The following is a 69,291-nucleotide window of genomic DNA, read 5'->3' on the forward strand; positions in this document are numbered from 1 at the left end:
TGCACCTCACAGCCAGCATCCCCACCTCAGCAGCGCGCCGGTCCCGAGCACAAACCGCCGGGCGACACGTCCCACGCCACGCCCAGGCCCACACCGGCCTCCCGGGCCCGCCCAGCCCCGACAGGGCGGCTCCCTCACTGGCCAGGCCGGCGGACGGCCCGCCTTCCGGGGGCCGACGGGCCTGGCTAACCGCTCGCGAGGGGCCACGGGTCGGCTCCCCACAAGGAAGTCCGAGGGGTCTCCCTCCGGCGAGGCCAGGCCGGCTAGAAGGCTCAGGGGTCCCTTCCTTGGCGGTCGGCGCTGACCGCGCAGAGGCGGGGCGGCGGCTGCGGCGCCCGCCCCGGAAGCGGAAGTGCGAGCGCCGCGGGAGGCCCTGTCCAGTGAGGCCGGCCCCGTGCGCCAGCCGTTCCAAACCCTGCTCCACCGCCGCCGTCCCTGCCGCCCGTGCTCCCCGCCTGCGGTGTCCACCATGCTGTCGTTAGACTTTCTAGACGATGTGCGGCGAATGAACAAGAGGCAGGTGAGGCTGGCCGCCCTGTGTGTGGGCCCCCTCGACGTCGCCGCGGGGACCCCGATGGCCTCCGGGGCCTCTCGGGAGAGGGAGAGGGGCCCATGGGCCCGCGTCGGCCGCCGGGGCCGGATCCCCTCCTCGGGGTCGGCAATCTGAGGGCGACGGGGTGCCCGTGCGGGCCTGCCGGGGGTGGGGGTCGACTGTGTCTGCACGCTTCCTGCAGGCCAGCGACCCCCGATGACGGCCAGGCCCGTGTGAGCGGCGGGCGGCCCCCTGCGGAGAGCCGTTTTGGTCGCGACCCTTTGGGGTCCTGCCGCGCACGCCCTGACTTTTGAACTTTGACCATTCTTTTTTTGGGTGGATTGGGAAGTTAGCGAGAATTGAGGTGCTTGGACCTGAATCCTTCTCTAATGTGCCCGTTCTCTCGTGGGGGACTTGGGAAATCTTTGGAAAGTCAGTTGTCCAGGTCTTTGTCCTGCCCCACCTTGCTGTGGCTTGAGCTGACAGGTTACGCGTGAGGGTGGGGGGTGCCGTGGTCACTCCTCCTCCGTCATCGTTGTGGGAAAAGGATGCTGCTTTTCCGTGTTGTGCACCAGCCGTATCCACAGACCTTAGATAGCTGGCATGAGACCTTTCTCCCATGCTGGCTGTTTAACAATTGTCCCGATGTCACAGTTGTTTATAAATATATGTATATATATATATATTTTTTTTCTTCCCTTTTCTCTCTTGGATTTGTAGTTTGCATGGTCTAGGGTTACCGTGTAGGCGATAGGTGGGAGTGTTTCTTTCTCTCAGTTTCCTCTCAGTCAGCCCCAGGTAGGTTTACTGATTTCCTCAGTTAGATTTAGCCACCCTTTCACGGTGCACAGAATCTCTCTGTAGATCTTTTGCTTGTTTTGTTTAATTTTTATTGGAAGGACAGATTTACTGAGAGAAGGAGAGACAGAAAGGTCTTCCGTCTGCTGGTTCACTCCCCAAGTGCCTGCAATAGCCAGAGCTGAGCTGATGCGAAGCTGGTGCAGGGTCCTGAGGCTTTGGGTCTTCCTCACCTGCTTGCCCAGGCCACAAGCAGGGAGCTGGATGGGAAGGAGGGCAGCTGGGACTTGATGCCCGTATGGGATGCCAGCACTTGCTGGCTGAGGTTTAATCAGTTGAGCCACTGTGCTAGCCCCTCCAAAATAAACTTTTAATTCTGGTTTTTTGTGAACAGTTTAATGTACAAGAGGAAGTGAGTAATCTTATTTCCATTAGACATGTGAAGAAAGGCACTGCTGAGAGGCGATTCTGTCTGGAAGAGCGTGGACTCTGAAGCTTGACTCGGGAGCTGTGAAGTGACTGCTCCTTACCAGCAGCTTGCCTGTGGATCAATAACAGAACCTCTTGATGCCTGTCTTTATTATTTTTTATTGTGGTGGAAATATATATTTGTTGTTTTAACCATTTTTAGAAGATCTGTTTATTTATTTATTTGAAAGACAGAGAGAGAGAGAGAGATCTTCCATCTGCTGGTACACTCCCAGTTGGTCACCGGAAGCCTGGAACTCCACTGAGTCTCCTGTGTGGGTGGTAGTGGGACATATGTGGGACACCTGCTGCTGCTTCAGGTATGACAGTAGAGATTGGATGTGGAGCAGCGAAGACTTTGAAGTGGCACCCTTCTAGGATGCTGACAGTGTAGGCAATGGTTTAACTTGTTCCTCCACCACAGCCCCAGACCCTGTTTTAACCATAAAAGTGGCAGTAACTGCGTTCTCAATGTGCAGTTTGTACTTGTTGTAAAGATTGAGTTAATTCATAGAAGTTTTTAGAACTGTGCTTGGCACGTGGTAGGTATTGGCTGAATTGCCATTGGCGCATTGCTAAAGAGATTGAGGGGTCTGCCAAAGACAGCAGGTGAATAGCAGGCTCTGGAGTGAGCTGGGCTCTGAATCCAGAGCCTTAACACTGAGGTAAAGCAGAAGACAGGTTCCAGAAGTAGCAGCAACAATGGGAGACCTTCCCAGCAGCTTCAAGGAGTGCCTGGAGAGACCTCAGCAGTCATCTCTTTGTGCTACTTGTCATTTTGATAGTTCAACGTGAAGATGAAGGAAGATCTCTCAGTTGAGCACTTGCAGACCTACTGTGTGATAGAATGTGAGGCTTTAGCATTACATGAAGCCACTTTCTGTCCAGGAGGAGTTTGCCATTCTAAGGGTGAAATGCTATACTATAACAGAATTGCAGGTGGAGGGCACAGACACGTGAAGGTAAAATGTAGAGGCTAGCCTGCCCTGCTGTTTCCCAAGCAGAGTGTGATTGTGGATTGCAGTTTGTTGGCTTCTAGACATACAGACATTAGTGGCTGTAGATACTGACAGCGAATTGACTGTGAATCTAATCAAGTGAGAATCTAGAGTTTTATGTTTGTTCCTGTAAAAAAAATGCAGTCATTTGCATAACTTTTTTGTTTTTGACTAATTGTAAATCATATCTAATTATTTTGTTAAGTTTTGTTTTCATTTAATTTTGAAAATTTGTTTGTTTGAAAGGCAACGTTATGGGGACAGGGGATAATTAGGTCAAGGGAGAGATGAGGCAAGATGTAGAGTTTTTAAAAATATTTTATTTTGATAATCTTTACATAGTTGATTAGGGTACAGAGGGTCAAGGGCTACAGGAAAGTGGGTAAAACTGTTATTTCCACATTATCATTCTTTCTGTATCTGGGTTAAGCAGGGGTGGAGGGATAAAGGGAAAAGCCCCAAACAGCCTCCTACCCATTCCAGGGTCCCTGTTGTGCGGCATGCTTCCAGGGCACTGCTCAAGTGGTTTTGATAGTTCATCAGTTCTGAATTGCTGCCGATCTTGCCACTTCAAATACAATGAAATCTCTCCAGAATCCACTGGTTGACATAGTCCACCTTAGGGTCTCCATTTGCCCAGATTTTCACTGCCAACACTTGGCTGGGGTAGTTGATCAATTTGTTCTCTCCTTCATCCTCTGTTGTTGTACCAGATGTCCTCTGTAGGGTCTGATGGACTGCCATATCCTCCATGTGCACCTCCATGCTCTGTCCTAGCCTGCTCGGAGGCCCAGATCTGACACATGCACTCCTTGGTCAGACCATGGAACCTGTACTTATCTTCATGGTTGGGATTCTGAGTCCAGCAGTTCAGTTGGAGGGATCCCCAAAGAACCTCGACTGAGGTGATCCCAGACCTGATTCTTGTGTGTGCTTGCCAATACAGGGTCTGGCACAGTTTGTCGCCCCAATCAGCTTTTGCATATTCTAGTGGTTGCAATTGCTGGTTCATTTCTGTCTCCAGCCTTGTCTTCTACACAAGCCAATGGGTGTTGTAGCCCAGCCCAATTCTGCCCACCACATACCCGGCCCTCACATATACCAGTGGGAGCTGCAACCTAGTTAGAGCGAGCCACAGTAACCTCCATCAGGACCGTCCCCTGCCCTGGTTCCCGTGCTTTTCAGTGTGTACAGCAGACTGGTTTGGCCTGTCCACGTGCCATTCAGCTCCAGATACAAAGAGATTTTGCCAAGTGGTGGAAACAGCTGGGACTTGAGCAGGCCAAACCAGGAGTAAGGACTTCCATGTGGGTCTCAATGTATGTGGAAGAGACCCAACAGTATGGGCTGTCATTGGCTACTTTCTGACATCTTTTTGCAGGAAGTTGGATTTGAAATAGCCGTATCTCCACCCAGCACTTATGGGATGCAGGTGTGCAAGTGTCCTCCAAGTGGTGGCTTAAGCTGCTGTGTTACAACATCTACTTTTTTTTTTTTTTTTTTTTTTAGAGATGTATTTTATTTGAAAGGTGGATTTACAGAGAGGAGGAGACAGAGAGGACGAGCTTCCATCTGATGTTTCACTCCCCAAACGGCTACTTGGCTGGAGCTGAGCCAATCTGAAGCCAGGAGCTTCTTCCACGTCTCCCATGCAGGTGCAGGGTCCCAAGGCTTTGAGTCATCCTCAGTTGCTTTCCCAGGCCACAAACAGGGAGCTGGATGAGAAGCAGGGCCACTAGGATTAGAACTGGCGCCCATATCGTCATTCATTTCAGATGTGTGGCAGGTTAAGCTGTGGGTTGGGTGACCCATGTCCTGTGTCGGAGTCTCTGGGTTTGTGGCTCAGCTCTGCTGTCTTTTCCAGCTTCCTGCTAATGTGTGCCCTGGGAGGAAGCTGCTGAGGGTCCTGCCACCCACACGAGAGACTGCAGTGAGCTCCTGGCTCCTGACTTGGGCCCGCTGATTTTGTTGGTAGAAAGAGGTTTTCATTTCAATACAAATGGAATTATAGGAATATTCTTTTATGTTTTAATGCATTTTGTCTTTATACTAAAAAAATATAAATGAAAGATTTATTTGTTTGGAAGTCAGAGCTGGAGATATGGTCTTCATTTGCTAGTTTGCTCCCCAAATGGCCTCAGCAGCTAGGGCTGAGCCAGTCAGGAGCCAGGAGCATTTTGCCTGGTCTCCTGTCTGGGTAGCTCGGGCCATCCTCAGCTGCTTTTCCAGGCCATTAGCAAAGAGCTGGAGTGGAGGTGGAGCAGCTGGGAGTTGAACTGGAATACATTTGGGGTACCAGCCTACCTAGCAGCCTACCTACCTGCTATTCTACTACACTAGCCTTTTGTCTCTAATTTTTATCTGCTTATTTCGCCATAAGCTCTCCTATTGTCAATATGCTCAGCCAGAATGGTGCATTTGTTATAACTGGGAACCTTCACTGTTGCTCTTGTGTGTTCTGTGTGTTTGGACAGATATGTCCACCATTATGTGCTTACAGAATAGTTCCACTGCCCTAAAGGTCCTCTTTGCTTCCACTTCTTTATCCTTGTAGTCCCAACCCGTGGCCACTACTGACCCATGATTTTGCTTTATCCAGAGTGTCATCTGGGGGAGCAGGAAGCAGGCAGTGCACAGCCTTTTCATGTTCCTGCTTTTACTTGGTTATCTGCGTTCAAGGTTCCCCTGTGTCATGACTTTGTCCTTTGGATGTACCACTTACTGGAGGACATCACGGTTGTTTCCAAGTTTTGAGTAGAGCTGCTATAAATATCTGTAGGTATTTTGTATGGGTATAGGCTTTCAGGGTGTGGGAATGGCTGGCCCGGATGGGGCACTGTTTAGTGTTATAAACTACCAAATTGTCTTCCACAACTTCTGTTCCAGCTTGTATATGCAATGGCTGTGAATTTCTTCCTTTCTTTTTCTCGCTTTCCTTTTCTTTCTTTCTTTCTTTTTTTTTTTTTTTTTAAGATTTATTTTTACTTGGAAAGAGAGTTAAGAGAGGGAGAGAAAGAGAGATATCTTCCATCTGCTGGTTCACTCCCCAGATGGTCACAACAGCTGAACAGGGCTTTTCTTCATCTGAAGCCCTGGTCTGTAGGATGGGCTTGTTTCTGTCATGTAATTCTCAAATGGCCAATTCCTTGCCACCCGTGTGATACTAGTGAGTGTGAAGTTAAGACAGATCCTAGCACAAGAAGTCTAATTAGTGCCATTTAGATGAAAGAGAAAAAATAAGTTCGCAATGTGGATGGCGAGGAGGGTAGGTGATGTGGCACGGTGGGCTAAGCTGCCACCTACAGTGCCATCATCTCATATGGGTGCCACATTCTTCTGGCTCTCCCACGTGGGTGGCCAGGCCCAAGTTTTTGAACCATCCTGTGAACTTTCCCAGAATATTAGTATGGGGCTGGGTCAGAAGTGGAGCAGCCAGCATATGGTCAGGTGCCCATGTGGGATGCTGCTCTTTGCAGATGGCAGCGTAACCCACTGTTTCAAAGCACTGGCCCCCAAAAGCTAAAATCTTAAAACTATCTTTTTCTTAGAATCAGTTTACAAATTTTGTAAAGTATAGCAAGTTTTAAGAATCATTTTTAAGGACCTTTTAATATTTGACTCAATGTATGAACATCCTAAAAACATTGTAAATTAAAAATCTTTTGAAGAATTATTTGGCAAACATGAAATGTATTTTGTAAGTGTTATAAATCTGGGGCTTCTTAAATTCTTTTATAGTGTTTCCGCCATTTGAATAGTAAATTTTCTGATCAAATCATAAACCTAAAGCAGTTGATTATACATTATAAACTGGCATTATAAGGCCGATCTACTAAATAGAGCCAATTCTCTTAAATTTACAAATAGATAAAATAGAAATGTGCTGTGTTTATAACAAAAATATTAACATTATCACATATTTCCTTAAAATCTCCCCCCCCACTTTTAAAAAAGCTGATTTCTTTTAAGCTGATTTATTTAGAAGAGACAGATTGTCCATCTACTGGTCACTCCGCAGATAGCCACAGCAGCCATGGCTGGGCCAGGCTGAAGGTGGATGCTCCCTTTGGGTCTCCATGTGGGTTGCAAGAATTTGGGCCGGGTGCATTAGCAGAAAGTTGCTTTGGAAGCAGTGCAGTCAGATTCAAACTGGCACCCTGATACGGGATGTCAGTGTAGCAGCTGGCAGCTTAATCCACTGCACCGCAGTGCTAGTCCCTTGGTATAGATTTAGTGTGATTGAATGTGCGGGAAACTGTAGATGTATCCAATATAGAAACATCATGATTTGCTGAAAATGAATCTGCTCTTCTTCAGCATCAGAATAGTTTTTTTGTTTGTTTTATTGAAAAGTCAGATTTACAGAAAGAAGGAGAGACAGAGTTGGTTTACTCCCGTGGCGGCTGCAATGGCCAGAGCTGAAGCTGAGCTGATCTGAATCTAGGAGCCAGGAGCCTCTTCTGGGTCTCCCATGCAGGTGCAGGGTCATAGGGCTTTGGGCCATCCTCAGTTGTTTTCTCAGGCCACAAGCAGGGAGCTGGATGGGAAGTGGAGCAGCTGTGATATGAAACACACCAATATGGGATCTCAGTGTTTGCAAGGCGAGGACTTTAGCCACTAGGCCTTTGTGCTGGGCCTTTTTATCTCTTGCACTCAGGAACTCTGAGCTGAGAGTCTCTGAGCCATTTGCTCATACTTGTCTTCAGGATATGCTTGAGCTTCTTGTTGATGCAGTACTTTGCGTGTCTGGTTTATCATTTGGTGGATCTAGCAGCTTTCTTTTCGCTGGGTAGTTAAGATCTCATGATACCTTGGTGACTCAGGAGCAAGTGGTTCAAGTGGTTAGTTTTTAGTAGAACTCAAGCAAGCCAGAGGCTGCTGCTCGAGAGAAGAATTCTCCAAAGGACAGTACAACTTTGCTCCCAATTCCCCAAAGTCTCTGCTGGCGTTCCCCATTAGGAAATAGCAGGTCCATATGGTGTCCTGTCTGTCAAGACACTTCAGCGTGAACAGCTTTCACCTGTGAAGGCCTAGTCAGCGCTGGCACAAAATTTGCTTTACTATGTAAAAGAAGAAGGTGGCAAGTATTTCTTTTCTGCAATTTTCTGGAAGAATTGATATAGAATTATTATGATTTTGAAAAAAGATTTATTTATTTGGAAGGCAGAGTTATGGGTGGGTGGGGACACTAAGAGAGATCTTCCAACCACTGGTTCACTCCTCACTCTCTGGGGCAGCACCGGGCCAAAATCAGAGGCCAGGCGCCTCATCCAGTTCTCCCACCTGGGATTGTAAGATTTTAACCAACTGCTGTTTTGCAGCTTTACAACACACATTTTTGCTTCCATGGTTGCTGCCATCTTTGCTTAAAACTGGTAGGAGTCTGATTACTATGAAGATGTTCTATACTGAACTTCAGATAACTCTTTACAATTTTTTAATATTTATTTATATTCCTTAAACTTTACATAACTTTTTAAAGATTTATTTATTTTTATGGGAAACATATACAGAGGAGGAGAGACAAAGAGGAAAATCTTTCGTTCATTGATTCACTCCCTAAGTGGCTGTAACAGCCACAGCCGAACTGATCCGAAGCCAGGAGCCTGGAGCCCCTTTCAGGTCTCCCATACAGGTGCAGGGACCCGAGGCTTTGGCCGTCCGTGACTGCTTTCCCAGGCCACAAGCAGGGAGCTGGGTGGGATGGAAAGTGGAGCAGTGGGGGTTAGAACTGGTGGCCTTATGGGATCCTAGCGCCTTCAGGACGAGGATTTTAGCCACTAGGCTACTACTTTGGTGAATTTTCTATTATAGCTTTTTTCTTAATTTTTTTAATCTGTTGTATAAACAAATATATAATTATATAAAACAGTGTAGTTAAGTGAACTATCAGTTGTCCTGTCCCTGTGGGTTATTGTAGTTAGAGGAATTTTTGGGGAGAGTTCCACACATTATTTCCTGAAATGAAAAAGGGGGAAAAAAAAAACAAACCGGCCTTCTAGTTTCACCTTGAACATTGAGCAATAGACATACTGTTCTGGTTACTTATTAGAGAAGAGTGATAGGGTATTCAATTTAGTGGTCATTATTTTGCACGTGTCACAATGTCCTATTAATAATTAGCCTGATGTGACCAAGTGGTGTGGGAAGATTCAGTCAGTGCTGCTTTGTGCTGGTGCCAGGAGGGGAGCACACTTTCCGTGGTCGCTCAGGTTCCTGGGCACTCAGTGCAGTGGGACAGGGCGCCGGGGCCACAGAGCGCTGTGCTGGCTTTGGAGTGAAGCCTGGTGGTGGGAACAGGAGAAGGGGAGAAGGGTGACCGCTCTGGAACTTTACCCGTGCCAGATATTTCCTTTAGCAAATAGCATGCTTCTGTCTAGGTTTTGGCTGGCACCCTGAGTTGGCACTGCTGTGCAGACAGGCATGTACCACTTACGCACTCGGAGGGACTTTTGCCCTCTTTCCCTCATGAAAACCAGGAAGAGAATCTTGCAGATGAGGTAGCTTTCACACCATCTTGCTGTAGTAAATGAGGTGTGACGTGTCTGAGGATAAGGCGTGACCTTGCAGAGACCTAAGGAATCCTGAATTTTAAGTTGCTTATTTTTCTTCCAAGGAGGAATGATCGCCTTTGCTGTCATACCAGGACATTGGTCTAACAGTTCTGTGCGTTAGCTCTTCTGAAAATGGGGTGTCTTCCATGAACAAAGACACACTTGAACTGCATGACTTGTAGCTACTTTTAGTTATTTCATTGTGAATTTTTCTGTTTTACTGCATAGATCTCAGTGTGTTGGATTGGGAAATTTTGCTAGAGACTTTACAATATGTGCAGATGGTATATGCAGGTATTACATGTTCAAAATCTGGTCAGTTCTGAAACACACCTGGCTCCCTCACCAAGGATTTTGAGTGAGATTATGGAACTGATGAATATTTGCGGAATCCAGCAGCCCCTCCTTTAGGTTCTGCATGGAGGCCTATTGTCCGTTGACCTTACCAATATTGTAGGTGACTTTTAAAACTGCTTTTAAGAAGATTTTTTTATTTGAGAAGCAGAGTGATATAGAGAGAATGAGACAAAGGAAAAAGAGACATCTTTCTTTTGCTAGTTCACTCCCCAAAAGGCCGCCACAGCTAGGTATGGGCTGGTCCAAAGCCAGGAGCCTGAAACTCCACTCAGGACTCTTGTGTGAGTGTCAGGAGCCCAGCTACTTTTTTTTTTTTCCAAAGGTTTATTTATTTTAGAAAGTCAGATATACAGAGAGGAGGAGAGACAGAGAGGGAGATCTCCTGTCCGATGATTCACTCCCCAAGTGAGCGCAACGGTCATTGCTATGCCGATCTGAAGCCAGGAGCCAGGAACTTCTTCCGGGTATCCCACACGGTTGCAGGGTCCCAAAGCTTTGGGCCGTGCTTGACTGTTTTCCCAGGCCACAAGCAGGGTGCTGGATGGGAAGCGGGGCTGCTGGGATTAGAACTGGTGCCCACATGGGATCCTGGTGAGTACAAGGCGAGGACTTTAGCCACTAGTCTACCATGCCCAACTATAAATCTTTTAAAAAATTATTTAAAAAGTAGATGTGGATACTTGGTTCAGTAGTTGTGTTGCTGCTAGGAACCCGCACACACTGTAATGCAGTGCTGTTTGAATGTTGGTTCCCTGTGTCTGAGCCAGCTTGCTGGTGATGCTGGGCCTGTGAGGCAGCAGGGGATTCTCCCGGTGGGAGCCCACGCTGTGCTTCTGCAGGGCTGCTGGCTTTGTCCCCGCTCTGCTTGCTGCAGCCATTTCAGGAGTGATACCACAGATGAGTGGCTTACCTTTTCTGTTTCTCTCTTTCTGCCTTTCAATTAAAATGATTTTGTTAAAAAAATGCACTTAAATATTCATATTTTTGAAACTTTGGTTTTGTACTTTATGTCTTAAATTTTTCCAAACTCATATTTTCAGCCCTAACTTTAAAATTACTCATAATTTGACCTGACAGTTGTTTTCAGATTTCCCTCAGTCCTTTTCAGTACCATATCCTCATTTGAACTGTTTGTCTCAGTGTCCAGTCATCCTGTGTTTTACCCATTTTCCAGAAAGCTAAGGCCCAGCACAGTGAGCTCACATTGTTCGCTTGCTTGAAATGTGTGTGTGGTATTTGTTGTGTCTGCTTATTCAAGTCTTTGAAGTTTAGAGTGGAAGGACTGGAGATCGATGGCTGACCTTAACTTTGGTGAAGGCTTTTCACGTTTCCTCAACTGTAAGATGAGGGGGGTTATGTGTCCTTGACTCTCCTATGGTTATGGGGGGACTGATGTGATAGGAGGATCGATCCCCGAGTTCAGAAGCAGAGGTTTGTTAGTGTTCGCTGGCAGGTGGCTTGATTGGGTTGAGGTTAAATGAAATTAAATGAACTGTGTGGAAGATTGTGGTCGTACTGTGTAATGTACGTGTAACTTGGTGTTTTAACAGGCAGAATGGAGCAGGCTTCTTTGAGTGGGAGAAGGGCTGTGCCGGATGCTGATGCTGTAGCAATAGTTAAGAGTGTCCGAGAACCTGAGCGGCCCTGGGGGACCTACCTGAACCCTACAACTGCATGTCTTCTTCTGCAGTGGTCTCCTCAGTGGAGACGGTGGTGAGTCTGACCGCTTCTCTCTTGTTCTTACAGCTCTATTACCAAGTCCTCAATTTTGGAATGATCGTCTCCTCGGCCCTGATGATCTGGAAGGGGCTGATGGTGATCACGGGAAGTGAGAGTCCGATTGTGGTGGTGCTCAGGTAGGAACCAGCTCTTGTGTTCAATGCCAGGAATCACAAGGTCATTACTAGTGAGTAAAATTGAGATATTGAAAACTGGTGTAACAGGCCTTAGGAGCTACCTTCCCAAAAGAGCCCGAAAGAGAATTGGGTACTATTTCTTTTGTCTTTCTTTCTTCTTCTTTTTTTAATTGGAAAGGCAGAGAGGAAGATCTTCCGTCCAATGATTCACTCCCCAAGAGGCCACAATGGCCAGAACTGAGCTGATCCAAACCCAGGAGCTGGAAGCCTCTTCCATCAGGTCTCCCATATGGGTGCAGGGTCCCAAAACTTTGGGCTGTCCTCGACTGCTTTCCCAGGCCACAAGCAGGGAGCTGGATGGGAAGTGGGGCTGTCGGGATTAGAATCAGCACCCATATGGGTTCTCCGGGGTGTGCCAGGTGAGGACTTTAGCCGCTAGGCCATGCCGCCAGGCCCATACTCTTGTTTTTAAACCTTATGCAGAATCTCCTTTTTGGAGAATTAGCACTTGGTGTTTTAATGAAATTCTTCCGTGTTAATTTAGGTTTAATTTTGTAACCATCTCAGATCATTTGTGGAGATAATCAAGTTCAAATAGTAATGATAAACATTGTTTATAGCCCAGTAATAGTGTGATGTGTTTGGTGTCAGTGACCTGAGGAGTTGTGACAGTGACGTGAAAGTAGTCATCTCCTTCCAAAGTTTCCTCCCTCCCTCTTCATTTACTTATGTTAGAGATAACACTAAGGTTTCTCTGAACAAGATGAATTTGATTCTTTTCTGTCATATTCTCATGCACTTGGAGCTCCTTGCAGTGAATGGTTAGAAGCATTGGATCTATATTCTTACTTATCCTTGTACCTTGATTCTGTCTATTCTTGTTTGTCTGTTTAAAGATTTATTTATTTATTTATTTTTTAAAAAAGATTTATTTATTTATTGGAAAGTCAGATATATAGAGAGGAGGAGAGACAGAGAGGAAGATCTTCCGTCCGATGATTCACTCCCCAAGTGAGCGCAACGGCCGATGCTATGCCGATCCGAAGCCAGGATCCAGGAACTTCTTTGGGTCTCCTGCATGGGTACAGGTTCCCAAAGCTTTGGGCCGTCCTCGACTGCCTTCCCAGGCCACAAGCAGGGAGATGGATGGAAAGTGGAGCTGCCGGGATTTGAACCAGTGCCCACATGGGATCCCAGGGCGTTCAAGGTGAGGACTTTAGCCACTAGGCCACGCCGCCGGGCCCATAAAGATTTATTTTAAAGGCAGAACAAAGCAAGAGAGAAAGAGAGTGAGAGTTTCCACCTGCTGGTTCAAAATGGCTGCAGTAGCTGGGTGTGGACCAGGCTGAAGCTGGAGCCAGGATCCCCTTTGTCTTTGTGTCCCACGTAGGGCCAGGCACCCCCGGTACTTGGCCCTCTGCTGTCGCATTGCTAGCCTCATTAGCAGGGATGTGGAGTGAAAGCAGAGTAGCTAGGACTCAAACTGTTACTCTGATATGGGATGCCAACTTCGCAGTGCTACCGCTGCACATCACAACACCAGCCTTTTAATTCTGTTTATGTTAATAAATGCAGCTATAATTTTAGAACCTAAAGAAATGTTTTGCTTTTGCTCCTGGGAAAATATTTCATGTTGTAATTAAGCGTTACTCTGATACTACCCCGGGAATGTAGTCTTGGATCTCTGTCTTTTACTGTCTAGTGACAGCCTTGAGCAAGTCTCTTATTTACTAAAGCATAGTTTCCTCATCCACAAAAAGAAAGTTGTAGCTAGATGTCAGCAGAGGACTGCTGCTTTTTGAGTTTTGGTGTTCCCAGGCAGCCTTGCGCTCAGCAGTCTCAGGTTAGTACGTGTTCAAGCACCAACAGTAGGAGAACTGGTGATTGCTACTCTTGGAGGGAAGAGGGTCGGGGGAGGCCGCGGAGGCTGCTTTTGGGGATTCCTCTGGGGTTATTTCAGATTTAGTTTCTACAGTAGAGGTGTTTAGGCACAGCTAGCCTCAGGATTAGTACAGAGGACCTACTGACAGCAGGTGGTGCTGAGAGCGGCTGGGAATACTTGGAAGGGGTGTTTGCCCTGAGTGCTGAGATCTTCTGGTCACCTGTTTGGAAGAAAGAAAAGAAATCAGGCGGTGTTACAGAATCTGGTCAGGGCCAGAGGGCAGGCTTCGCATGGGTGACAGGGCTTTGTGTAACTCCAAGGAGTATAGCTTTTACCTGGAACCACATAGGACTCAAAGGATACATGCCAACTGACCCACTTTGTTTTTTTTAAGATTTATTTATTTTTATTGCAAAGTCAGGGTGGGGGGAGATCTTCCATCTGATGATTCACTCCCCAAGTGACTGCAACGGTTGGTGCTGCACTGATATGAAGCCAGGAACCAGGAGCTTCTTCTGGGTTTCCCACAGGGGTGCAGGGTCCCAAGGCCTTGGGCCGTCCTTGACTGCCTTCCCAGGCTACAAGCAGGGAGCTGGATGGGAAGCAGGGCTGCTGGGATTAGAACCGGCGCCCATAAGGGATCTCTGTAACTCTGCCTTTCCAGTACATGCATACATACATAAAATTTTTAGGATTTATTTATTTTTATTGGAAAGGCAGAGTTACAGAGAGAAAGAGATATAGAAAGATTTTCTGTCCACTAATTCATTCCCCAGTGTCCACAACAGTTAGAGCTGAGCTGATCTGAAACCAGGATTCAGGAACTTCTTCGAGGTCTCCACATGGGTTCAGGGTCCCAAAAATCAGTTCTGGTCCTGGCTACTCTGCTTCCAAACCAGCTCCCTGCTAATGTTTCTGAATAAGTCAGTAGAAGTTGGCCCAGATACAACTGGTTGGAGTTATTGGCTGCTGGGTTCAGTTTGGCCCAACCCTGTGCCATTGTGCCCATTTGGGAATGAACCAGCAGATGGCAGATTGTGTGTGTGTGTGTGTGTGTGTGTGTGTGTGTGTGTGTGTGTGTGAGAGAGAGAGAGAGGGAGGGAGAATGTAGCACCCTCCTCCCTCCTGGTAACTCTGCCTTTCCAATAAATAATTCTGTTTTTCCTTTTCATTTCTTTTTTAAATTTAATTTTACTTGGAAAATTATGAATGCTACTGAATTTTATTTATTTAAATTTTATTTTTGATGATATTTACATAGTTGATCAAGGTGGAAAGGATCTAGGGTTAGGGGAAAGTGGGTACCATTGTTTCCAAATTTTCTTCTTGTATCTGGGAGATGGGGGAGATTGGGGCAGAAGCCAAACCCAGCCTCCCAACTGCCCCAGTACCTTGGGGATAGGGAACGGCCATCTAATATCAATCCAGGGTCCCTGATGTAGAGCATGTTCCAAGGGTTCTGAAGTGATTTCGATAGTTCTGAAATGCTGTCAATCTCATTCGCTGATCCAAGGGTGAAGGAATCCTTCCAGTGTCCATTGGCTGATATAGCTGACTTTAGAATCTCCATTTGCTCAGATATTTACTGTCAATGCCTGGCTGGGGGAAATGGACTAACTTGTTCTGCCTCCTTCCTCTGCTGTGATACCAGATGCCTTCTGCAAGTCCCAGTGGGCTGCCACATCCTCCATGTGCATGTGGGCCTACCATCCACTGTTAACATCTTTTCCACTGAGGAGGCCCAGTTCTGACACAAGTACTCTATATGTTACACACACACTGTACACACCACCAATCCTGGATGTGAGCCCTCATGTCCTTGCACACTCCCATTGTGCCTTCCCCTAGGTCCCCTGGAACCTTACACACCGAGTCTACACTGGTGCTGCCAGGTGGCCAGTGGGCTTCACCTGGTGCCATTAGTATCCCCAGACAGCATGAACTGGGCTCCACTGGACCTTCCATTCCTAAAGCTCATGTACCCAGCACCCAGCATGCAGGCAGGCCTAAGGACCTAGGCCCCTTCACCCCATTCACCTGCCCCTGGGGGTTATGGACCTGACATCCACCTGCAGGTGGGCCAAAGGACCCAGGCCATGTGACCCAACCCCAGGGCTCACGACCCATCACTCCCTCCCATTCCCCTACCCCCTTGTCTTTAGAAGAAAAATAAATAGAATAGACTAAGTGACTTTGCTGGCACACTGGTGTAGTTAACGCAGATTAGGCATTAACCAGGCCCAGAATTCCCTCCAGCTATTACCTACTTTTCTCCCAGCAGTGTAACACTTGCCTAGGTACAATGCAACCTAGGCCATTGTCCACACTGGGATTACATTTTATTTTTAATTTTGTTCATAGTTGAGAAAGATGCCTGACCATTTGGGCCTGTGTATAGGGTGGAAAGATTGGGAGAGGGTCACCTCAGTCCACATCAGCAACTGGTGATGGGGGGTGGTCCTTTGGTGATGCCTTAGAGACCTCTATCTGGGGGAGAGTGTTTCATGGGTGTTACATGAGTGATTTTGATAGCCCTGAGATATTGACAGTTTCATTGTTCCAGTGTTGAGAAAATCTCCAAGATCTGTTGGTTGACAAAGTTCACCTTAGTTATCCACAGACCCAGGAACATGCTGCAAAGCTTGGCCAGAATTGTCTGGTCAGAGTATCACAGGATGTTTGATCCAACCTTGGAGTGTCTGTGTCGGGTCTAGGCCTCCTCAGTTGCTGATGCCTGTGCAGAAGACAGTATGTCCAAATGTACATGGGAGAAATGATGGCCAGCTCATCTAGGCAGGCAGGTGATGTGATTTTTCCTGTGGCCAGATGTGAGACCAGCAGTCCAGTGTGGGAGTCCATAAAGAGACCTCTTTTGGAGTGGCCTCAGACCTGACTCTTATGTGTACCAGTCAGTGCAGGGTGAGGTGTGATCTGTCACCTACGCCATCAATACTGGTGGATGCAACATTGGGTCCGCTTCAGCCCTATATCTTACATGCCAGAGGCCTGGTCCTCATGCCTGCCAGCAAGTGCAGCAGCATAGTTGGGGTATCTGCCAATAACGCCCACCAGGGTTGCCCCCAGTCCAGGTTTTTGTGCTTGCCAATATCTCTTGCAGCCTAACTAAGCCTGGCCCAGCCCGTATCCCATCCATCTCTCTCACACATGGGTGCTGCAGCTTAACTTAGTCCAACCCATTCTCAGACCTGGCCCTCACCATATGCTGACAGGTATTGTTGCCTTGTCCAGCCTGGCCTGTCCCCAACCCTGGTTCTTGTGCTCACCAGTGATAGGTACAGCCTAGCAGGAGAGTACCCACAGTTCTGCCAGCCATGTTCCCAGCCATAGCATTTGTGCCTACCAGGGGATACTACAGTCCAGCGTGATATGACTTATACCTAGTGCTGGCACTTGCCAGCTGTTGCTGCAGCTTAGCTTAGCTGGCCTATACCAATTTGGGCTCTTGTACCCATCAACAGTTACAGCAGCTTAGCCTAGCCTGGACTGCTCTCATACCCAGCTCTCACACTCATCCGTGGAAGCTGCAGCCCAGTACTCCCCGACCCCTACCAGGCCCATTCCCAGCTGTGGATCTTGTGTGTGGCAGCAGCTGCTGAGGCCCAGTCTGAGATATCTCACCCCAAGTCTTGACATTTGCCAGCAGGCGCTACAACTGACTTAGCCCGAGCTTTCCCCAGACGCAGCTATAGCTGGTGGGTGCAGCATTCTAGTTCATTCTGGCCTCCCCCAGCCCTTATGTGAACTAGTCAGTGTTGTTGTCCAACTCAGTTTGGCCTGCAGCCTGTCTTGGCTCTCATTCATGCCAATGTGGGCTGTGGACTGACCCTGCCTAGCTTGCTCCCAAGACCCAGCTCACACACATGCCAATGGGTGCTGTAGCCATACCTGTTTTAGCCTGTTCCCAGCTCTGGCTCTTGCACTTACCAGCAGGAGCTGTGCCTAGCAGGGCAGCGCTCCTAAGTTCCACTATCAGATCAACTCCTAGTCCTGTGTCCCATGTGTGCTGTTGGGTGCTGCTGTCCTGACATGGCTAGCCCCAGTCCTGGCATTCACTGGTGGGTACTGTGGCCTAACCTGACTGGCCTGTACCCATTCTAGCTCTCACCAGTGAGTGCTACAATCTATCCCAGCCTGGCTCACCCTCAGACATGGCTCTTATGTACCAGATGGGTGCTGCGGCCTAACCTGGCCTATTCTACATCCATTCTGGTTCTCACGAGTACCAGCAAATGCTGGAACCCAGCCCTGAGCTCCAGATCTGGTCTTCCCCCCAGACCTAGCCCGCATGCATGCCAGTGGGTGCCTCAGCCTTGCCCAGCCTGGTCTGCCCACAGTCCCTGTTCTCACATTCATCAGTGGGAGCTGCAGCTCAGGAGGGGAGTCCCCAGAGTTTCCCTACCAGGCTTGTTCCCAGCCCATAATCTTGTGTGTGCTGGCAGGTGCTTTGACCTAGACTGACATGACCTGCCCGCAGTCTCAGTTCTCGCTAGTGGGTGTTGCAGCTCAGCCCAGCTGGGCATGGCCCACACACTCTCTGGGCTCTTGTGCATGCCAGTAGGTGCTAAGGCCTGGCTCATCCAAGCTTGTCCCCAAACCCAGCCCACACAAATACTGAGTGCTGTAGCTTTGCCTGGCCTGGCTTTACCTGAGCCTTGGCTCCTGTGATCCCTGAGGGAACCGTGGATTGGTAGAAGAAGTTCACCATGTTCCGCTACCAGGCATGCTCCCAGTCCCAGATCTCACACATTCCAGTGGGACAGCAATCCTGCTTGGTACAGTCTGCCCTCAGTCTCAGCCCTTGCAGAGACCAGTGGGTGCTGCAGGCTGGCCTCAATTGGCCTTCTCTCTACCGCAGCTCCCACGAGTGTCAGATCAATTCCTTGGTCCAGCCTGGCCTGGCCATTTACTGCCCATAGCTCTCTGCATAAAGCAGCAGGTGCTGCAGTCCCACAGAGGTGAGCCCACAAGTCCTCTACAGAGTCTGTCCCCAGATTTGATTCTGTTATGTTCTGGTGGGTGCTGTGACCTACCCCCTGCTCTGACACTCATGGGCGGGTACGGTGGCCTAGCCCAGCCAGGCATGTCCCAGCCCCAGCTTTTGTGAGTGCCAGCAGGCAGCAAGTGATGCTATTTAGTTCAGCCCAGGTCTCCCCTGTGGGTGGATACCTTGGCCTGACCCTGACATGCCCTCTTATTTTCCCACTTTAAACCACTCAATCTTGGGTCCTGAATGGTAGTCTAGTAGCTTAAGTCCTCGCCTTGCATGTGTCAGGATCCCATGTGGGTGCTGGTTCGTGTCCCAGCTACTCCACTGACCAGCTCTCTGCTTGTGGTTGGGAAGACAGTGGAGGATGGCCCAAAACCTTGTACCCTGTACCCAAAGCCTTGAGAGACTCAGAATAAGCTCCTGGCTTCTGGCTTCTACAACTCTTTCCCCACCCTGATCAGTGGTTCACCTGGACATGAATCTCTCTCAATTATGTAAAAATCATCAAAAATAAAATGAATATTATTACAAACAAATAAAATAACAACTAAAAAAAAAAAGGCACTCAGACTCCACTGCCTCCACTCCCTGCTTGTGAGTGCAGTGGTTCAGTTCTATAGAAGACTCCAGAAATTATTCCTTCCTTGTCAAACACACCTTCAGCCATTCCCACTCTGGTATGTCCCCCGACTCCTTCCCAGGGCTATCTGCAGCCTCCTCCCCTGGCAGAGATGGCATGTCCTGGCCCAGAGTTTCCCTGTGTTCCCACTTTTATTTAAAAAAAAAAAATAAGCAGCTATACTGGCATACTAGTATGATTAACACAAATTTGACATTAACCAGGCCCAGAATGTCCACCAGCTATTGGCTGCTCTTCTGCCAGCAGTGTAACACTTGCCTAGGTATAGAGCAAGCTAAGCAGTTATCTGCAGCAGGGCTGTTATTAAAATCTTTTTAAAAAGGTTTTCTCTGGTTGATTTACTTAATGTTCTTCTCACTTTACTATGTGCTTTCATGTCTATTTAAATGCCATCTGTAAATTAATTCATAAATCCTTATTATTAGTTTCCTTTATTGAAGTCTAGAATCTTGTTTTCTATCCTATATAGGACCTATCCCTCTAATGTTGGCCAGGTACTTGAAATTCAGCATAATAACCATGAAACCCAGCTCCTGTTCTGAAAGCCTCTTGTGGGATTTCTCTAACACCCCCACCATCTGTTCAGGTGCCAGTTTTAAATTCGAGGAGTCATTTTGATTTCCCCTTCTGTCACATCCAGTTGGCCGCCACATTTGTTATTTTCCCATCCTTTGGTTCAGTCCATTTATATTTGTTCTCCTTGCTGTTCTATTTTAAGCCCTCACCATTTCCTGCCTGGTTGTTGTAGTGACCTTTAAAGAAATGCTTTTATTAAATAAAAAAGTTGAGAGTCTAGGTAAGTCTCCTCAGAGGTGTGGGTATCTGGATCTCCCAGCCATGTGGCTGTGAGAATCTGTGCCATGCCAGACTTTCTGCTGGGGATCCTAGCTCCTGGTCCACTGCTGCCATGCAGTGGGCGAATCCTTGGCTTTGCGGGCCTGTTGACCACGCAGCGGTGAGCTCTTGGGTCTTGGGGTTATGGAATTACTGCCTAGGTACATCCATGGGATAAAGTCACTGTATGTATAGGTGAGGGATGAATCCTGAGGTAAACCCAACTACACGGCCACTGTACTTGCAGGTAAGCAAGGGAACTGAGACCTGGTAGTTTGCAGGGGAGAGCCTGGAAGATCTGTATGGGCCAGACGCATGCACCCACCCACATTGGAATCTGGAGTTGGGCTTGTTACCATGGAACATTGCTCACCACCACACGCCAGTCCATGCAAAAGCTAGGGCTGGGGGCCTGTCTAGCAGGACTAGATCCCAGTACCTGACTGAATGTTGGAACAGGGTCACATTAGGCAAGGCCATAACACTAACCAGCATGTGAGAGAACTGGGTCTGGGGGTAGGTTATTGAGGGATATGTGGGCCAAACGCTGTGGAAATACAAGTCTAGCTGGTTAGCTCAAGATTTGGGATGGTGATGGGCTGAGCTAGGTGTGACCATGGAACCTGCCAACATGGGTACAGAGATCAAGAATAGTTTGTGCAGGTCCAGGTTGCAACACTCGCATGTACATCCTAAAACAGGGCGTGGAGCAGCCTGAGCTGCAACATTTACTAGTTCATACAAACACCAAGATGGAGGGGCAGGCTAAGCAAGGGTCTAGCACCCACTGGCATGTGTGGAATCTGGGTCTGGGAGTGAGCTGTGTAGGGGAACTTTGGAAGCTCCCCTATGGGGTCATAGCTCCCACTGGTGAGCACGTGGTCCAGGCCTGGGAGTTGAGCAAGCTGGGCAAGGTAGCTCCAACTGCTGGCAGATGTGTAGATTGGTTTTGGAAGGGGGCAGACTAGGGAGGGCCGAGCAAACCTTAGTTCACTGGCAAGTGCAGAAACCAGGCTGGAGCGCAGATCATGCCGGGCTAGGCTGTTATATCTACCAGTTGGCATGAGCAGGGATTTGAGCAGACTGAGCAGTGTCAGGTTCCAGCACCCTCCAGCGAATGGTGGGACTGGGGACAGGCCAAGTCAGGCCAGGCTGCAGCATCCGAAGGCAAAGACCAAGACTGGGAAAGGACTATACCAAGCTGGAGTTTGAGCAACCACTGGCATGTACAAGATCTGTGGCTGGGAAGAGGCCTGATTGGGGAGCTAAAGGACTGCCTGGCTGGGTTTTGGTTCCCACTGGTGAGTGTGAGGGCCAGAGTGGGAGCTGCTATCTGGTCTGGACATGGCTGCATAGCACAAGTGTGCACTGGATCTGGGGTGCACCACCCTGAGCTAGACTCCAGCACCCACTGGTGCTCATGAGAACCAGGATAGCTGTAGGACGGGCTGGGCTAGATTTCTACCCCTGCTGAGCCATGTGTGAGCGGTGTCTGGGTGTGGACCAGGCTTGAGTAGACTGTAACAGTCCACAGTAAAAACAAGAATGGGTGTAGGCTGGTCAGGAAAGGCCACTGTTCCTGCTAGGGGAGGAGGTGGACTAAGTAGAGCTGGCCTATGGGTCCACTGATAGGTGAGAGATTTGGCATTGGGAGAGGTTCTGATGGAAGAGCTTGGGAAAATCCTCTGTCAGGACAAAGTCACTGCAGGTGAGTGCAAGAACCATGATAAGGAGCAGCCCAGACGAGGGCAGAGAATGGTACCCAAGGACATACATTTGGCGCAGATTGGGAGCAAACCAGGCTGGGCCAGTTTATATCACCCACATGCGAATCTGAGGACCAGAATGGAATATGGGTCAGTCTGGGTTGGAATGCAACACAGGCCAGTTCACATGAGGGCCAGGATGGGAGCACGCTGGGCTGGGCTGGGCTAGGCTGTAGCCCCCATTAGCGCGAGATGGAATTCAAAACAGTCTGGGCCCAGCCAGGCTAAAAGCACCCACTGGCAAATGCAGAGGTGAGGAAGCCATGCCAGACCAGGCCTCAGCACTCAAGCAGCACATGTATGACCCAGGGGGTGAGGCGGTGAACACGGTAGGCGGGCTGCGTAGGACCACCACTCCCACTCATGAGTGTGAGAGTCAGAATGGGGACAGACTAGGCCAGGTAGGACTACAACAACTCACATGTTGGCCTCATGAGAGCTGGATCAGGGGAAAGTCACGCTGGGTTGACTGTTCCTACTGGTGCATGCAGAAGCCAGAGTAGGTGAGGGTTGGCTGGGCTTTGCTGCACCATCAGCTAGAGATGCTGGCATGGGGTGCAAATGCTGTCAAGTTCAACTGCGGAACTTGGGAGTGCAAGATCTGAGAGTGGGAGTGGGCCCAGTAGGGAAACTGTGGACACCGCCTTCTTGGGTTGCTACTCCCACTGGTAAGCCTGAGAACCTTGACTGGGGGAAGCATAGATAGACAGAGTGGCACCTGCCAGCACATATGCGTGGGCTCGGTAGTGGGGCTGGTGGGTTGAATGCCCATTGACATGTATGAGAGCTGAATGAGATGTGGGACAGACTGACACAGTTTGTTCTACATACTGGCAAGCACAGGAACCAGGCCTGGGGGAAGGCCTGATAGGGCTTATTGCCGGTCACCATGACTAGACTGCAGCTCCCACTGGTGTAGGTGAGGGCCGGATGTGTGGTGGGCAGAATTGGGTTGGGCTACAACACCCATTGGCTTGTGTAGAAGACAAGGCTGGAGACAGAAATGAACCAGCAATTGCAACCACTAGAATATGCAAAAGCTGATTAGGGCGACAAACTGTGCCGGACCCTGTATTGGCAAGCACACACAAGAATCAGGTCTGGGATCACCTCAGACGAGGTTCTTTGGGGATCCCCCCAACTGAACTGCTGGACTCAGAATCCCAACCATGAAGAGAAGTGCAGGTTCCATGGTCTGACCAAGGAGTGCATGTGTCAGATCTGGGCCTCCGAGCAGGCTAGGACAGAGCAGTGGACAGCATATCCAGGTGCACATGGAGGATGTGGCAGTTCATTGGAGTCTGCAGAGGACACCTGGTACCATGACAGAAGGTGGAGGACAGAACAAGTAGATTACTACCGCAGCCAAGCGTTGGCAGTGAAAATCTGGGCAAATAGAGACCCTAAGGTGGAAAATGTCAGCCCGCAGGTTTTGGAGAGATTTCATTGTACTTGGAGTGGTGAGACTGGCACTAAATCAGAACTGAGGAACTATCAAAACCTCTTGAGCAGGACCTTCAAAGTAAGCTACACATCACGGACCCTGGTGTGGTGTCATGTGACTGCCCTCCATCTCACAGTACAGGGGTGTCTGGGAGGTTGAATGTGGCTTCTCCCCTTATCTCCCACTTCCCCCAGCTACAGGAAGGAAAAAAAGAGAATGTGGAAATAATATTCTCACCTACCTTCCTGTGGCCCTTCACCCTTATCACCCTAATTATGTAAAAATCATCAAAATGGATAAATAAATCTTTAAAAAATAAACGAAAATGTTGGTATGTTTTCATTATGAAATGAGAAACAACATACACAGCCAACAAGGTGGAATGAAATTACCTGTTGTTCTGGCGTGTTCAAGGTGAGGACTTTAGCCTCTAGGCCACCGCACACGGGCCCTAAAGCAGACTCTCCAGTGCAGGTGTCAGGGCACATTTCCCACTTAATTTCCTGAGACGGCTCTGAGATTCACTGAACACTCTGTTCACATCTCACCTTTATCATTTGGATGATATATAACTTTGCACTTGGCATAAATCAGTACTCAATAAGTATGAGTCATTCATCAAAGCGACTCCGCTTTTATGTTTAATTTATGTACTTTTCAAGTAATGCTTTATTTGAATGGAGAGTGTTAGTGATTTGAACAATGAATCCAGAATACAGGGCCTGCGTCATGACACAGCAAGTTAGGCTGCTGCTTGGGGTTCTGCCTTGCATATGGAGTGCTGTTTGAGGTCTGCACTGCTCTGCTTCTGATCCAGCTCCTTGCTAAGCAGCCTGGGAAAGCAGCAGGTGACGGTGCAAATGCTGGGACCCCTGTGGCCTCCAGCGGTGACTCAAGTGGTGTTCGAGGCTCCTGGCTTTGGCCTGACTAAGCCCAAGTTCTTGCAGCCATCTGGGGAGTGAGCCAGCAGAAGGGAGGTCTCCCTGTGTCACTCTGTCTTTCGTGTAAATCAATAAATCTTTTGAAAATCAATCTAAACTCTGAAGAGTTTGTGTTGAATGTCTTCTACAATGTTTTCATCACATAGTCTCTCTTCTGACTAAACACCTTCTGAAAAAGTGACTTCACTACTGGGAGAGACAGAAAGGGTTAATAAGCATGAACTGAAAATTCTAAATTTTGTTACACAGTGAAATAATTGGAAATCTTTAAAAACTTAATACCTGCTGCCTCGTCACTGATATTCTCATATTAGTGATTTTTGATCTGGATAGAGACATTGTTTTAAGAAGTTCCTCAGGGCCTGGCACAGCAGCCTAATGGCTAAATCATTAACATGCATGTGCCAGGATCCCACATGGGTGCCAGTTCTGATCCTGGCTGCTCCACTTCCCATCCAGCTCCCTGCCTGTGGCCTGGGAAAGCAGTCGAGGATGGGCCTAAACCTTGGGACCCTGCACCCATGTGGGAGACCCAGAAGAAGCTCCTGACTCCTGGCTTTGGATTGGCTTAGCTCCAGCTGTTGTGGCCACTTGGGAGTGAACCAGTGGATAGAAGATCGTTCTTCCTGTGTCTTCTTCTCTTTGTATATCTTCCTTTCCAACAAAAAATAAAATAAATGTTAAGAAATAAAAAAATTTAAAAAATAAGAAAGAAGGTTCCTTGGTCAGTGGCAGGTTTGTGGCTCAGTGTGTTAAGCTGCTGCTTGGAACGCCCACATCCTGTATCCCCATGTCTGGTTCCAGCCACCCAGCACTTCTGATCCAGCTTCATGCTAATGTGCCTGAGAGGCAGCAGGCAGTGTCCCAAGTTCTTGGGATGTGCCATCATACCGGAGAGCCTGGTGGAGCTCCCGGCTTCTGGCTGCAGCTTGGTCCAGCTCCCTGTTGCTGAGGGCTTTTGAGCAGTGAACCAGCAGGTGGAATCAGTTTCTCTTCATTTCCCCTCTTACTCCATTACTCTGGCTTTTTAAACAGATGTTCCCCAGTTTGGGCACACATCCCCTTACAGAGAGGGACAGGAGTCTTCAGAAAAAAACATTTGCACTTCGTTTTTATTCCTTTGCTGAATTTCATTTCCTGCCTGTTTTCTTCTTACTAAAACTGTCTTTTGGAAATGAAACTTAAATTTCTGGAAATATACTGATGGGCTACTTCCTCATAGAAAAAAAAGATTCCTGGGTTAATGTAAATATGTTGGAACCCTCTTCAAACTTAAAACTTCTTTAATGTGTAGAATAAGTGGAAGGTAAGATACTGTAAGAGCTTTGTCCCACTTATAACCATTAAGACAGAATCTTTTTCAGGTTTCTGAATTTGTTAGAAATCTGTTCAGGTTCTTAGTTTTCTTTCTTATTTCTCTTTAAATCAGTAGGCGAGTTGATGCCACAAGCATTATCTCTCGCTGCCTGTTCTTTGACTTGTGAGCTGCTTTTCCTTCCTAATGGATAGAATTCATAAGGTCATCTTGGTCTGTATCTTTACAAATGGCAAAGGAGAATCCAGTTCTCATTTGAATATTTGAATATGTTTGGTGTGTGTTCAGATGAAGTGAGAATAAGGGCAGTGTTTTTTTTTTTAAAGTTCATTCTTTTATATTCTGTTTGTCACTTGAAATTTTAAAAGGTTAATGATTAGTAACATTACCCTTTTCAGGATGGAAGCTGCTTTGAATGGACATGTTTGGAATGGACTTAGTAAAAGTGAATTAAGCACTCTTCAAGGGCCAGGCATGGTAGCCTAGTGGCTGAAGTCCTCGCCTTGCACGCACCAGGATCCCATATGGGCGCCGGTTCTAATCCTGGCAGCCCCACTTCCCATTCAGCTCCCTGCTTGTGGCCTGGGAAAGCAGTCGAGGACAGCCCAAAGTCTTGGGACCCTGCACCTGCATGGGAGACTTGGAAGAGCTCCTGGCTCCTGGCACCTGCCTTTGGATTGGTGCAGCACTGGCCATTGCGGTAACTTAGGGAGTGAATCATCCAGACAGAAGATCTTCCTCTCTGTCTCTCCTCCTCTCTCTGTATCTGACTTTCTAATAAAAATTTTAAAAAGAGAAAAGAAAACATCTTCTAGTGTAACTTGTTAGCCCGATGAAGGCTGTACTCTAAGAATAGTGTGCATTATGTCAGTATAGTTGTTGAGGTGCCAAGTATGTGCCAACAGTGCTGATTTTCATTATTTTATTGAATGTGTTAATTTTTAAAATAAGTGTCATCTCACCTGTGCTTTGTGCTGTTGTTTGTCCCCCTGCAGTGGCAGCATGGAACCTGCGTTTCATAGAGGAGACCTTCTCTTTCTAACAAATCGGGTTGATGATCCCATACGAGTGGGAGAAATTGTCGTTTTCAGGATAGAAGGAAGAGAGATTCCTATAGTTCATCGAGTCTTGAAGATTCATGAAAAGTAGGTACAAATACGTATCTTCATATCTGTGTTTTTGGTTTTGTGTTTGCAGTATTCACTTTGATGGCTTAAAAATGGTGATTGTGAGGAAGCCCTTGACTCTTCCTTCAGTATGTTTACATGTTTAGTGAATATTACATGTTTAGTGTATATAGTGACTAAATCCTCACCTTGCAAGCCAGGATTCCATATGGGCGCCGGTTCTAATCCTGGCTGCTCTGCTTCCCATCCAGCTCCCTGCCTGTGGCCTGGGAAAGCAGTCGAGAGCGGCCCAAAGCCTTGGGATCCTGCACCTGCTGTAAATATTTATATATGAAGTAGTTTATTTTCCTCGTGGTTTTTCCAGAGATTTTTTTTTTCTTGGTTCCCTGGTCCTTCTCAACCAGTTAATTACCCTGAATGTAACTGTAGAAAATTCTAATCCAAGGTGGATCCTAACTAGATTCTTCTGACATAGTGGAGTTAAGTAGCCCTAACCTTTCAAAAAGCCTTGAAGGCAGTTTAACAGACATTTAAAAGGAGAACATTATCTATGACCATTTTAAAATTCCAGAAAAACTTTTTTTTCTGAAACCTGAATTGTTCTTTTAAATACAGAGTTTTTATTTTAGAATGGGAAAGGATGTATGTGCAACTTTTAGAATCTCCTGGGGCTGCTATAATTATAACAGTGACTGAAATATTTCCCTTCTCAGTTTCCTGTCAGTAACATAATGATCAATGAAAAGATTTCTTTGGTTCTGAGTATGAGCCCTGTCAAGCTCAATATTCTACCCTTCCCTCCAAATTGTGTATTATTGGTAGCTAAGGAAAACTCAGGAGGAAAAGCAAGAAGTGAAAACAAAAGGGAAATACCATTTGGTACTAACAGAGAGGAAGTGAGACTGTGTGTGCCAGTGCACCTGCTTGAGAGTAGGGCCAGCCTGGAGAGAGTAGAGTGAGTTTAGGCTTTAAAAATTAGGAAGCCCTTACTTAGTAAACATTATCTATTTCTTACTGGCCTGAAGTTTGTCTTCTCCCATTTAAAGAAATGGGAATTGTGAACTATTGGTTTTTTTTTATTCCTTAAACATTCTAGTTGAAGAGTTCTTTCTTCATTAGTGAAATGAAGATGATTACTCTTTCTTTTAAAAAAAAAAAAGATTTATATAATTTTTATTGGAAAGGCAGATTTACAAAAAGATGGAGTGACAGGAGAAAGATCTTCTATCTGCTGGATTACTCACGCAATGGCTGGAGCTGAGTTGATCAGAAGCCAAGAGCCAGGAGCATCCTCTGGGTCTCCCAAGTGGGTGCAGGGTCCCAAGGCTTTGGGCCGTCCTCGACTGCTTTCCTAGGCCACATGCAGGGAGCTAGAAAGGAAGTGGAGCAGCCAGGACATGAATCAGTGCCCACATGGAATCCTTGCTCATGCAAGGTGAGAATTTAGTCACTAGGTTATCATGCTGGGCCCAGATGTGATTGTGTTTTAAAGCAAAAGAAAACAAATCCCCCAAATAACCAGGCTTTAATATACATTTGAAAAGATGATAATTTCAAATGACAATCTTGGATTGGATGTTTGGCACAGAGGTTGAGATACTCCTTAGTACGTCTTCATTCCGTATCTTAGTACCTGATTTGAGTCCCAGCTCTGCTTCTGATTCAAAGTTCCTGCTAGTGTGCATGCTGGAAAGTAACAGGTGATAGCTCACGTGTTGGGTCTCTCTCACCCACATGGGGGATCCAGCTTGAGTTGCAAGAGTTGCAGGTGTTGACCTTGGCGGTTCAGCTTTGGCTATCCAGGCATCTAGGTGGTGAACCAGGAGATGGGAGAAACCTCTCTGACTCTGACTCTGTGTTTAGATAAGTGAAAATGTTAAAGAACACTCTGTCATGGAGTGTGGAGAAGTGATAGTGGTTTAAATCAGCACAGGTAATGTTTCCAGATTCCCATAGTAAATATGTGTGTTGTCATTCTAGTATTGGTGTCATAAACAAAGCAGAACTAACATTGCTCTGACTTTACCAGCAATAATCCGGTTGAGCCCAGGTCCTACTTTGGTTAGGTCTCTGTTTTCATCTGTGAGTTCGATGCACCTGACTTTAAAGTAGTTCTTGTTCCAGGTAGATTCATTAGCATACAGTATATTGACTACAGATTCATTAAACTTTTAAATATGGGCCAACGGACAAAGCTGCATGGATTTAATAAGCCTTTAGGATTACTACAGTGTGATTATAATGATCACTGGCATGTGTTCATGTATTTGAAAGGAGAAATTAATTCCACTCCTGGTCCGACTCAGGCCATAGCTTGGCTTTTCCCCAGGCAGGCAGATATGCAGATATTGATTTTTGTGGTTTTTTTTTTTTTTTAAAGATTTATTTATTTTTATTACAATGTCAGATATACAGAGAGGAGGAGAGATAGAGAGGAAGGTCTTCCGTCCGGTGATTCACTCCCCAAGTGAGTGCAACGGCCGGTGCTGCACTGATCTGAAGCCAGGAGCCAGGAACCTTCTCCAGGTCTCCCACATGGGTGCAGGGTCCCAAGGCTTTGGGCCGTCCTCGACTGCTTTCCCAGGCCACAAGCAGGGAGGTGGATGGGAAGTGGAGCTGCTGGGATTAGAACCAGCTCCCATATAGGATCCTGGCGCTTGCAATGCAAGGACTTTAGCCGCTAGGCCATGCCGCCGGGCCCAGATATTGATTTCTATATCTATTTATCTTTGCAGGTCTTCTTTGTTCTCATTTGTAAAATAGTTATTTCCTCCTTCCTAATGTCACACTGTTGTGATGGATGAATTATAAACACTTTTGAGTTCTTTAAATATTTGGTAGTCTCTTGCTAGCAAGGGAGAAGTCCTGAATTGTTCCTTGAGAGTATTTTGAACATACAAATTGTAAAGTGTTGTAATAGATCTTAATGAATGTAATAAAAGTTGGTTCCTAAACGCCTCGATAGACTGCAGCACCTGCCAGTGCATGTGAGTCCCAGGCCATATCAGGCTGAATTGTGTAGGCACCCACTGGAACGTGTGAGAACTGAAGCTGGGGAGTGGACCTGGTAGGGGATCTTTGGGGGCATCCCTGCTAGGCCAGTGCATGCAGGAGCTGGGGTTGAGAAGTTGGGTTAACTAGGCTGCAGCAGCTGCCAGTGTGTGAGAACCGAGGCTAGGGGTGGCCACAGTATGAGTTCATAAGAGTTGCCCTGACTAGGCTGCAGCACCCATTGGTGTGCACAAAAATGTCTCGGTGTAGGCCGGGCCAGGCTAGACCACAGCACCTGCTGGTGCGCCCAAGAACCAGGGGAGGGAGCTAGTTGGATTGGGCTGCAGCACCCAGCAGCATGTGCTGGGAGTGTTGGGAGCAGACCAGGAAAAGGTTTCTGGTTAGGGTCACCCCAATTAGGCTACTGCACCCACTGGTGTGTGTGAGAGCTGGGTCTGGGAGCTGGGTGGCCTGAGCTAGGCTGTAAGGACCTGCAGGTTTATGTGAAAGCCAAAGTTGGGGGTGGGATTGAGCAGTTACATCCACTGACTGAACCTGACCCTGCACCAGTTGGCACACATAAGAACAAGGCCTGAAGACTTCCTAGGTGAAATATCTTAGGGAGACTCCTTAACTAGGCCACTGTGCTTTTATTTCTGACCTCAGGGAAAATCACACAGACATGCAGTCTGACCCATGCTGCAGGACTGGGCCACCTCAGTGGCTGACTTGTGCAAGAATGGACAGTATACCCAGATGAACAAAAGATGGAAAGAAGGACCTGGCTTTATAACAGGTGTACTGTGAGCACACCGAGGTAGACAGGAACAGCCAAAAGGTCTGAGAATTTTGTACCTCTGCTATAACAAAGCTGACTATCTCTCAGAACCAGACCACTCAAGTAACAGCTTTGGAACATTCTTCCCCCATTGGGGCCCTCAAATGACTGTCTCCTGAGTAGCACACTCCCCCAAACCTTGCCCTTTGTGGACATAGGAGGAAAACCTGAAACACTTATCTCACCCACCTTCGTCTCCTGTGGATCCTTCCATCCTGCTTATAATCAGAGGCCCATATTGGTCTATAACCCTCTCACCTTTGTAATAAATATTAAAATAAATTTTAAAAAGTTTGGGTACCACCATAGAATATTTGTTTTACCGAGTTTTTGGAGATCTGTGCTTTTTCAACAAAGCTAGTGTTTTCTCTCCTGGTAATACCGGGAATGGGGGTAGGTGTTTGTGGAGTGTGTGTGTGTTTGGCTAGCTGGCTGGCTTGCTGAAATCAAGTCTTTGGAAGTAGTCCAGATCATGTGTCACACCCCATTCTTTGGGAATATCCCACTTCTAGATTTTCTCCTCCTCTGTCTGGGTATACATGGCTGTTTCTCTGGATTAAGGTGATTTTTTTGCAGAGCAATGGACTCTGCTGCCCCTGACTGACCACTGCAGCAGTCCCTCCCGACACCTGACCTCTTTCATTCTCTAAGTGTTCAGACAGTCTTTCACTTCCTGACTTGTCAGTTGCAGATTACTTTTCTGTGTATATATTTGCATTTGTTCTGACTGGAGTCTCATTTGTAATGCAACTGTTTGCACTTAACTGTCTTTGGTGTTTGCAACACCTCTCAATTTAGTTTTATTTGCAGATATAGTGTCTGATGAGCCAGGATCTGACTCAGACTCTTAAGTGGATATTAGTAGAAGTCTGAAGCTAATTTCTTTTTCTTTCTGGTACAATGATTAACCCACAATCACTTGAAATAATCTCTTTTTAAAGATTTATTTATTTAATTTGAAAGGCAGATTTACAGAGAGGGGGAGAGAGAGATTATGCACCTACTGGTCTCTCCCCAAATGGCCACAGTGGCTGGTGCTAGACCAGTTTGAAGTCGGGTGCTTCCTCTGGATCTCCCATATGGGTACAGAGTCCAAACCATTTGGCCCATCCTCTGCTGCCTTCCCAGGCCATTAACAGGGAGTTGTATTGAAAGTGGAACCAGCACCCAGATGGGTTGCTGGCATTGCAGGCAATGGCTTAACTCATTATGCTACAAAGCCTACCCCCATTCAGTTAACTTTTAAAATGTTGAAAATTAAATGGTTTTATGATAGACTTAATACCTTTAAAAAAGGTTTATTTATTTGACAACAGAGATACAGAGAAAGATCTTCCATCTGCTGTTTCACTCCCCAGATGGCTACAAAGAACTTGGCCAGCCTGGCCAGCTTCAGTCCTGGCTGTTGTGCTCACCAGCAAGAGCTGCAGCCTAGCAAGGAAGTGTCCACAATTCCCTTACAAGGCCGGCACCCAGCTCTGAATTTTGTGCTTCAGGCTGCGGTCCAGCCTGATAAGACTTATATCCAATCCTGGCACTGGCCAGTAGATATGGCAGCCTAACTCAGCCAGCTCACACCCAATTTGGCACTCTTGTGCAACAGTGAGTGTGGCAGTCTAGCCTGCCCCTAGACCCAGCTCACATGCAGGCAGACAGGTATTATAGCCCTATCTGGACTGGCCCACCCTCAGTTCCAGCTCTCATGCTCACCAGTGGATGCAGCAGCCTAGTAGAGTAGAGAACTTCTAACATGCTTGGAAGAGTGTAATGAAGCCTAGAGACCAGCATTTTGGATAGGCTAATCCTCCCTCCAAACACTGGCATTCCATGTGGGCACCAGTTCGTGTCCTGGCTACTCTACTTCTCTTCCAGCTTCCTGTTTGTTGCCTGGGAAAGCAGTGGAGGATGACCCAAAACCTTGGGACCCTGCACCCATCCGGGAACCTGGAGCAGAGGAAGTTGAGCACCACCTGACAACCTGGCACTCTTGTAGGGGGAGGTGATTGTCCAAGATATAGTTATCTTTTTTATTGGAAAGACAGATTCACAGAGAGGAGAGACACTGACCACTGGCCAAGTAGCTGCAATGGTGGGAACTGAGTCAGTTTGAAGCCAGGAACCAGGATCTTCCAGATCTCTCACATGGGTGCAAAGTCCTGAGGCTTTGGGCTGTCCTTTACTGCCTTCCTAGGCCACAAGCAAGGAGCTGGATGGGAAGTGGAATAGCTGTGCATGAACCAGTGCCTGTATAGGATGCTGGCACTTGGAGGATTATCCAATTGAGCTATTGCTCTGGGCCCTTAGTTGTTTTTAGTCTATGATAAACAACACACAAAACTCTTCACAGCTAAATCATTATTTTGAGGGATTGGTGCTCTGGTATAACAGGTAAAATCACTGCTTGGAGCAGCAACATTCCGTATGGGTGCCAATTGGAGTCTTGTCTGCTCTACTTCCAATGGTGCTCCCTGCTGATGGGCCTAGGAAAGCACTGCAAGATGGCCCAAGTGCTTGGGTCCCTGTATCCATGTGAAAGACTTGAGGAAGCTCTTGGGTCCTGCTTTCAAACTCTCCAGCTCCATTGCAGCCATTTAGGGAGTGAGTCAGAGGATGGAAGATGACTCCTCTTCTCCCATCCCACTCATAGTCTCTGCATAACTGCCTTACAAATGCATGAAATAAATATTTTTAAAAATGTTTTAATTTGAAAGATTTACAGAGAGACAGAGAGAAAGGGTTAGGGTTCTCTGGTTCACTCTCCAAGTGGCTATAACAGCCAGAGCTGAGCTGATCTGAAGCTGTGAGGCAGAAACGTCTTGTCTCCACATGGGTGCAGGGGTCCAAGGACCCCATCATCGCTGTATTAGTAGGGAGCAAGGTGAGAAGTGGACGTGGGACATGAATTGGTGCTATAGTCAGATGCCAGCCTGGTACACCGCTGCATCAGCCTTAGATAAACCTTTTTGAAAATAATTGTTTTGGGGCTCCTGGCACTATGGCTTGATTAACTAATCCTCCACCTCCAAGTGCCAGTTTCTCACATAGACACTGGTCCATATCACTGCTGCTTCTCTTCCCATCTTGCTCCCCAGCTTGTGTGGCCTGGGAAAGCAGCAGAAGATAGCCCAAAGCCCTGACCCTGATCCTGAGTAGGAGACCTGGAGGAGACTCCTGGCTCCTGACTTCTGGTTGGCTCAACTCCGGCCATTGTAGCCACTTGGAGAATGAACCAATGGATAAAAGATCATCTTCTCTCCTTCCCTCCATAAATCTGCCTTGCCAATAAAAATAAATGTATCTTTAAAACAAACAAATAAATATTTTGATGCTGGTAGTGGTGGTGATAAAAGTAACCTCTTGGTTAACAAGAACAAATCTTGTGTTTTTTAATGCCATGAAACTATTTGATGACTTGAATTTCTCTCACTCTTTTCAGACAAAATGGGCATATTAAGTTTTTGACCAAAGGAGATAATAATGCAGTTGATGACCGAGGCCTGTACAAACAAGGACAGCACTGGTTAGAAAAAAAAGATGTTGTGGGGAGAGCCCGAGGGTAAGTATGGAAGGGAGCCCCTGAACTTCTCTTTCCTTCTAAGTGTGACTGTCACAGTTATGCTGCCAGATGACACACAGTGAAATGCATAGTGGGTGGTCTTGGGTTTCCATCTTGTCCCCTCGGTGTCCCTTGAAAACTGTTCTTCTTCCAAAAGGGAGGAACTGATGCTGTAAAGCATAGAGTGTTGATGCTAAGATGGTGGGTGCACATGACCAAGTAAGATACCTGCTGGTTCGTTCAGCTCACTTGAATAGTGCTGTTGATGCTGTACTGAACACTGAGATTGTAGACCACTGTTAATCCTGCTCTGTGAAACACATTTCCTAAGAATGTACTGCATCAGCAATTTAAAGTGGTCAGCTAACTTAATTATTTCATATTAATTTATTCCATACTGTTTTCTTTCTAGCCTTGAAATTGTTGAGATCAAATGAAATTTTTTAAATTGTGTTAAGCCTGTTTATTTCAGATTTTGTCAGGAGAACAAATCAGTGGAGGACAGGACTTGTAAGTTCCTGGTATAAGAAAGTATGGAATTGTTACTACTCTGATGTTATTAATAGTATTAACAATAACTTACCTGTGTTAGGGCTTAGCCTGTAGCAGACACTCATTCTGCTTTACAGCCATTGCTTGTTTTAACCTCCGAACCATTCTAACCTTGCCATTCTACAGATGAGGAAACAAGGCCACATTTGCTCCCTTATCTAGGCTCACTGTGGCAGCAGTGGTTGGCCGGCTCTGGAGCCTGCCCCTTGACCATCCCACTCCAGTCAGGCCCACAGCATGTCTGAAGAAGGAAAGTTCTGGCTCTGGCTTTGAGATGCACCAGGCTCTCTGGCCACTCTCAGAGTGCTGTGCTTCTGGCCTCAGCTGAACTCAGGCCTCCCTGCTGGGACTGCCTGGGCCTATTGGGAGGGGAAACAGTTTACCTAGGACAGCCAGAGATAGTTCTTTTGGGCCCAGGAGTATCTGATTAGGAGCACCCCTATTTGGGCTGCAGAGTTGTTTTATGTGTGCCCTCTCTTCAGGGGAACCTAATTTCCTGCAGTGGTGCTAAAAATACCCTTTGCATGCAAATTAGGTGACCGTGCTTCTGTGAAATAGACTTCCAGGATGTCCCCCCGTATTTGTTCAGCTTCATCAAGCTATCTGCGTCTTTGTTTTCTGTAACTGTGAATGCTCAAGTTCATGTAGAAACAAAAGGCTACATGATAGCTCCTTTCTTTCTCCCCTATTCCTAAGTCTTTGTCCACTTTTTGGTTTATGTTTTTTTTAGGCTTTATGTATAGATGTAAACATGTAGATTTTGACAAAAGATGATTATCTGGAATGCATGGTGATAGAGAAACAGATCTTGCATCCACTGGTTCACTCCCTAAATAGCTGCAAAAGCAGGATTGGTCCAGATCATAGCCAAAACCTGGAACTCCATCCAGGTCTGCTATGTGAATGACAGGGGCTCAAGTACTTGGGCTATTTTCTGGTGCTTTCCCAGGCACAAAACAGGAAACTGAATCAGAAGCAGAGCGTCTAGCACCGGCCCAGTCCTCTAGCCTGTGATGCTGGCTTTAACTCAACTGTGTCACAGTATCAGCCTCTAAGAGGCATATGTATACTCATGTATACATGAATACATTTGTATATGGGGGGAGAGTGCTCACATTATTTTATAGCCTCCTTTTCACCTAAAAATTACTAGCATATTTACAAACCAATAAATCATGTCATCTTTTTTAAAGCTGTGTGTTATTCACTCTAGGCTAGGCCATACTCTCAATTAGTTTCCTGTTAGATACTCATTTCTAGGTTTAAAATGTTTTTATTAACTTTTTTTATTGTTGTTGTTTTATTTAAAGGTAGACAGAAATCTTCCTTTTACTGTTGCAGTTCTCAAATGGCTGCCTTGGGCCAGGCGAAAGGCAGCATGTGCGTCTTCCGTGTAGGCAGCAGAGACTCAGCTGAGTGGGCCATCATCTACTGTTCCCCAGGGGCACATTGGCAGGAAGCCCGATTGGAAGCCAAGCAGCCAGGGCTCAAATCAGGCGCTCTGATGCAGAATGCAGGCATCCTGATGGGTGACGTAACTGCTGTGCCGAATGCCTGACCCTGATGAACATGCTAGTGCCTCTGTGCGTTCATCCTTCACAGCAAGCCCTCAGAAGCGGGATTGCACAATGAAACCGATTAAGGCTCTTGACAAATTTTGCCAAATTTTAAAACATAAAGATTTACTTATTTGAAAGGCAGAGTTACACAGAGAGAGGGGGGGAAGAGAAAGAGAGAGATCTTCCATCTACTAATTCACTCCCCAAATGGCCGTAAGAGCTAGAGCTGGGTCAGTGTGAAGCCAGGAGCTTCATCTGATTCTCCCTTGTGGCTGCTGGAGCCAAGCATTTGGGCCATTCTTCACTGCTTTCCAGGCATATTAGCAGGGAGCTAGATTGGATATTGAGCACCCAGTAGTTAAACCAGGGCCCATATGGAATGTTGACACTGTGGGCAGCAGCTTAATCCTGTATGCCACAGCACTGGTCTCCGTACTGTTTTATTTAGATTGTATCAGTATAACAATGTCTTTTGACCTGAGTCTTGTTCCTTAAGTGTTTGTTCAGCTATTTCCATTCTCTGGCTCTTTCTTGGGTAAAAGATACATCATCGAGGCTTGCACAATAACTCAATTGGCTAATTCTACACCTGCAAGTGCTGGTATTCCAAATGAGTGCTGGTTTATGTTCCAGCTGCTCCACTTCTAATCCAGCTCCCTGCTTATGGCCTGGGAAAGCAGCGGAGAATGGGTGCAGGATGGGACCCTGCACCCATGTGGGAGACCTGGAGGAATCTCCTGGCTCCTTTCTTGCATGAGTTTAGCTCCAGCTGTTATGCCTATTTGGGGAGCAAACCAGCAGACAGAAGATATCTCTTTCTATCTCGCCTTCTCTCTGTAAATCTGCCTTGTCAATAAAAATAAATGAATCTTTAAGGGGAAAAAAATTCATCATTGTACAACATAATCCAGGCTTTCATTCCAGTAGTTCATTTTCCAGAGGAACTTTTGGAAAATTTCAAGTTGTAGATAATGCTGTTTCTAAAATCCCAATATTGGAACCTACATTACGGTGCAGGAAGCTAAGTCACCATTTATAATGCAGGCCTGTCTCTAGTGGCAGTTTGATTACCAGTCCAGCTTCCTGCTAATGTGCCTGATAAGGCAGCAGATGATGGTTCAGGTACTTGGGTTCCCGCCACCCACGCGCCACCCACCTGGATGGAGCTCCTGGCTCCTGGCTTTGACCCAGCCCCGGCTGTTGCAGTCGTTTGGGAAGTGAGCCAGTGGGTGGAGAACCTTCATCTCTCTTTCTCAGCATCATTCTCTGTTGTTCTGCCTTCCTAACAAATAGTAAATAGTTCTCTCTCTCTCTTTTTTTTTTTCTCTGTAATCCCAACATTGAAAATACAAACCTTCTTAAGGCTTTTAATTAAAAACAAAACAAAACAAAACAAAAAAACATAGCCTGGAACTCTCTGAAGTAAGTAGCGCTTGGAACTTGAACAGCTGGATCCCAGAATCACTGTCCAAATTCACTTTCTGTTGATTCTGTTGCCATTGCCTTGACACATAATGGAACATATCATCTTGTGTTGTAGAACTTGTTTATAAAATGCTGAGCTGATAACCAGAGTCAGACTGTATCCAGTTTTGGAGGAGATCTTTTCTGTGGGTGAATCTGTGACTGTGCTACAGAAGTCCTCACACAGTTTCAGAATGTTTTATTTTTGAACCACAAACTGAAGGGTTTTACTCATCAATCCTAAAGCCCTAAATGTGAGTTTTTAAAATTTTGTTCAGATACAATTCATGTATAATGGGATATGAAACTCACACTTTAAAGGGAACAGGTGGGTGAATTTGCCTGTTCACAGGATTGTACAGCCGTGATCACTGTCCAAACAGGCTGAGCACACAAGCAGTCATTCCTCACCCCTCCTTCCTGCCCCACCTTCAGTGGGTGAGTGTGCCTAGTAGGGTGTTTCACACAAGCAGGTTTCCACACAATGTGCAGCCCTCTCTTCTGGCTTCTTTCACCAAGCCTAATGTTTCCATATAATACAAATTATGAAATTAATCTTGGCTGATGAAGTTCTTAACAGAGATGTAATTCTTTCTAAATCTGGAAAATTAAAAAACACAAGAGGACCTATTACTAGCAGAAGTGCAGAGAGCAACAGGATGAAATTCTAGTAAAAGTTCTGGGAGTGAAAATATTTATAACTTTTTATTTTTGCTTTTGATGATTTTTACATAATTAATTAGGGTGATAAGGGTGAAGGGCCACAGGAAGGTAGGTGAGAATATTATTTCCACATTCTCTTTTCTTTCCTTCCTGTAGCTGGGGGAAGTGGGAGATAAGGGGAGAAGCCACATTCAACCTCCCAGACACCCCTGTACTGTGAGATGGAGGGCAGTGACATGACACCACACCAGGGTCCGTGATGTGTAGCTTACTTTGAAGGTCCTGCTCAAGAGGTTTTGATAGTTCCTCAGTTCTGATTTAGTGCCAGTCTCACCACTCCAAGTACAATGAAATCTCTCTAAAACCTGCGGGCTGACATTTTCCACCTTAGGGTCTCTATTTGCCCAGATTTTCACTGCCAGTGCTTGGCTGGGGTAGTAATCTACTTGTTCTGTCCTCCATCTTCTGTCATGGTACCAGGTGTCCTCTGCAGACTCCAATGAACTGCTACATCCTCCATGTGCACCTGGATATGCTGTCCACTGCTGTGGCTGAGCCTGTTAGGAGGCCCAGATCTGACACATGCACTCCTTGGTCAGACCATGGAACCTGCACTTCTCTTCATGGTTGGGATTCTGAGTCCAGCAGTTCAGTTGGGGGAATCCCCAAAGAAACCTCGTCTGAGGTGATCCCAGACCTGATTCTGGTGTGTGCTTGCCAATACAGGGTCCGGCACAGTTTGTCGCCCCAATCAGCGTTTTGCATATTCTAGTGGTTGCAATTGCTGGTTCATTTCTGTCTCCAGCCTTGTCTTCTACACAAGCCAATGGGTGTTGTAGCCCAGCCCAATTCTGCCCACCACACATCCGGCCCTCACCTACACCAGTGGGAGCTGCAGTCTAGTCAGGGTGACCAGCAATAAGCCCAATCAGGCCTGCCCCCAGGCCTGGTTCCTGTGCTTGCCAGTATGTAGAGCAAACTGTGTCAGTCTGTCCCACATCTCATTCAGCTCTCATACATGTCAATGGGCATTCAAGCCAAGTTCAACCCAACCAGCCCCACTACCGAGCCCACGCATATGTGCTGGCAGGTGCCACTCTGTCTATCTATGCTTGCCCCAGTCATGGTTCTCGTGCTCACCAGTGGGAGTAGCAACCCAAGAAGGCAGTGTCCACAGTTTCCCTACTGGGCCCACTCCCACTCTCAGATCTTGCACTCTCCAGGTGGTTCTGCAGTTGAACTTGACAGCATTTGCACCCCATGTCAGCATCTGCTAGCTAATGGTGCAGCAAAGCCCAGCCAACCCTCACCCACTCTGGCTTCTGCATGCACCAGTAGGAACAGTCAACCCAGCGTGACTTTCCCCTGATCCAGCTCTCATGAGGCCAACATGTGAGTTGTTGTAGTCCTACCTGGCCTAGTCTGTCCCCATTCTGACTCTCACACTCACGAGTGGGAGTGGTGGTCCTACACAGCCCCACACAGCCCGCCTACCGTGTTCACCGCCTCACCCCCTGGGTCGTACATGTGCTGCTTGAGTGCTGAGGCCTGGTCTGGCATGGCTTCCTCAGCTCTGCATTTGCCAGTGGGTGCTTTTAGCCTGGCTGGGCCCAGACTGTTTTGAATTCCATCTCGCACTAATGGGGGCTACAGCCTAGCCCAGCCCAGCCCAGCGTGCTCCCATCCTGGCCCTCATGTGAACTGGCTTGTGTTTCCTCCCGCAAATGTACTTTTGTGTGGAACTGCAAACATGTCATGCTACAAAGACTACAGTCCTATTTTGGTTTTTGAGTGTTTTACTAAATTGGTTACCGAGGGCCAAACTTTCAGACTCATTCCTTTTCATGTCAATAAATTGTGCGGAGTCAACTGTTTTTTTTTTCTTTTTAAGATTTATTTATTTTGATTTGAAAGAGTGATAGGGAGAGACAGATTTCTCTTAATAACTCTCCAGATGGCCCACAGTGGCCAGGTTGAGCCAGGCTGAAGGCAGGCGCCCGAAGCTCCCTCTGGGCCTCCCTCATGGTGGCAGGCCCCAAGGCGCTTGGGACAGCTTCCACTGCTTTCCCCAGCACATAAGCCGAAGCTGAGTTGGAAGTGAAGCCACCAGGATTTGAACCTGAGCTCATGGAATGCTTGTTGCAGGTGGAGACTTAGCTCACTACACTGCTAAATTTTCATGGCATCTTTTCGTGTTTGAATGGCCTTTTGGGAATCAGTCATCAAGAGGATCCACTCTGCAGAGGTTACTTCCTCCATAGCACCCTTTGATCCCAGGAACCCGCAGGGAAAGTAGTTTTCCATATTCCACCTTCCAAATGTTAACTTGTCATCAGCAGGGGTTGGAGTCGGCTTTGTGGATGGCATTTGTTTTACTTATTTTAAACTTCAGTCATTGTATTAATAACTCTGCTTTAGCACATGTGTTTATCTGAGCGGCATAAGAAGAAAGTGTAGCTGATTTGAATTTCAGATGACGCTGATATAATGGCACCGTGCACTTGATTATCAGCTCCTTGCTGTCTGTCCAGACAGGGAAGCAGGGGCATGCAGATAATCCTATCTTTTGTTTGACTTTGGACTGCTTGTCATACACGCTGGCAGCCCACGTTTTGCACACTTTTTACTGGAAGATAAGTTACCTTCATTGCCTTTCTGGTGGGAATGGGAAAGACAGCCTTTAAAAAAAACCCAAGATGTCTCCCTGTACTGCTCTGAGCAGCATGTGTGGTTGTCGGGAGCCAAGGTCTTGGATTTGGGGAACGGATGTGGCTCTCTGGAGGTGACAGGCCATATGTGGGAATGGCTGCAGAACCCACAGGAGTTCCAGGTTTATCTTCTGCATTCAATGGAGGCATTTGTCTTTATGCCTTTAAATTACTCACTTCCACTAAAGTGATTGGATTGGCTTTATGAAGATGTGAAAAATGTAGTGAAAGAAGCAACAGTCACTACATTAAAATGAAAAAAATCGGTCCCAGCGTGTTAGCCTAGCGGCTAAAGTCCTCGTCTTGCACGCCCAGGATCTCATATGGGTACTGGTTCTAATCCCGGCGGCCTCACTTCCCATCCAGCTTCCTGCGAAAGCAGTCGAGGTCGGCTCAAAATCTTGAGACCCTGTACCCGTATGGGAGAAGCTTCTGGCTTCTGACTTTGAATCAGCTTGGTTCTGCCATTGCAGGCACTTGAGGAGTGAATCAATGGATGGAAGATCTTCCTCTCTGTCTCTCCTCCTCTCTGTATATCTGCCTTTCCAATAAAGAAAAAAATAAATAAATCTTTAAGGAAAACAAATCCCACCAAACTGCGGAAGACCTCTCTCCACCTTTGGGTGCACAGCAGTCCATGCTATAGGAGCTCATGTCTCAGATCTTTGAGCCTCGGGGTTTCACTGAATCAGAGGCTGCAAGCGGGGTGCGCCTGGCCCTGGGCCACCTCAGCCATGAAGCTCACCCCAGAAGGGTGCTGCCTCTTGAACCTCAGTGGGCCCTGCCTTGTCTGAAATGGGAGTTGAGGGTCAGGGAGAAGCAGGTTGTGCCATGCTGCCGGAGGGAGAGGGGCAGAAGACAGGACGTGAGGGGCTTCTCAGAAGAAAGGGAAATGTGCCAGGACACAGCGTCTGCTAAAGTTTGCCCAAGTTTTGAAGGTGGAAATGGTCGAAGGCAGGGATTTTCTGCTTGTGCTGCCCTTGGCATACTGCAAAGGTGTCCTGAAGAAAAGTGCCTTGGTTGCTGACCTATATGCTGAGGTCAGCCTCCACTGCAGCCCACCCTCCCTTCTCTACTGCCCATTAAGCCTGGGAGTGGGGTAGGGTCACTCATGAGTGCAGGAACAGAAGACAGAGGAAGAAAATCGTCCATGGTCTCCCCCGGCCTTATTGCCTGCCTATCTTCTCTTTCTACATTGAATTCTCAGGATGCTGAGGTGTCTTTGGTATGGGAGTGGGGTGCAGTTTGAAACCTTGGAGAAGAGATTTCTCCAGTGAGGAACAACAACCAAAAAAAGGCTTACAGTCCACACTATCAGGTGGTAGTTCTTGGATGCCTGCCTTGTGCAAGGCACTGTGCTGGCCCCCCAAGGACACAGAGGGGGCAGGATTGGCATTATTATTCCCTGCATCGGAACTGGCTGACAAATTCCATGCAGCTAGTTGAGTAACTAGTTATTTGATTAAAGTTATGACAAAGATCTCAAGGGAAATGTTAGGCATATAAGATTATTTGGGAGTTAATTTTGCTGTAAAAGCTCAAAATCTTGTTTTGCTTAAGGGAACAAACTTTGGGGCACAAAGGAAGGAAGCTAGGGTCCAAAGGTGACACAGCTAAAGGGAGGCAGAGGGACTTCAAGGGCGAGTGTGTGCTTGTCCAGGTGGAGTGTCATGGGGAGAGGAGGTTGTGGCTGAGGCTGGCCTACAGCGTGTGATGATTAAGAAGGTCCTAGGAAAGTTTGAGGACCACGAGAGCCAAATCCAAACCACAGGCTTAAAAGTGAGTGAGTGGTGAGGCCCTGAGTGCCCAAAGACCTTCCACACTCACGTTTTGGCCAGTGAACCTGAAGTTCCTTGTGATGTGCCCGTGTTTGCCTTGTGTCCCCAGCTAGATTGATTGCTAGAAGTGATGACAAGCCCCGTGAGTGCTGGGTCAGCACACAGTCATCAGTGGCCAACTGCAGGTAGAAGACTCGGCGTTGGGTCCTGGCCCAACCCTACAGAAGCCTGGTGACCTAGCGTGATCATCTGTTTCCTCATCTATAAAATGGTGGTTCTCCTAACTCCCCTGTAGAGCAGGCGCCGCACCTGGCATTGGGAATGGAAGATGAGTCAGCAAGTGGTAGTAAGTGATGCTTCACTTGAAAAGTCCGGTGTTAATCAGTTTTTGGTTTGTTTCAGGTTTGTTCCTTATATTGGAATTGTGACAATCCTCATGAATGACTATCCTAAATTTAAGGTAAGAATGTGTCCTATAAGTTGCATTAAAAATGTGATCCTTTGCTTAATTGTGAAAACTATTAAATAGGTTGATATTTTAAGATTAAATAGTCTAAAAAATGAAAATAATGTGGGATAATTCAAGAATGTGCTTGGTCAGCAAGGCCGGTTTCCTAGCTCTGGAGACATGAGCTTGTATACGTGGCTCTGACACGCAGCTGTGTTTGTTTCTAGTATGCAGTGCTCTTTTTGCTGGGATTGTTCGTGCTGGTCCATCGGGAGTAAGAAGCTTGCCTCACTGCCTCTGGAACAATGCCGTTCTTTCTGTTACCGAACGTTTGGAGTAGCTTCTGGTCTGTGATTGGTGGAGTGGAGAACACACGTGTTGGCACTTCCTGTAGCACTGGTTTGCATTAGTTCATGTTTCCACGCCAGAGTACGTATGGGCGGGTGTGTGTGCATCCCAGGGTGCACTTGAGGGGACTTTCAATCACAGGATTTCCTATGTTGTCATTGTCACACTTTCGCATTTTTGTACATCAGTGAATTTTTTATATTAAAAGGTTGAGCCAAAGCCCCCAGTGTTTGTATTTGAAGCCAAGCTTCACTTCTGAAGTGCCTACAGAGCTATGTAAACAAAAGTGCAGCTGTGCACGTGTGCGCGCTCGCGCAGCCGTCCTTCCTCCACAGCAGGGGAGCGGCGTCTGCTGAGGAGGCCGTCAGTCTTAACTTTTCAGAATTTTAAATAAAAGACTTTGCACATTGAACCCCTTATCCCTCCAGTGTGTTTATCAGCAGAGCCTGTAAACATCACCTTCCTCAACTGGTTTTTGGGAGCCGTCAGGATGTCAGGCTTTGGTGTGAAGCGTCCTTTGGTTATATAAGGCCGGTGCTCAGATAGGAGCAAGTGCTTGTTTGTGCTTCTTGGTTTGTTTGGATTTTGTTTTTGTAAAATCAAAGTAGCTGTTGACGTTCATAGGAAATCTCTTAGTCATAAAAGCAATTCTTCACTAGGGCGTGACTCAGATGTGTATGAGCCCAGATAGTGTTGCTAAGAGGTTCAGAAAGCCTCACTCGGCTGTAAAAACTCAGCACTCTTTCTGCACTTCTGAGACACCCTCAGCCCTTCCCGCTCTTCCTGTGTGACAGCAGGGGCGGGGTGCTGGAGAGCAGGCATTCACCCCTGACCTCTCTACTCTCCCAAAGCTGTTCCCTCAAAGCAGCCTTACAGAGAACAGAGTGGAAAGTAGGGCCTTCAGAGTGCGGCCCATGTGCAGGCAGTCAAGGAAAGAGTGGTGTGTAGGGGAAGCACAACATACATACACCTGGTTCTGTCTGTCCTCTGGGAGGGTCTCTGAGCAAGCCAGCTCTCGCTGCTGGGCTCTGTGAACAGTCCCTGGTGTTTGTTCAACCGTGCTGCCGTGTTTCTGGAGTGAGAACAGGGCCCGATGGTCCTCAGTGGCCCTCCCACCCCTGGAGTGCCACCCTCCATCTATTAATGAAGCTTTAGGCTTCACAGCTTGGATATGGGCTCTTAATGATCTTCCTGGAGTAGGAAACTTGGCAAATCACTGCAAGCAAATGCTTTTGGAAACTGTCTGTGGGGTTTATGTGTACTTAAACTTTGTCATGAGCCAAGGGAGTTCTGAAACAAGCCCCATGCAGAATGACAGAAAGTCTTTGACATTCTACTTGGGCGACCTCCACCTGCCGTGCCGGCTTCCCATGTGGACACAGGTTTGAATCATGGCTGCTCCACTTTTGGTCCAGCTTCCTGTTGGTGTGGCTGGAAAAGTGGCAGAGGATGGTCCAAGTGCTTGGGCCCTTTTAACTCACATGAAAGACCTGTATGAAACTTCTGGCTTTGCTGAACCCTGGTCATTGTGGCTATTCAGGGGTTGGATGGAGGATCTTTTTGTGTTTCTCTCTGTGACTCTGCCTTTTATTTATTTATTTTTAAAGATTTATTTATTTTATTGGAAAATCAGATATACAGAGAGGAGGAGAGACAGAGAGGAAGATCTTCCATACAATGATTCACTCCGCAAGTGACCGCAACTGCTGGTGCTATGCCGATCCAAAGTCAGGAGCCAGGAACCTCCTCCAGGTCTCCCACGTGGGTACAGGGTCCCAAGGCTTTGGGCCATCCTCGACTGCTTTCCCAAAGCCACAAGCAGGGAGGTGGATGGGAAGTGGAGCTGCTGGGATTAGAACCGGCGCCCATATGGGATCCTGGCGTGTTCAAGGCAAGGACTTTAGCCGCTAGGCCACACCGCTGGGCCCAACTCTGTCTTTTAAATAAAATAAGTTAAAAAAAAAAATTTTGATGTGCTGGGGAGAAAATCTCAACCTACCTCAGTTTTTCCTTCTCACCTATAGAGATTGGGTTGGGTGATGGCCCAGCCAGACCAGTATGTGGGCTGTTTGTGTGCCAGCCTTTCCTGGACTGCTCTGGGAGAGAAGCAGTGTGCCTTGCTGGCTGGGGGTGAAACCCCAGGGTTCCCAGCAATCCTGCCTCATGCCAGCATAAACGTCCCTCTGTGTTTTGTCTATCCAGATATCTCTTCCTTACATTCAAGGAAAACATCCATACTTTCCTTACTTGCACATTTTCATACCTAGGATTGTAAAAGTATTCTTTTACTTCCTTTGGTGGACACTATTTGCAAGCCTTTCTCTGAAAAAAAAAAAAAATAGTTGAATTATTCCATTAGGCAAAAAATAAGTTGTTGTGGAGAAGGTATTATGTACCCAGTTGTTTAGTTGGTTGATTTGTGAGAGACACACAGACAAAAAGGAGAGAGAAAGCTCCCATCCGCTGGTGTGCTCCCCAAATGCCATCAGTGACCAGGGCTGGACGGGCTGAATTCAGGAGCCAGGAACTCAATCCAGGCCTCATGTGGGTGTCAGGGGACTTGAGCCATAACCTCTGCTCCCAGGATGCACGTTAGCCTGTAGCCGGAATCAAGAGCTGGAGCTGGGAGTTGAGCCAAGGTACTCCTGTTAGGCCTAATGTCTGCTCTGTTCCCATGTTTCCTATGGTCTAGTTTATTAATAAACATGAGATTTAAAACTGGCTGATTTCATTGATGAATGTAATGATTTTTTTAAAAAAGGTTTATTTTAATTTGAAAGGCAGCACTACAGAGAGGAGAAATAAAGCGATCTTCCATCTGCTGGTTCACATTAACTGCCTGCTAATGTGCCAAAGAAAGCAGCAGAAAAAAAAAAAAGGAAAAGAAAAGAAAAGAAAGAAAGAAAGCAGCAGATGATGACCCAAGTACTTGGATCCTTGCCACTCCTATGGAAGCTCTGGATGAAGTTCTGGCTTCCAACATCTGTGTGGCTCAGCCTCAAATGATGTAACCATTCATTTGGGGAGTGAACCAGTGAATGAAAGCTATTAGGGCTGGTGTTGAAGAGTTGTAAGTTAAGCCAGTGCCTGTGATGATGGAATCGCATATGGATGCCAGTTTGAGTACTAGTTGCTCCACTTCCAATCCAGCTCCCTGCTAATGTGCCTGGGAGAATAGCAGAAGATGTCTCGAGTGCTCGGGTTCGGGTACACATGTGGGAGACCTGGAAGAAAGTCCTGGCTTTATCCTGGTCATTGCGGTCAATTTGGGAACAGGATCAATGGATTGACGATCTCTTTCTATAGTTGCCTCTGTAACTCCTTCCTTTCAAATAAAATTTTTTTTTTAAGATTTATTTTTTCATTACAAAGTCAGATATACAGAGAGGAGGAGAGACAGAGAGGAAGATCCTCCATCCAGTGATTCACTCCTCAAGTGAGCGCAATGGCCGGTGCTATGCCGATCTGAAGCCAAGAGCTAGGAACTTCTTCCAGGTCTCGCACGTGGGTGCAGGGTCCCAAAGCTTTGGGCCATCCTTGACTGCTTTCCCGGGCCACAAGCAGGGAGCTGGATGGAAAGTGGAGCTGCCAGGATTAGAACCAGCGCCCATATGGGATCCTGGTGTGTTCAAGGTGAGGACTCTAGACGCTAGGACACGGCACTGGGCCCAGTTTTTTTTGTTCTTTTTAAAGATTTTATTGATTTTTTTTTTTTAATTGAAAAGTCGGATATACAGAGAGGAAGAGAGACAGATCTTTCATCCGCTGATTCACTCACTCCCCAAGTGGCCCCAATGCCTGGAGCCGAGCCAATCTGAAGTCAGGAATCAGGAACTTTTTTTGAGTCTCCCACATGGATATAGGGTCCCAAGGCTTTGGGCTGTCCTCCACTGTTTTTCCAGGCCAGAAGCAGGGAGCTGGATGGGAAGGAGAACAGCCAGGACATGAACCATTGCCTATATGGGTTCCCAGCAAGTGCAAGGGCAAGGATTTAGCCATTAGGCCATCATGCTTGGACCTCAAATAAATCTTCAAAACAAAACAAACAAAAACAAATCAACAACTTTTTCTGTTACTCTGCCTTTCAGATAAATTAGAAAAAAAAAAAAAAAGGATATGGGTAAGCAAGCAGGTTCAGCTATGGTGAATGTGAGAATTTGATAATGGGATTCTCCCAGCTGCTACTCATCTTCTCCCATAACTCTAGCTAGTCTCTTTATGTCCTTTCTAAGCTTCCAGCCTTAGCTCTGCTCCTGTCTCTGTTCCCACTGGGTATTTACCCACGATCGTTCATGTTCAAGGTCAGTGTTTCCTGCCATCTTCCTCTCCAAATTTCACATTTTCTATGAAGGAATATTTTACATGCAGTTGTCACCTTCCTAGCTTGGCTAATTGTTTTACTTTTTAAAACGTATTTATTAGAGAGATCAGGTTCCCCAGAATGGCCAGGGGCTGGGCACTGCCACTGGTGGGGGCCAGGTACTCAATACAGGGCTTCCCTGTGCCTGGAAGGGACCCAGCTCCTCGAGTCATCACCTGCTACCTCCCACAGTACACATTAGCAGGAAACTGAATTGGGAGCACAGCCGACACTGGAACATTCATTATGGGACACAGGTGCCCCCCCTGTCGTTTGAACCACTAGCCCTCTTATGTTCAGTCTGACATTTACTCCCGTTTCTCCACTCATTACCGTCTCCTAAATCCAGAAGTATGTTCCTGCAGCATGCCAGTTCTGTGCCTGTTAACTAGCTTTAATAGTACCTTTTACTTTTAGAATGATCTCTTTTTCAATGTTATTTATTTTTTTATTTTTGAAAGGCAGACTGGCAGAGATAGTAAAAGGACTTTCATCTGCTGATTCACTCCCTAAGTGATTGCAACAGTCAGGGCTGGGCCAGGCCGAAGCCAAGAGCCTGGAACTCCATTTGGGTCTCCCACGTGGGTGGCAGAGGGACCTAAGGACTTGGGCCATCTTCCACTGCCTTCCCAGGCACACTAGCAGGGCGCTGGATCAGCAGCAGATCTGACTAGCACTATGACATAGGGTCCTGCATGGCACGTGGCAGCTGTTACCCCTCTGTGCCCAGGTTTCTTGTTCAGACCCTCAGTTTTGCATCTGCCCTTCCTTCCATACTGGAAGCTCCTCCAGGACAGAAGCCCCGTCCCACAAGCTCCTACTACTCTGTTTCCCTGGAGGCATGAAGCACCGTGGATGAATGTTCGTGATCATGCGTTGGAGCCCGAGGCACCAGCTCAGGTTCCCGTTGTTGTTGAGCTGTTAATCCTGGGGCAGAGCCGTGAATCATTAGGGTGATTTGTGCTTTCCTGTTGTGTAGTAAGTACATGCTCTTAGGCGTACCAAATTTGAATCGGAAAACTGTCTCTTCCCTGGTTTCATTTGAGCTACAAGGAAGCAGGTGCTCGTTGCAGGTTCCAGGCTTTTGAATGTTAATCGTGTTGTCTTTGTGTCTGTGTTCCTGGACTCTGTCCTGTCTTGTTGGGAAAAGTATTAACATGTGTCACTTTCCTTAGGGAGTGGCAGGCTTTTTGGCATTGGCTTTCCTGTGTACTTTTCTTGGTGTTTGCCTAAGTATTGGGTATGGTCAGCTACCCCCGTTGAACATGGTGGTGGTGGTGGAGAGCATTTTAGCATCTGTGGGCACTTCCCCCTGGGACCTGGTCAGATATGATCCAGCCGAATCTAGCTCGTGCTCATTCAAGTCACAGTGGCTCATACCGGCTGTTGCCTGGCCATGTGTGTCTTCTTCCCTTGCTAGAACTATCAGCAATACCAGGTAAATTTTCAAAATTGAAACAACATATGTGAGCCCTCACACACAGCTGTGGTGGGTAGAAACAATGGCTGTGTAACCAAGAAGTGGTGGAAGCTAGTACATGCAGGGCTTAGCAAACAATGCTGAAAACTTTATCTAAGTATGGTCTGGGTGTTCAGGTTTTCCCAGCCACAGCTCTCCCGAGACCCCATGTTGCGGTGCCAGGCAGTGGTGTTACTGCTCAGATGTGCCGGTCACTCCACCTGCTGAAAGCATGCTCATTCACTCAGTAGGCATTCCTCATGCATCTGCCCTGTACATGTGTTCCTAGAGCTGCAAAGACAAGCACAGCAAGATTTCTTCTGCCCTGCCAGGAGTGCGATGCTTCTCTGGGCAGCCTTCCTCCCAGCACTGCCAGTGCAAGTTGGGACACACATGGAGGAGGCCCTCGTGAGAGGACTTCTTGTGGACTGGGCTCCCAGTGCAGGCAGTACTCTGCTCGGGGCCGTGCCTGGCTCTGCCTCCTCCTTGCTAGCACTGCCACAGTCATTCCATGTCATCCCTCTCCCACCAGCCACCAAGACAAGACCAGCCTCTGATGCATCCTCGTATATCCCCAAGTCCCTTTCATAAGCACTTTGCACACTTTAGATTTATAGCCCACCTTGATCTATAAAGGTAGATTTGATGCCGTGCTGTGTGAGCAAACATGAAATAATGGAATAGTTCAGAGTTGAAGTAAGTGTGGTAGAAGGAAAAGGATGAGGTCAAGTGAGATAGGGACTCCCCCTCCCCTAGAAACCCCACAGCTGATGGCATCTGCACCCAAGAGGAGTAGTCCCAGCCATGGGTCCTGCAGCTGCTGAGGTGGGAAGGAAGTAGTCGCTGCTGTGCTGTGTGGAATGTAGGGAACCTGCAGTAATGCCTGAGGACCAGGACGTTTCTGGAACCATTGCATCTCTGTGATGCTGTGCAGTGGTGCCTAGGGTGGTCAGCGTCATGAGCTAGTGATTTTCATAGAACCATTCCAGGGAGTGTTCCTCAGTTCCTTGGCAACTTCTGCAAAAAGTCACCATTCCTGTGAGCAGTGGTCTTTTAAAACACATGGCGTCTAAGGGAACAGAAATCTCATTCCTGCTCCCTGTTCTGATAGACTCCTCCCCCAGGTCCATAACCAGTCTCCGATTTTTAGTAGCCAGGAATATCTTGTCTTGCTTTCCCATAAGTTATATTACCGTTACTCTCTTCCCATATACGATTTTGTTATACTGCATTTGAGTTTTTATTTTTGTTGGAAAGGCAAATTCAGAGGGGAGACAAAGCTCTTCCACTTGCTAGTTCATTCCCCACATGGCCCCAGTAGCTGGGGCTGAGCCAATCTGGAGACTCTTCTGGGTCTCCCATGTGCAGGGTCCTAAGGCTTTGAGCCATCACATTGGCCCCTTGACTTTCAAACCATACTCACATATCCCATCTTTGTTTTTACTGACTTTTGGAGTTTCTGGAATGCTTGTTACTCTGAGTTGTGTCCCTGTGTCTGTTGCTTTGATTGGCTCATCTGTTTAGCTTGCCAGGTTGGATCCCACAATGAGTTCAGTCTGTGCTTACAAGCATTTATACTTAGGACTCATGTCTGGTAAGTAAGTCAATCAACTAGCATCACATCTTGAGCAGATCTCTTAGCCTGACCTCACACTGAGCTGAAAAATAGACTGTAGTATCAGATTCTTTCCTCAGAGTCAAGAATTGAGGTGGAGGTGCTGGCATTTCAGTTTATCAAATGATCGAGAATGTCACATTTTGCCAGGGCCTACCTGCTACTAAGGGAAGTGCCCACCGCCACTCCATGTGACCCCCCAAAGTGGGCTTCAGATCGAAGGCCAGATTTACTCTTCCCAGGTTCTAGTTAGAAGAGGTCCTTGGAGACTTTGTTGCTTCTGACAAACTTTGACTTTTCTCTAATTTAGTAAGCCTTAAAATAACTTGCACTCTGCAAGAGAAACCAGGAGAGTTGAAGGAATTTGCCTATTCCGTGGCCCACACACGGCAGCACTGCACTTGAAGTCCTCTGCCATTCCTGCATCACCATGCTCACCCTGAACCTTGCACATAACATGCTGGGTTCCATGACCCAGTCCTTGTCACAGCAAAGTTCAGAGACTTACTTGGGGCAAGCCCTGGGGGTGTCAGTTCCTGGGAATTCTTCAGAGGTGTTAGGTTTTCCTTGCTCAGGTTGGTACATCACCTAGAAATAGTGAGATTCTCTGGCAGATTTCCAAGAATTATTTATTTGGAAGATAGTTACACAGAGAGGGAGAAACAGATCTCCCATCTGCTTCTTCACTCTCCAGACAGCTACAACAGCCAGTGCTGGGCCGGGCGAAAGCCAGGAACCTGGGCCCAGGGGCTCAAGCACTTGGAACATCGGTGCTGCTCTCCCAAACATGTTAGCAAGGCGCTGGATCAGAAGTGGAACAGCTGGGACCTGAACCTGCACTTATGGGATGCTGGCATTGAGGTGGCAGTTTAACCCACAGCCCTGTAACGCCAGTCTCAAAAGTAGTTACTTCAGTCACAGAAATGCCCTGAGGTATGACTGTTACACTCCACTTGTGCCACATGTTGGGCCTGTGGCCTCTGCCTGTGCAGGTATTTGGGACTTCCCTGGGTGCACCTGGCACTGGTTAGAAAACTCAGCAGGAGCTTCTTACCCTCTCAGCCACCCTCCTCTTGTCATTAGGTGCCAGGTGGGTTCTCTTGCCAAGGGTATTTGGAAGACGTAACCTTGGTGGTTTTCATTTCTGCAAGATTTCCTGACTGCCTCACTGTGAGAACGAGGAGGAGTGCGCTCTCCCAGGATGTTTGTGTGCTGGGCCCCAATGATGGAGACACAGCTGGAGGCTTGCTTGGGCCGCCAGGAGCTGCCCTCCGTCTGTCCTTCCCATTCCTGCCTCGTTTATTTCCATTTCTCCACCCCCTTTCTCTGTCATCCTCTGTGTTTCTCCCTTTGTGTAGTGTCTGCAGCTTTTTTGTACCTGAGAAAACTTGGCCAGAAAACAGGCTCAGCCCTGGTCCTCTCTGTGTCTAGCCGTGCTGAAAGAGGCACATACAGGGACAGCCACGTGGGTTGCTGATGGAAAGCCTGGGGCATGAGAACATGTTGTGTGTAATCAGTTCCAGTGTCATAAAAATGTAAGAAAAACAGGAATACATAGGTCCTTTATTTCAATGTCTGGTTTAAAGTCATGGTGCAGTTGAAATGTCTTCTGGGTGTTGGTCATAATAGGGTTTATCCACTGTCTTTCATCCCTTACTCACCTTGGGATGGGCCTGCGGGCCTTCTCCTCATTTCCTGTGGCATCCAGGATTGTTGATCAGGAGTGTGTTCTGCCAAGCTGGCCCGTGCCCATGGGCATGCCTGTGTGATGCCCTGCCAGCCTGTGCCTGCATGAAGGAGACCTCTGGGCTTTTGTTGTCAAAGCGGATGGAGGGAACAGGCCATAGGCCCCTGCCCTGCTGCAGCTCCACATTCCTCACAGCCCCTCTTTGTTGCCGTGCCAGGTCCTCAGGGGCTCTGGGGCTGTGAAGGGGCTGCATTAGGGAGGCTCAGCCTTAGCACAAAGAAAGTGAACAGAGCAGAGCTGAAGGTCCAGGGGTCACCTGCAGAAGTGGTGGGGCCTGTCCCCCCAGGTCTAACCCTGACTTGGGGTTGCCATGGGAAGGTCAAAAGGCAGCGGGTATGACTGGGGGGCAGGGGGCTGTGTCTGCCCTGCGTGGTCCTGACCCACCTGAAGTCTGGTCAGTCTCTGAGTCTGCCTCTCCCTAAACCTGAGAAAGCACACTTAGCAGTGGGGCTGCTTGGAACCTGTGGTGAGGCAGCTCTAGTGGGTTCCTGCTCATCACCACTTCCCTGGACAGGCCTCAGGATGCAGAGGAAAGCAGGTGATGGTTAGGGAAAGGAGACGAGAGCCACGTTGGCACACCAAGGTAAGCTATGACAGGAAAGCAAAGGTGCCGCTGCCAGAGTGGGGGGTGAGAAACGAAAAGATTGGGCAAAAAGCCAGATCCAGAAATGGAGCGCCCCTGACCTGTGCGTCATGCTCCTGGAACTCAGCAAGACAACCCACTCCTTGTGGAAATTTCTCTCTCCAGGAAGGGGCTGTAGGGCTGGCAGGTCTTGCTGAGCTGCACACAGGTCAAAGCAGTAAGAATGGGCCGTTCCGGAGCCATACTGAGGCAGGCTGTCGTCGCCACACTGCGTGGTTCCAGAGGCCACAGCCTCTCCATCCTTTGCCTGTGTGCACTGTCCCTGCACGGAGATGGCAGGCTCCCTCACACATGCAATGGGTCTCTATCCCTCTTTTGTTGTCTGCAATTCCCCCCTCCCCCCCAGCCACCAGCACAGTGCGCCTGCACACAGGGCAAAGTCAAGGTGAAAAGCAGAACTGAACTGCATAGTGCCTTCCCTGCTCCTGAAGCCAGGGCGGGGTGGGGGGTGTGGAATTACTAAACAGGGCAATGAGGACCTCACCATCTTACTTTTCTATGGACCCCTGATCCGGTGCTCTTTCCACTGCACCCTCCTGATTCCTAACACAGCACCTGGCCAGGTGACCAGCTGGGTGCATCCCCGAGGGCAGAGCAGAAAGGGGATAAGTGATGGAGAGTAACTGGAGCTTGTCTAGTGCTTGGCAGTGTTAAACAGGACTGCCAAAATGCCTGTGTCTTCCAGGAACCATGAGGATGCGCCAGGGGTGGGCATGGCTTTCGCAACCCGAGTCTGGAGCCTGAAGGCTTGAGCTCCGCCACTCACAGCGGCTGTGCGCGTCCGTGGGCAAGGCTCCTGACCCAGACCCCAGCAGCGGCGGGCCCCCGCCAGGAGTGCGGCGGGGCGGGCTCGGGTTTGGTGGGGACAGGCTCCGCCCCTGGAGGCGCGGGTTTAAAGCTGGGGAAGCAGCTAGAGTGCTAGTCTGCTGCCAGCCGCATAGCCATGGCCCGGCAGCCGGGGGGCGCGCGGCTGCTAGGTGGCCTCCTGCTCCTTGCCCTGCTTGCCGCCGGCGCGGCCCCCCTTGGCTGGGATCTCCCAGAGTCCCGCGGCCGAGCCATCAAGAACCGAGTCTACCCACGGGGCAACCTCTGGGCCACTGGTGAGTTTTTGGGGGCGGATGGTGGGTCCCCTTCACCCTGCCCAGATCTCAATTCCTTAGCTATCCCTAATTCACCCCTCACCACGGAGACTAGAGCAGAGCAAGTGAGGACGGGGACTAGTCCCATTTAGAGGGGGAACTTGATGGTGAGCAGCCGAAGGCGGGGCTGGGCTGGATCCCAGTTGCCTGCCAGCCTGCTGTGCCTGCCCTCAGCCCAGACTTTGTAGCCTGTGGTGGGTCTCCTGTCTGCACCGCTGCACCCCTTTCTGAGCTTCCCTCCTCGGGCTTGGCCATGCAAGCAGCAGGGCACCCTTCTACACCCTGTTCAGGAAGAGCCAAGGCAGGGGGTCCTGCAGCCACCCAGGCATCTCTGCAGGTCTATCCATGGAGGGGAGACAGGTGTTAAGTGTTCCTGCGGGGTGGGCGAGGGGGAAACCTCCCACTGAGGTCCCATCCTTACTCCCTAGCTTCTCTGGACCTCAACACCTCCTTTCTAGGTCACTTCATGGGCAAGAAGAGCCTGGAGCTGGCCGGCCCTGCCCCACTGGGGACCGTTTCCCCTGCCAGCCCACGGGGCCAGAGGCTGCAGCTGAGTCATGATCTGCTCGGGGTCCTGCTGCTACAGAAAGCTTTGGGCATGAGCCTCAGCGGCCCCGCAGCCCAGGCCCAGGTGAGCCACGCCCTGCCCAGCACTGGGGCCAGCAGGGCTCAGCCAGTGGGGGGAACCATCACTCAGTGTTGGACATACAGCTTGGTGATGGCTGTGGAGCCCAGGTCCTCCCTCCAGTCAGGGGCTCAGAGAGGGGGACACTGCAACAAGGAAGCTGACCCCCCCAGCAGACAGCCATGCACAAGCCCCTGCCCCTCCTTCACCTGACCACTGGCAGGATCTCCTGGTCCTGACAACTTTGCCCTCCCCACCATGTGCCCCCTGCTGCACTGACCACATCCACCTTTACTGGGCCCTGCCCAGGCTTTTAGCTAGAACTGGAACCCTGAGGCCTAGAGATGTGGAGGGAAGACAGCAGCCAAGCCAACACCTGGGCCTTCTTTTGTCTTGACTGTGCCCTTGGCATTCCTGCACGGGCCTCTCGTAGCCAGTGGCAGGGCTCTGGCTATACGTAGCATCTCTGATCACCCCCCCCCCCCCGAAGGGGCCTGCAGACATCCCCAGATGCCTCGTGGGGTGGGGAGAAGGGGAAGGTACCCTCATTGTTGTGGGCTGTAAACCACCGACCCCACACAATCCAGCTGAATGGCGGCCCTGGCTTCTGCTGCCATCTCACGGTGAACCATCTTCCCTGGGACTTGGGGCCGTGTGTGGAAGGCAGAATGAGAGCCTTGGGCTCCTCATCACCCTGCTCCTTGGTAGCTGTGTGCCCCTAGGAAGCTCTCCACCCTCTCCCCTTCATCTATGAGATGCAGAGAGTAACGGGCCTTCTCCCAGCCAGGGAGATCATTTGTGTCATGTGCCCAGAATACCTCGGAGGAGTGGGAGCTGCTAGCAGTGCTTACTGCCACCTCCCCTTCACACCCTCTCTGTGTCTGACATGGAGTATGCACATTACGGAACTAGACAACAACGGCACTCCCTGAGCAGTCCCAGCATCTGCCTCCAGCCCCAGCCAGCACCCCTGCCTGCAGCCCAAAGCCTCCTGCCAGCTCTCCAAGGGCTCAGGTGGGAGGACTGGGCGTCCCAAGGGCACCTCAGAAGGAGCACACCTGTGGGGGGGCAGGCCTCAGTGAGAGGGCAAGAACCCTGACTCCTTCCAGCCCCTTCTGGGAGAAAGAAGCCAGGGGCCTGCCCTGCCCCCAACCTCGGTAGGAAGAGGCTCAACTCCCACCTGTGTTTTCCTGCAGGACAGCGAGCCCTTGGTGCGCAGGCTGCAGAAGTGAGGTCAGCAAGGGGGAGAACAGGACAGCCCGCCCGAGACCGAGCCGACCCAGGCAAACTGTGGGATGGCGCCCCCTCCACCTCCGCGGCGGTTCCCTCCGGACGGCAACTCCGGGCCCCTAGCCCCGTTACTCCATGATCGCGTTTTCGGGTGGGGTGGCCAGACCCTGGCGGGGATGCACACGACATTCTGTTTCTCCCTGGTGAAGCTGTGAATAAAACGTACTCTTCACACGGAACGTGTGTGTGCGGGCCTCTCCTTCCAGCTGCGCGGGAGGGCGAGCGGGAGAGGGGCTGGGCTCCGGGAAGCGCCACCAGCCTGGCACCCGCTCCTTCACCCATTCCACCAGCGGCCGGCGCCTGCAGCGTGCCTGGTTCTCTTCCTCCCTTCTTTGGGAGGGGGAAGCCTGGAGAGCCGGGTCGGCAAGTGCACCCGGCGCCGCCTCCCTACCTCTCGTGGGTCCTCAGCAGGGCGCTCCGGGGTTAAGCACTTGGGGGGACCTGGAGCAGCCCCGGTCTTATTGTCACTTTTGAGCTTGGCGCCCCAAGAAACCCTGACGGGGAAAGATGACTCGAACACGTGGGATACCTTCGGCCCCGCCCCGCCTCTCGCGAGAGGGCAGCGTCCGCCCCGGAAGGCTCGGCGGCGGAAGTGGGGTACCGGAAGCGGCCGTTGCCATGGAGTCCGCGGAGGACTGGCTGGTGGAATCGTTACGCTTGTAAGTCGCTTGGGGACTTGGGGGTCCGGCTCTGAGCCTTGGGGCTGACCGGACAGGCGGGACAGCGCTGAGAAGCCTGCCTAGCCCGGGTCGGTGCGGGCGCAGCGCGCGTGACGGCGCACGTGGGTGACGGGGTGCTGTGCGCCATGCGCCCTGCGTCCTGCGGCACCTGCGTGGTGCCGGGCGCCCTCTGACAGTGGCGCCGTTTGAATCGTGCAGGTACCAGGATTTCCACGCGTTCGACCTCTCGGGAGCCACTCGAGTCCTGGAGTGGATCGGGAACAGAGGTAACGGCGCCCTGCTGGCCCCGAAGGAGGTGGACTCGCCTGAGGGAGCCCGGGCGATTCGTGGGGAGCCCCTCCGGCGCCGTCTCCCCGGGATTTTGCAGTCGCAGCCGAGGTCTGCTGCAGTCCAACCGGTTGCCGCAGCTACTTCTGCTGCTTCTTTTCCAGGAGTCTTTGTGGCCGGCTACGAAAGCCTGAAAAAGAACGAGATTCTTCACCTCCTGTTACCTCCCAGACTTTCTGTGACAGAAAACCAGGTAACTCGACATTCCGAAGCTTCTATTTATGTAACAAACACTTGTGGGGCTTGGATTAGCTACCCCAGGCTTTGCCTTGGAATCGGGGCAGAAAGAGGCCAGCACTGGGCCGGCCCTCGTAGCGTGATAGAGTGACACGGCTTTGCATCGAGGAGTGCGGTGGTCTGCACCAGGCTGCTTGTGGGAGAGGTCGGCTTCCGGTATGAAGAAGTCCCAGGCCTGGGACGGAGGTGGGCTGTTCCAGGAACCAGAGCGAGGAGACAGCAGCCTCAGAGGGCAGAGTGGTCGCCGAGAGAGAGGGGACTCTGAAAGGGAAGACGCCGGGAAGGAACACGCCAAGGGGAGGAGTGTGGGCAGCTCCCCACCAGGGCCATCCGGTCCTCCCCTGCTAGCGTTGAAAAGGTCACTCCATGTGAGGAGTTGGCGGTGACACCTGCTCTACATCTGTGGTGAGGGCAAAAGATGACGAGGAGATTGGGCGGGAGGGGAGGTGGGTAACCAGGGTTCTCAGTCATGATTGAGGATTGGCAGGGGGGCTGGAGGTTGGCGCAGAGAAGGGCCCAGGAGCAGGAAGGAGGAGGGGCTGGGTGAGCAGGGATGGGAGCATAAGGAGAGACCTGGGAAAGCAGTCGAGGATGGCCCAAAGCCTTGGGACCCTGCACCCGCATGGGAGATGCTGAAGAAGCTCCTAAATCCTGGCTTTGGATTGGCAAGAAAGCTCCAACAGTGCGTGGCATGAGGATCGGGCGCTGAACTACAGTTGTTACAATGGAGTCGCTGCAAGAATTCCCCGGTATCCTGTAGGAAGGTGGGGTAGATGTGGGCACATGCCCCCACACTTGGGGAACATGCAAACCCTGTGGGGACTCATCGAGAAGGATTGGTGTGTACCGTGAGTGCTGGAGCGGAAGGGCCTAGAGGGCTTCAGATGGGCAGAGGGTGTGTGAGCTGCAGAGATGGACGTTTGCAGTCACCCAGCAAGGCCCTTGGGGAGCTCCTGGACTGCCCACCCAGCGAGCTCAGGGCAGGGCTGCAGCTGCATCTAGAGCCTGGTGGAGAGGACCTGGGGCACACGGCTGCTGATCAGCCTCTGCTTCTTATTTCAGGGCTTGCACCCAGAAAGAGACTTCAAGGTGAGCCATGGAGGGTTTTCAGACGGTCCTGTGTTTGATCTGAAGCACGTGCCAGACACCAGGTAAGGCCAGTTCTGTGACCCTGACCTTCCCATGAGGATGGATGGCTGCCTGTTCCATGGGGCTCCCACCAGATCCACACCCTGCCCCCTGTGCATGTGTGCACACAGATTTAGACGTCTCAGGACCACAGCTGTGGCCCACACCTGCCCCTGTCTCCTCCGCTAACTACCCAGCACAGGTGTGAAATCAGGAAAGTGGGGTGCACCGGCTTTCTGAGAACTGGCAGGGAGCTACTGACTCCTGGGCCAGGGCAGTTGTGTCCTCGGGGCGACCTGATGACTTGCAGGCACATAGCTTTGTGACTCCCCTGTGCCATGACCCTATCCCATGGTGGAGTAAGCACGCTTCTCCTCTCGTGAGTGTGGTTCCACTGCATGGTCCTGCAGTTTTTCGTGACTTGGAAGTGGAGGGATCCCATGCCGAATGGCTGACAGGGAAGGCTGGGGGCCACGGGGTGAGCACCCCACTGTCTAGACACAGATTTCCTGTCTGTCCTGAACAGGTTGCTGGTGACCAGTGGCCTTCCAGGTGGTCACCTGCAGGTGTGGCAAGTCACAGAGGACAATGGTGAGTGACCTTAAGTTGGAATGTGACTCACAGCCCCTACACTTCCAGATAAGAAATAGAGACCCGAGGCCTGGGGGAATGAACGTGCAGTATTTGCTTTTGTTGTAAGCCCGGGGACTTCATGGCCACAGAGTGGCTTACCACCCCCCTAATGGAGCTTCCTGTGAGTTCCTCCTGGAATTGCATTGACCAGCTGTGGACAGGGGCAGGTGAACTGCTCGGAAAAGCTCACCTCTGGCCGAGGAGAAGGCCGTGAGGAGGTGCTCTCGACGCAGGCACACCTTCCCATCCAAGGCAGGAAGACAGCTGGTGGGCAGGAGGCGTGGCTAGCTGGTCTCCCTCTCAGGAGCTGCTGCTCTGAGGGCGAGAGGAACAGCACACTCCGCGCAGTGGTGGGTGTAGGTAGGCCTGCTTGCATGTACACAGAGGCCCACGCCGTTGCCCACCGCCCAACCGCTCCCTGCCTCCCTTGGGAGCTTCCTGCCCACCCCCCGCTGCTGCAGAAGCAGCTCCTGGGCCCCACAACTTTCCCTGCTTCCCTGGCATGCTGCTGTAGCTTCCGGTTGGTTGTGTCCCTGGCTTAATGGTCGGTCTTTTTATATACATGTAGTTTTATTGTGGTCTGTTTCACATACCATAAAACGCACCCATTTCAAGTGTACTTTCAGTTACTCTTTTAATAAATTTAGCAAGTTGTCCGACCATCACCATGTATGAGTTCTGGAACATTTTTGTCACCCGAGTAAGATTCACTATGCTAGGACGGTGTTGTGTCTCAGTAGGTTGAGCTGCTGCTTGGGGCACCGGCATCTCATATCAGAGCACCAGTTCAAGTCCCAGCTGCTCCATTTCTGTTTCAGATTCCTGCCAAAAGGCCTGGGAAGGCAGCGGGTGATGGCACAAGACCTTGGGCCCCTGCCACCCGTAAGAGAAACCAAGATGAAGTTCTAGGCTCCTGGCTTCAGCCTGGTCCAGGCCTGGCTGTTTTGGCCATTTGGGGAGTGAACCAACAAATGAAAGATCTCTCCTCCTCTTTTTTCATCATTCTGTCTTTCAGATCAACAAATACATAATTTTTTAAAAGAATCAGTTGTGCTGTTTTAATTTAAAAAAAAAAAAATGTTTTGAAGATTGGTTTATTCGTATTGGAAAGGTAGATTTACAAAGAGAAAGATCTTCCATTTGCTGGTTCACTCCCCAAGTGACTGCAATGGACAGAGTTGAGCTGAGCCAAAGCCAGGAGCTTCTGGGCCTTCTGTGTGGGTGCAGGGTCTCAAGGCTTTGGGCCGTGCTCTACTGCTTTCCCAGGTCACAAGCAGGGAGCTGGATGGGAAGTAGAGCAACTGGGTCACAAACCAGCGCCTACCTGGGATGCCAGTGCTTACAGGTGCAGGATCAGCCTGTTGAGCCATCACACAGCTCTTTTCTGTTCATTCCCAACCTGCCCCCTGTCCGAGGCAGCCCTGGGTCTGTTTTCTGTGTTGTAGAGCTGCCTTTTCTGGATGTTTCACACTCATGAAATCAGACTGCAGTGTCTTGTGTCTGGTGTCCTGCACTTAGCACGGTGCTTTTGCTGTTGTTCCGTGTCGGAGCACATGTGCTCCCTGTGTGTCACAGTGTTCCTCTCATGGCTGTAGCTCTCACCATGGAGGTGAGCCGTGGACTCACCGCCCGTCAGTTTGCACATCCCTCTCTCAGCCGGAGTGCGTAACGGGGCTGTTTGTGCATGTTTGCACTTCCCTTGGGGTGACATGTAGGAATGGAATTGCTGGGTTGATAGTAAATTCGGCTTTTTTTTTTTTAAAGGAATTCTTTCAGGCTTTCCCAAAATGGCCTCATTGGGATTTCCACCAGCTCATTTTTCTTATATTAAGGGTTATTTATTTAAAAGAAAGAGCTCTTCCATCTGTTACTTCACTTCCCACAAATAACTACAATAATGGGCTGGGCTGGGCTCGAGCCAGGAGCTGGAACTCCATGCAGGTCACCCACGTGAGTGACAGAGACCCAAGCACTTGGGCCATCACCTGCTGCCTCCCGGGCACTTTAGCAAGGAGCTGGGTCAGAAGTGGAGCAGCTGGCACAGGAACTGGCGCTTCAGTACGGGATGCTTGTATAGCAAGCAGTGGCTTAATTCACAGTGCCACAGAACCAGTCCCAGGATTCTCGTGTTTCTTTCTTCCCCAGCACTTTTTTTTCTTTCTTCTTCTTTTTTTTTTTTTTTTTTTTTAGATTAATTTTTTTGGGAAGGCAGATCTACAGAGAGAAAGAGCGACAGAGAAAAATCTTATATCTGTGGGTTCACTCCCCAAGTGGCTGCAGTGGCCAGAGCTGAGCTGATCCAAAGCAGCCATGACACGAAGCAATTACCATGTAGGATCCCAGCGCATGCAAGACGAGCACTTTAGCCTCTAGGCTACCGTGCTGGGCCCTTTGTCTGTTTTATGAAGGTGTTCTAAAGGGTGTGAAGTTGCATGGCCCTAGGTTTTATTTGCGTGTCTTTAATGACTAATAGTAGTAAATGTCTTTTCACGCGTTTGTTAGCCATTCACGTACCTGGTGAAAGTCCCACGGAGGTGTTTTGCATACTTTGTGCTGTCTGGTCAAGTGAGAGCACTCAGTACCTCCTGGGCATGTGCTTTTCCAGAAGCTGTGTTGTTTAAGGTCTCCTGTGCCTGGAGTTGATCTTCAGGGAGGGAAGCATCAGAGTCCACCTTGTTACAGGTGGATATCCACTTGACCCTGACCTGTGTGTAGCTTACCCTGCTTTGCTGCTGCTCTGGCCCCAGAGAGGATTCTTAAAACCACTAGGGAGCTGCTTTTGTCATGATGGTGCCTGGGGACCAGATGTTACAGGGCGCTTGTGACTGCAAGCCTGGGGGAAGCTCGTGGTCCCAAGGGGCTTGCTGTGGTATTCCCGCGGGTACAGAAAGTCATATCACTTGGACCCATTTTCCTCTAACTTATTGAAAACTTGCCAGCCACTTCCTAGAAGTCCGGAAGCCTGAGAGGATCGTGGTGCATCTCCCAGGGTCCCGGGAGTGGCTCCAGTCTCAGTGTCAGGAAACCTGTTTGTCAGCACACCTGCGATAGGACCCGCCAGCAAATTCACAGAACCACTGCATGAATGTTGTATTCATTACAAGAGAGCAAACTTGTAAACATAGGCCGACCAGGAACCTCCCGTCTGGCAGCTTCTTTGCCTCCCCATGATGGGGCCTCATCAGTCTGCATGTTGGCAGGAAGCAGGGCACGAGGCGTCCTCACCAGGGCTGCCTCATTGCACTCCTGTGAGCTGCCTCGGGCAGGCACGTGCAACCTGGGAAGGGCTGGAGCCCTGACTTTGGCTGTGGCCTTTCCCTCGGCAACTGAGACCACCAACAGAGGCTGAAGAGTGTAACAGCTTGCTGTTTCCACATGGACCAGAACTGTTGGTCTGCTGGGGCCGCCGCCCTCCCTTTGCTGGGCCGGAGCACCTCGTGAGAGGCCTGGCTCGTTCTAATCCAGCCAGCCAGTGTGCTCTCTGAAAACAAGCCCCTTTATCTGCAGGGTCCCCGAAGTATTTATCTGTTGGGTGGCTGGGCTGGTGGGCTTGGTAGAATTTCCTCAGAAAGTGTTTGTGTTCTAGTCTTTCCTTCCTCCCAGAAGAGGTCAGATGTTTGGGAAGTGTCACCTGGTTCAGGGCACACCCTTGGGGCAGCCATACCCCTGAAAATCTCAGCTCCCCAGAAGAGCTCCTTACAAGGACGGACAGGTGTCCCTGGAGGCAGATCTGGCCACTTAATCCTCTGTGCCAAAGCATTCCCATCCTCGCCCCTTTGCCCCTGACTTCATTGTTTGTTTGTTTGATCTTATTTGAAAGGCCAAAGGAACGCATCGGAGAGATAGAGACAGAGACAAGGAGATCTCATCTTCTCCATCCTCCAGATGTCTACAGGAGGCAGGCCAGAGCCAAGTGTAGGTGGCAGAAGCCCAAGTGCTTCCGTTTCTGCCTGCTGAGTTAGCGGAATGCTGAATTGGCAGTGGAGCATCCAGGATGCAAGCTGGTGCTCCAGTGTAGGATGTGGGTGACCCAGGAGTGGCTCACCTGCAGTGCCAGCCCGCCAGCAGCCTGGATCCCATTGAGAGCATGGCACCTCAGCCTAAACCAGCCTCGCTTACCTGGTGCACACGCTTGCGGTCATTACAAGGTGTTTTTGAAGAAGCACGGCGAGTTCACGGTTTGTGCGCCCTTCTTTCCGCTGGCGTGGCCTTTTCCCTCCACTCATTCTCTAGAGAACCACAAAGGCAGCCTTGCTTTTGGGGTCTGAGGTGGCTGTGATGATTCATTCTCCCCAATTGGGGAACCCGTTCATGAGAAAAGCTCAGAGCAGCTGAAGAGCTTCCGGCAGTTTCAGATGCAAATGTAACACAAGGGGTCACACCTCTCTTCAGCCTGGTGTTTCAGAGCTGCAGGAAGGTTTTGGGTTTCAGCCTCTTCCCTCTCCCCTGCAGATGTCATTGAAGCGGTCAGCACCATTCCCGGGCATGAGGCAGAGGGGAGCCTCTGGCCTCGGGTGGCCGTGTTTGCCTCTGAAGCCCCCAGGGTCCTCCACGGGGTGAGGCTCAGTGGCCTGAAGGTTGTGGACCTGGAGTCGCAGAAGACCACGTACGCCTCAGGTACTGCGGGCTCCACCACCCACACCCACCTGACATGCTTGAGACCTGGTGCAGCCCTGAGCGTGGGAGCTGGGCGTGGTGCCTGAGCCCGGGGCCCCTCCTTGTGGGGAGGGAAGAAGCTGCCCCAAGGGACCAGTCCACCACACTGAGTCAGCAGCGGTGGCAAGAGGCAGTGGGTGGGAGATGGGGCTGGTCCTGCCTGGCATTAATGGGAGTGACCACCCTGTGCCAGCCTGGCATTGGTGGTAGTTGACGTCCTTGCCAGCCACAGCTGACACACAGGCACCTTCTTTGCAGACATCGGGGACAGTGAGGAGCTGAGTAGCCTGCAGGTCCTGGATGCAGACACCTTCGCTTTCTGCTGTACCTCAGGCCGCTTGGGGCTTGTTGACACCCGCCAGAAGTGGGCACCATTGGAGGGGCCCTGTCCCAGCCCTGGCCTTGGTGGAAAGAGTTGGTGTGCAGAAGTTAGGGGCAGGGGCCTGGGCCCTGGGCCCCACATCGCCAGCCTCGGCTCCAATGGGTACCTCCGCCTTCTTGACACCCGGGCCCTCAGCCAGCCTGTGAGCTTGGTCCAATGTGCAGTGCCCACACCCAGCCCCAACCCGGAACTGCTGCATGTGACCTGGGCTCCAGGTCTCGACAATTGCTTGGCCATTTCAGGTACCACTGTGCCCAGTTCTGGGTGTGTTGCTGTGTTGCTGTGTTGCTGTGTGTGTGTGTGTGGCAATGGGGGGTTTCTCTCCTCCTCTCTCCCTTTTCCCTCTCTCCCTTTCTCTCTGCATCAGCTGACCAGGGTCCTCTGGGGCAGACCCACCCCACCCTCAGAACCCGGTCTCAGTTCAGTCACAAAGCCCGTGGGTGAGCTGGCACCATGCTGGGGGAGCCAGGGCATCGCACCCCCCCCCAGGAGAGAGCTGCTGGGTCCCTGGGCTGTACCTCAGCTGCTGCAACTTGAGTTGTGAACAGCCAGTGGGATTGGTGATGCCCAGGTCTGGCCAGACAGGAACCTTGTTGCAGGATGGCAGTGGCATGGGGGATGGATACAGGTCTGGGATACAGCCAGGGGCATGCAGCTGGTGAAGGGAGGAGGGCCTCAAAGGAACAGCTAGAACAGGCAGAGGGTGTGGCAGTCAGGGTATGGAAAGCAGGAGAGAAGAAACCAGCTTAGAAGCTGGAAGACGGCAGGCTGGGCAGGAGGATTGAGGGTACAGCCAGTCATTGGAGGCCACAAGGGCGTTCCCCACTTGGGCTTCCCTTTCCTCTGTCCAGAAGGTGCTAAGAGGGACCCCCAGGTGGCTGGGAGGGGTGGGACATTGGAAAGGTTTGTGAAGTCTCGTAATCTTGGGATTCCCCAGGGACCCTCAGCACCCCAGCCTCACATGGCCTTAGGCCTGGCACAATGGGCTTGGCTTCTGCATGCCTCGCTGTTGGCGTCCTTGGCCCGTGGCCTGCCACGGTGCCCGCAGTAGGAATTGGAGCGGGTCAGGGACTCACTGGCCCCCTGCTCTCCTGTGCTCTTAGGCTTCGACGGGACAGTGCAGATCTATGACGTCAGTTCCTGGGCTGCCTCAGGGCACCGTGTGAAACCTCGCTTCACTCACAGAGGCCACCTCTTCCCGGACGGAGATGGCATAGATTCCACACCCCTGGTCACCAGCCACACCTGGCACCCCTGCAGGCAGAGGACTGTGTTGTCGGCAGCCAGTGACGCCTCTCTGCATGTGTGGGATTGGGTGGACTCCAAAGTTTGAGGAGTCTTTATTAGCTGGCCATTGACAGCCCCCTGCCAGAAGCAGTCTGTAGGAGACAGTCCCGCTGCAAGGGGTTTTAAGGACAAAAACCATATGAGGCCCCTCTGTTGGTGCCTCATAGCGCCCTGCAGGCCTCCTGGTATGGGGCTACCCCAGCTGTCCCCAGGGACACTCCTGGGGGCCCAGAGCAAACAGGAAAGTTCTGTGCATGTCTGTGATGTTCACACAGACAGGCAAGCAAGCGAGTAAAGTTACAGAAGCAGCAGTACACAGCTTAGAGCCAAGTTTCTATCAGGCCTGATTACTGCAACTAACAACCTTCTGGGAGGTTTTGATTACAGCCTCTGATGCTGGACATCAGTTACAGGAGTCACGTCCTGTTTCTGTTCATCAAAAGACTCGGTTCTTAGTGTGCCCGAAAACAAAAGTCAATCATCAGAACTCAATTTGTAATTTTTACCCAGCCCACGACACTCCTGCGGATGCAGGTTCCCCGCCGGCTTCTGCGGCCTTGACCAGCCCATGGCCTTGGGCAAGTCAGCCAGGCGCTGGGAGCCCAGACATGTCAGGCCACTGTGGGCTCATGGCACATGTGGTGCAAGAAGTTAGCACCTGGCGGGGGTGCAGGAGGCCAGCTCCCAGGCATCGAGTCAGCCTCTGTCCTTGCCTCCCTCATGTGTCGTGAGCAAGGGAGGAGCTCGCAAATGTCCCTATGTCATGTGAAGACAACAGAAGGGCTGAAAATGGAAAAGAAGTGTCAGCCAGCAAAGCAGCCCTGGGACTGGTGGTGCAGATGGGTGACGGGGCGGCTGCCTGTTGAATAGCCAGAGGACAGAGCGGACACTATGAACCGCAGCTCCACGTGCCAAGGGGCCTGGGGAAGCCTGGCTCCTGCCCACCTCTCTGCAGCCTGGTGTTTAGCTGAGCCACCATTGGCATGTGTGTGTCCAATGTCCTGTTGGGTGACAATGAGTTTTCTCATCTTTGGCTATTCTTAATCATGAGTGTGAAGAATGACTGGGCCCCATGAGCAAGATGCCTACCTCACAGTCCCAGGATGGATTTGGGCTTCCCAGAGGCCATGCAGAGGCGGGTCAACTGTCGCCTGCCCCAACTTTCAATAAGATCTGGGTCCTGACTCTGCCCTCTGCTGCCTGAGAAATGAGTGGCCTTTTATACCTTTAGATGTGAGGTTGACACTACATTGCACAGTCTGGGGACAAATGCTTCTTAACAGTGGCCACCATGGGGACACGGCCTTGGCACCCAGCACCACTGGTCCCCTCTGCTGGTACCTCATATCGCCTTGCAGGCCTCCTGGTAGGGGACTGCCCCAGCTGTCCCCAGAGACATTGCCGGAGGCCCAGAGCAAACAGGAAAGTCCTATATATAACATTTCTCAGTGTAGCTTTTATTGGAGGATTTTCAACAATTTTGCTTTTAAGATCATTTGCACTTCCATTTGTTCAAAAATACCTCCACTGATGGCCCTGGCGCAGTGACCTAATGGCTAAAGTCCTCGCCTTGAATGCACCAGGATCCCATATGGGCACTGGTTCTAATCCTGGTAGACCCACTTCCCATCCATCCTCCTGCTTGTGAACTGGGAAAACAGTTGAGGATGCCCAAAACCTTGGGATCCTGCATCCATGTGGGAGACCCAGAAGAGGCTCCTGGCTTCAGATCAGTCGCAGCTCTTGCCGTTGTGGCCACTTGGGGAGCGAGTCATCGGATGGAAGGTCTTCCTCTCTTTCCTCTGTATATCTGCTGTCCAATAAAAATTTTTTTTAAAAAAATACTTCCATTGAGATAACCCATACACTATTCTAAAGGTGCTGATCTTTAAGGATGTATTTATTTGACAGGGAGAAGAGATAAAGATGTTATGGTTCACTCCTAAATTCCCACAGCTGCCAGGGTGAGGGCAGAAGTTAGGAAAGTCCTTGGGCCATTACTGCTGCCTCCCAGGTGCTTTGGAAGGGAGCTGGAGCAGAAGCGGGGCAGCTGGAACTGAAACCAGGGCTCCAGTACAGGATGCGGGCGTCTCAGGCTGTGGCTTCATTCACTGTATCACAGTGCGCATGACAGCATACCGTCTAGGTGCATACCGTCCAAGGGTTTGGGCGTAGTCCATTATTACTATTTTAGAAAGTGCCAGGTGTGTGTACGGGGCTGTTAGTTTTCCAGGAGGTGTGGCAGAGCAGAGGTGTGCTGTGTTGGTGCCGAGTCCTGAAGCAGAAGTCGGGCAAGCAGACGCCAAGCAAGTGTCACCTTTGCCCCTTCTGCCTTCTGGTGGCCTGTGGCGCATGGCAGCTGGAGCCCACTGTCCACAGAATCTTCTCTGCATGTCTGTCCCAGCCTCCCCCTTTCGGCAGACTGCAGTCCTGCTGTGTCAGAGCCCACCTTGATCTGTGCACCGTGATTCTGTGTAAAGCTTCTCTTTTCACGCACCTCACTGCAGCACTGTGCTCATAGCATCTTTCTAGGGGTAAGGAACGTAATTCAATCCACAGTTATGGCCTCAGATTATCAAAAGTGTACACAGGCAGAACCAGACAGTAGTTGGGGCTTCTGAAAGAAGGATGCAGCTGTGACTGTGAGGATAGCTGAGAGAGGAAGGGATGGCACGTATGCCAAGTATCTGCCTGTGGTGCCGGCATAAATAAATGGTAGAAGGAAAGAATTTAAGTGGCAGAAATAGTTGGGCAAGGCCACTGTTGCTACCATGACCAGAGGTAGAATAAGTCAGCCTGGAAAAGGACCCAATGGCGTGCATGAGATCTGCCACTGGGAGGAGACCTGATAGAGGAGCTTGGGGAACTACTTTGCCAGGACATAGTCCCTGCATGTGAGTGCAAGAACCAACGCAAAGAGCAGACCAGGTACAGTACTCGCCGGCATCCATGTGGCTCAGGTTTGGGAACAGGCCAGGCTGGGCAGGCTCATAGCGCCCACTGCAAGGTCTGAGAACCAGGATGGGCTGGGTTAGGCTGCAGCACAAGCAGTTCACATTAGGGCCAGGAATGGGAGCTGGCTGTGCTGGATTGGCTGGTAGCACCCACCAGCAGGAGCTGGAAATGGGGGTGGACCGGGCTGGGCCACGCTACGGGACCTGCTGGCAAGTGCCAAGGTGACATGGGCCATGCCAGATGGGGCCTCGGCTCTCACCAGCACACGAGACCTGGTTTGTGGGTGAGATAGGAGAGCTGTGGGGATTCTCCTGCTGGGCCAGTGCTACTACTGGTGAGCATGAGAGCTGGGACTGGCAGCAGACTAAGCTGGGCAGGGTTCTAACACCTGTTGTAATGTGAACTGGGTTAGGGAGAGAGCTAGGCTGGGCTGACTATCCATTGGTGTAGGCATAAGAAGGAGTAAGGGCAGGCGGTGTTCGAGAGCTAAATAGGAGGCGGGACAGACCGGACCAGTCCACTGCACATGCTGGCAGGCACGGAAACCAGGGCTGGAGGCCCAATGGGGATTATTGGGAGTTCCCGCTGGTGTACATGAGGGCCAACTGTGGACGGCAGGGCTGGGCTGCAGCACTCATTGGTTTATGTAAGATACAAGGCTAGAGATAGATCTGACCTAGCAATTGTGGACATAGGCTGATGT

At 49.6% G+C, this 69,291-nt stretch overlaps 3 protein-coding genes across 5 annotated transcripts; all 3 read left to right on the top strand.

The window, feature by feature from the left end:
• The first annotated feature begins 295 nt into the window (after positions 1-295).
• Positions 296-43,837, top strand: SEC11A (SEC11 homolog A, signal peptidase complex subunit). 3 transcript variants are annotated; one of them, XM_040968984.1, is made up of 6 exons: positions 317-520; positions 11,454-11,563; positions 26,389-26,538; positions 33,786-33,905; positions 43,032-43,089; positions 43,305-43,837. In XM_040968984.1, the coding sequence occupies exons 1-6, from the start codon at positions 470-472 to the stop codon at positions 43,353-43,355; spliced, it is 540 nt and encodes a 179-aa protein (XP_040824918.1). In that variant the 5' UTR covers positions 317-469; the 3' UTR covers positions 43,356-43,837. The 3 variants fall into 3 exon arrangements, with proteins under 3 accessions (XP_040824919.1, XP_040824917.1, XP_040824918.1); XM_040968985.1 differs by lacking the exon at positions 26,389-26,538 and having other exon boundaries at positions 296-520; XM_040968983.1 differs by lacking the exon at positions 43,032-43,089 and having other exon boundaries at positions 304-520.
• Positions 43,838-54,125: 10,288 nt separating this feature from the next.
• On the top strand, positions 54,126-56,245 carry NMB (neuromedin B). Its single transcript, XM_040968473.1, has 3 exons — positions 54,126-54,349; positions 54,847-55,019; positions 56,210-56,245. The coding sequence occupies exons 1-3, from the start codon at positions 54,193-54,195 to the stop codon at positions 56,243-56,245; spliced, it is 366 nt and encodes a 121-aa protein (XP_040824407.1). The 5' UTR covers positions 54,126-54,192.
• Positions 56,246-56,909: 664 nt separating this feature from the next.
• WDR73 (WD repeat domain 73) lies at positions 56,910-66,356 on the top strand. Its single transcript, XM_040969658.1, has 8 exons — positions 56,910-56,962; positions 57,182-57,249; positions 57,415-57,503; positions 58,610-58,698; positions 59,202-59,266; positions 63,761-63,925; positions 64,223-64,588; positions 65,450-66,356. Exons 1-8 carry the CDS (start codon positions 56,922-56,924, stop codon positions 65,677-65,679), a joined length of 1,113 nt encoding a protein of 370 aa, XP_040825592.1. The 5' UTR covers positions 56,910-56,921; the 3' UTR covers positions 65,680-66,356.
• The last annotated feature ends 2,935 nt before the right edge of the window (positions 66,357-69,291 follow it).

The sequence above is a fragment of the Ochotona curzoniae genome, unplaced genomic scaffold, assembly GCF_017591425.1.
Source record: "Ochotona curzoniae isolate NIBS_2020 unplaced genomic scaffold, NIBS_Ocur_1.0 scaffold_4701, whole genome shotgun sequence".
NCBI lineage: Eukaryota > Metazoa > Chordata > Mammalia > Lagomorpha > Ochotonidae > Ochotona > Ochotona curzoniae.

Bases quoted from the DNA above. Each gene is read 5' to 3' on its own strand.
- NMB (XM_040968473.1), top strand. From the start codon at position 54,193: ATGGCCCGGCAGCCGGGGGGCGCGCGGCTGCTAGGTGGCCTCCTGCTC. The intron at 54,350-54,846 runs GTGAGTTTTTGG...CCTCCTTTCTAG, and splicing joins GGGCAACCTCTGGGCCACTG to GTCACTTCATGGGCAAGAAG. The intron at 55,020-56,209 runs GTGAGCCACGCC...GTTTTCCTGCAG, and splicing joins GCCCCGCAGCCCAGGCCCAG to GACAGCGAGCCCTTGGTGCG.
- WDR73 (XM_040969658.1), top strand. From the start codon at position 56,922: ATGGAGTCCGCGGAGGACTGGCTGGTGGAATCGTTACGCTT. The intron at 56,963-57,181 runs GTAAGTCGCTTG...TGAATCGTGCAG, and splicing joins CTGGTGGAATCGTTACGCTT to GTACCAGGATTTCCACGCGT. The intron at 58,699-59,201 runs GTAAGGCCAGTT...TGTCCTGAACAG, and splicing joins AAGCACGTGCCAGACACCAG to GTTGCTGGTGACCAGTGGCC.
- SEC11A (XM_040968983.1), top strand. From the start codon at position 470: ATGCTGTCGTTAGACTTTCTAGACGATGTGCGGCGAATGAACAAGAGG. The intron at 521-11,453 runs GTGAGGCTGGCC...TTGTTCTTACAG, and splicing joins GGCGAATGAACAAGAGGCAG to CTCTATTACCAAGTCCTCAA. The intron at 26,539-33,785 runs GTAGGTACAAAT...CACTCTTTTCAG, and splicing joins GTCTTGAAGATTCATGAAAA to ACAAAATGGGCATATTAAGT.